Source organism: Gossypium hirsutum, chromosome D02, assembly GCF_007990345.1.
Source record: "Gossypium hirsutum isolate 1008001.06 chromosome D02, Gossypium_hirsutum_v2.1, whole genome shotgun sequence".
NCBI lineage: Eukaryota > Viridiplantae > Streptophyta > Magnoliopsida > Malvales > Malvaceae > Gossypium > Gossypium hirsutum.
The window spans coordinates 3,929,249-3,992,213 of NC_053438.1; the positions used below are offsets into that span (position 1 = coordinate 3,929,249).

At 33.2% G+C, this 62,965-nt stretch overlaps 8 protein-coding genes across 10 annotated transcripts in view; 6 read left to right on the top strand and 2 right to left on the bottom strand.

Annotated features, from left to right (window-relative positions):
* The window catches only part of LOC107927731 (cytochrome P450 CYP749A22), a 2,152-nt gene extending 822 nt beyond the window's left edge, over positions 1–1,330 (top strand). Inside the window, exons 3-5 of the mRNA XM_016858835.2 lie at positions 1–153; positions 262–640; positions 754–1,330. The exon at positions 1–153 is cut by the window's left edge and continues 80 nt beyond it. Of these exons, the coding sequence (XP_016714324.2) occupies positions 1–153; positions 262–640; positions 754–1,194 (973 nt within the window). The 3' untranslated portion in view covers positions 1,195–1,330. The remainder of the gene's footprint in view (positions 154–261; positions 641–753) is intronic.
* A 2,784-nt stretch (positions 1,331–4,114) lies between these two features.
* LOC107927732 (cytochrome P450 CYP749A22-like) lies at positions 4,115–6,373 on the top strand. 2 transcript variants are annotated; one of them, XM_041088080.1, is made up of 5 exons: positions 4,116–4,519; positions 4,607–4,819; positions 4,898–5,130; positions 5,205–5,583; positions 5,721–6,373. In XM_041088080.1, the coding sequence occupies exons 3-5, from the start codon at positions 4,901–4,903 to the stop codon at positions 6,159–6,161; spliced, it is 1,050 nt and encodes a 349-aa protein (XP_040944014.1). In that variant the 5' UTR covers positions 4,116–4,519; positions 4,607–4,819; positions 4,898–4,900; the 3' UTR covers positions 6,162–6,373. The 2 variants fall into 2 exon arrangements, with proteins under 2 accessions (XP_040944015.1, XP_040944014.1); XM_041088081.1 differs by having other exon boundaries at positions 4,115–4,519; positions 4,607–5,130.
* A 15,634-nt stretch (positions 6,374–22,007) lies between these two features.
* LOC107927726 (cytochrome P450 CYP749A22) lies at positions 22,008–24,115 on the top strand. Its single transcript, XM_016858829.2, has 5 exons — positions 22,008–22,297; positions 22,387–22,610; positions 22,681–22,913; positions 22,985–23,363; positions 23,457–24,115. The coding sequence occupies exons 1-5, from the start codon at positions 22,024–22,026 to the stop codon at positions 23,895–23,897; spliced, it is 1,551 nt and encodes a 516-aa protein (XP_016714318.1). The 5' UTR covers positions 22,008–22,023; the 3' UTR covers positions 23,898–24,115.
* A 6,047-nt stretch (positions 24,116–30,162) lies between these two features.
* Positions 30,163–32,087, top strand: LOC121214438 (uncharacterized). Of its 2 annotated transcripts, none has more exons than XR_005910045.1 (4): positions 30,163–30,521; positions 30,798–31,190; positions 31,260–31,424; positions 31,631–32,087. XR_005910045.1 is itself a non-coding variant. In XM_041088082.1 (4 exons), the coding sequence occupies exons 1-3, from the start codon at positions 30,255–30,257 to the stop codon at positions 31,281–31,283; spliced, it is 561 nt and encodes a 186-aa protein (XP_040944016.1). In that variant the 5' UTR covers positions 30,163–30,254; the 3' UTR covers positions 31,284–31,424; positions 31,631–32,081. The 2 variants fall into 2 exon arrangements, 1 of the variants encoding a protein (XP_040944016.1); XM_041088082.1 differs by having other exon boundaries at positions 30,921–31,190; positions 31,631–32,081.
* A 5,012-nt stretch (positions 32,088–37,099) lies between these two features.
* On the top strand, positions 37,100–40,430 carry LOC107927728 (cytochrome P450 CYP749A22). Its single transcript, XM_016858831.2, has 6 exons — positions 37,100–37,225; positions 37,491–38,091; positions 38,193–38,416; positions 39,042–39,274; positions 39,354–39,732; positions 39,812–40,430. Exons 2-6 carry the CDS (start codon positions 37,830–37,832, stop codon positions 40,247–40,249), a joined length of 1,536 nt encoding a protein of 511 aa, XP_016714320.1. The 5' UTR covers positions 37,100–37,225; positions 37,491–37,829; the 3' UTR covers positions 40,250–40,430.
* A 2,431-nt stretch (positions 40,431–42,861) lies between these two features.
* LOC107927727 (cytochrome P450 CYP749A22) lies at positions 42,862–45,015 on the top strand. Its single transcript, XM_016858830.2, has 5 exons — positions 42,862–43,261; positions 43,349–43,572; positions 43,645–43,871; positions 43,948–44,326; positions 44,420–45,015. The coding sequence occupies exons 1-5, from the start codon at positions 42,988–42,990 to the stop codon at positions 44,858–44,860; spliced, it is 1,545 nt and encodes a 514-aa protein (XP_016714319.1). The 5' UTR covers positions 42,862–42,987; the 3' UTR covers positions 44,861–45,015.
* On the bottom strand, positions 44,951–47,585 carry LOC107927678 (uncharacterized). Its single transcript, XM_016858788.2, has 3 exons — positions 46,761–47,585; positions 45,339–46,675; positions 44,951–45,211 (listed from the first exon to the last, which is right to left on the bottom strand). Exons 1-3 carry the CDS (start codon positions 47,416–47,418, stop codon positions 45,152–45,154), a joined length of 2,055 nt encoding a protein of 684 aa, XP_016714277.2. The 5' UTR covers positions 47,419–47,585; the 3' UTR covers positions 44,951–45,151.
* Positions 47,586–47,741: 156 nt separating this feature from the next.
* LOC107927729 (protein PHR1-LIKE 3) lies at positions 47,742–50,987 on the bottom strand. Its single transcript, XM_016858833.2, has 6 exons — positions 50,616–50,987; positions 49,373–49,449; positions 49,135–49,189; positions 48,530–48,608; positions 48,378–48,447; positions 47,742–48,286 (listed from the first exon to the last, which is right to left on the bottom strand). The coding sequence occupies exons 1-6, from the start codon at positions 50,803–50,805 to the stop codon at positions 47,846–47,848; spliced, it is 912 nt and encodes a 303-aa protein (XP_016714322.2). The 5' UTR covers positions 50,806–50,987; the 3' UTR covers positions 47,742–47,845.
* Between the last annotated feature and the right edge of the window lie 11,978 nt (positions 50,988–62,965).

Below are 62,965 nucleotides of genomic sequence, written 5' to 3' on the forward strand. Positions count from 1 at the left end.
GTTTGAAGAATTTAGATTATTAACGTCAGAAGTGATATCGAGAACAGCTTTTGGTAGCAGTTACTTGGAAGGGCAGAAAATATTTTACATGTTGAGCAGGTTGGCAATAATTGCGAACCGAAATCTTTTCAAGACCAGAATTCCTTGGATCAGGTATGTTCCCTCTAAGCTTAATTTATCCCTAATTTAAAATTGTTGATTCCCATGGATTTCGGGGGTTTTTTTTCCATATATAGAGCTAACCTTGGTTTCCTTTTACAGCAAGTTATTGAAACCTGCTGATATTCTTGAGTCAGAAGAACTTTCAAATGAAATACAGGGTTGTGTGATGAAGATGATTAAGAAAAGAGAAGACAGAGTTGTGAATGGAGAAGCTGATAGCTTTGGCAATGATTTTCTAGGATTACTTGTAAATGCCTATCATGATTTGGACGACAAAAACAAGCTTTCATTGGGAGACTTGGTAGATGAGTGCAAAACATTCTACCTCGCTGGACAAGATACTGTTAATTCCTTACTTGCTTGGACAGTCTTCCTTTTAGCAATCCATGGAGATTGGCAAGAGAAAGCAAGAAGAGAGGTGATTGACATATTTGGTAACCAAAATCCACATCCTGAAAGCATTGTCAAACTCAAAATTGTAAGTAAACTATCAAACCAATTCAATATATATCTTGTCTTCCATGGATTTGAATAGTGACAGCAACATTAAATTATGTGACGTAATCTGACATATTTCTATTCTTCAAACAGATGACCATGATCATTAATGAAACTTTAAGATTATATGGTCCAGCAAATGGCCTAATGAGGAAAGTTGGAAGAGAAGTTCAGACTGGAAAGCTAGTGTTACCTGCTAATATAGATCTTTATATTGCAAATGTTGTACCTCAACATGACCCTCAACTATGGGGAGATGATGTGCATCTTTTTAAACCAGAGAGGTTCGCAGAAGGAATTGCCAAAGCTACCAATTACAATGCAGCTGTATTTTGTCCCTTTGGAATTGGACCTCGGTCTTGTGTTGGTATGAGCTTTGCAACCATGGAAATAAAGATTGCGCTCTCCATGATTCTTCAACGCTGTACCATTTCCCTCTCCCTTGCTTATGTCCACTCACCAATATCTGTTGTCACCGTTCAACCAGAACATGGAATTCAAGTAATACTCAAATCACTGGACAGCAATGTTTAATGTACATGGTTGCTATGAATTCAGGGTTTAACCTTGCTGGTTTATGAATTCTTGTTTAAGAGATTACATTTAATATGTTAATTAAATGCTTACTTTACAATTTCGTGTTTTACAAATCACATACTTAAATTGTCTATGTTGTGTCTTCTTATTAAAAAAAAAAAAAACTCTCCCACAACAAGATGTTATGCATACCGAATGGTGAGAACGATGTAGAAGATTCAAGAAATGGGCAAATTTTGGCTACACAAATGATAATGTTGGCATCAAAGGACGGAGATACAACCCAATGCCATCAATATTTTCCCAACCATTGATTTTGATGCGTGAGTTTTGTAAATCATTCCATTCCTTCAACCACAACATAGAATTCAAGTAATACTTGAGCCGCTGCATAGCTGTTTAATATAGCTGAACTAGGGGTTTAATATAGCTGGTTCGAGTATTCACTTGTAAGAGATGACATTTAGCATGTCTAAGGTGTCACAAATTTAAGAAAAAGAAAGAGGAATGAATTTCTTCGAAAAAGAAAAAATATTACTCCTTAATTTTCAAACTTTGTTTTTGGGATTTTGGATTACCCAATCCAAGTTCAATATAAACCTTACGCATAAAAAGTACAGTAATTGTTCACACCAACGCAACGATCCAAATAAACACTCACATATTTTAATAATAATTATATTAAAATAATAATAGGATTCAAATGTTAATTCTATAATATAAACAATAAAATACTAATAGAAAATAAAAATATAATCTTTCTATCTAAATTTTCTAAAAGTCATCCTCATTCTTCTCTTCTACATATGTTTTCTTTTTCTTTTTCTTTTCTTTGTAAAAGATCATCTTCAATTACACATTCTTCCTTATATGTCTTCTTTTCTCTTCTTTTTTTGTTGTTAGTGTCAATTTTCTATCTAACTCCGTAAATAGATTATCTCAAGACTTGCAATATTGATTGTCTCCACTCTTGTACCATTCGAGATAACATGCAACATTTAATGAAAGTCATTTACAAAAACAATTACTTTTCCTAAAAAATTTATACTATATATCCATGATATCTTTGAAACTTCAAGTAACTGGATCTACTTTTTCAATGCAAATATTTTTGCCATAAGGTGTCGTATCTCATATGATAACTCTATAATTACATCAATCTCAAAACCCTATTTTTTTAGATTTAATGGCAAAACAAATTGTGAATGTCCATAGTGTTACAACTACTTTAGATGTCATAGGTAAAGGCTTGATAAAAAAAATATTCTAATGTACCTTGAGGTTCATCAATAAAAAGAAAAAACACAACTTTGTCTTCGAATTAACTCTTACAGTTATAATTTTAAATATCACATCTTGGTCAAGATTTAATTTTGTTCCTACATCTTCTTCCGTTAATTGCCAATAATTGGTAGAAAGAGTCAAAATCGATTGCTGATTGTTTCAATAAATCCGTCGTTCATGTGTGGTCAACCTATTCAATAAGTTTACTATTATCCATGATACTATCTAGTTAATTGAAAGAGTCAAAATTGTGAATGTGTTGCAACTACTTTAGATGTCATAGCTAAAGGTTATATCACATGCATTGATCTCATGAGAAAGAAATATTTTAATCATCAAAAAATAAATAAATAAAACATAACATTTTCCCGAATTAACTCTTAACATTTATAATTTGAAATCTTACATCTTGGTCAAGATTTAATTTTGTTTGATGATTATTTCAATAAATCCGTCACTCATGTCCTATTCAATAGGTTTACTATTATTAGAGGATAGTATTTTTTAGGAGCCATTAGTTGCCATTTTTCAATTATATTTGAGAAACTCATTTCTTGTTGAATAAAGTGTGCGTAGTATTCCTTTCTATTTGTGTTTTCTTCACTGCAGCACTTTCATCCTTGGAAAAATTTTATTTTAGTTACCAAACTTTGAAAATTTATTATTTGGTTTCTAATTTTTATGTTTTTCAAAACTTATTGTATTAATATTTGGTCTCTATTATCAATAATCCATTATCCATATGACTTTTATAATGGCTTAACCATCAATAATTTTTAATTTTTTTACTAATATTATTTATATTAAAATATGTTAAGAAAACACTTAAATAAATATTTCAAATTTTATATAATTAAAAAATCTTTAATTATTATTATTTTTACAAAATTAAGATTATATATGAACTTTTACTTTATTATAATTATATTCTTTAAATTTAAAGCTGGAATAAATAAATTCGATTATCAAAACTATTGAAATTCATTACTTCAACATCTACACAATTTTTACTGAACCAAGAAATTCTAATTGAAATAAAATATTAATAGGTTTACAAATTTCGGTGATAAAAAATCTCAAGTTAGGTGACATAACTACAAATTTTCAAAAATAAAAGGACCAAAAGTGTAATTTATTTAAAAACATGATTATTTAAATAGTATATATAACGTCTTCCCTTTTTCTTTTTTCCCTTTTTATAGAATATAAAATATATATTTGATATATAAAATTCAAACGTGTTTCAATATATATAAAACATGATTATTTAAATATTTTAAAATTTTAATAAGAATTTTTTTATATATTAAAATATTAAATATATTTTCAAAGGATAGTTTAAACAATTATATTTAATTATATCAAAATATTCAAAATTTATTTCAAATTTTTAATACTTTATATAATATAAAAGATGCAATTTCATTATTTTAATAGTTTATATTTTATCATTTTTGAAGGATTAAATTATAAAGGGTCTAAATGGAAAATTTTCCATTTTAAAGACAGTACCCTGGCACCTGCCACCACTGATAAGTTCAGTTAGTCAACAATAGCTAGAAAAATATAATAATAAAAAGTAGTGACTGAAATTTCATGGAGATCATTTAAATCATTGTTACAATAAGCACTTGAATATGAGAGGATGAATGAATAATTGGGAGCATCTCTTATAATTTACAAGTAAAAAGGACAAAATAACGTCAAACATGATATAATTACTCAACGAACATCAGGTTGTAATTCAGAAGCAAGAGCAGAAAAATGGATGGCTTGATGAAGTTTGTAATTCTTGTCCCATGTTCTTTCTTCCTCGTAGCTTTGATAAAGTTCCTTTATGATTACTTGTGGATACCTCTCCGTATACAGCATATACTGAATTCGCAGGGAATCAAAGGACCTCCTTACAAATTCATCTACGGAAACAACGATGAAGCTACCCAAATGACAAAGGAAGCATTAAGCAAACCTATGGCCTTGACGCATGATATATTTCCCAGAGTGCAGCCACATATTTACTCATGTATCAACAGATATGGTAAGATCTGTGCATGTTCTTTCACTATGGTTTCAATCTTCTAGTTTTAAGAAAAGATGAACCTTTTTTTGTTTTTTGTTTGATTAGGGAGGAATTTTCTTTATTGGGACGGTGTCCGACCTGAACTTATGATTTCAGAACCTGAACTAATTAAAGAGGTTTTGAAAATAGTGAAAAAACTTTTCCCAAAAGGAAGCCTACATTTTCATTAACAAGCTACTAGGGAACGGACTTGTGACAGTGGAAGGTGAAAAGCAGCAGAAGTTGGCGAATAACATTTTTCATGGGGAAAGCTTAAAGGTAAACCCCTCGAAATATATGGATTAGATGTAAACTAATGTAAAAGAATTTTACATTATTGGAGAATTGTTTGGGCAGGAAATGAGACTAGCAATAATTGCTAGCGTTGAAACAATGCTAAAGAAGTGGAAAGGCCAAGTAGGCAAAGAGATCGAAGTGTTCCATGAATTTAAATTATTGACTACCGAAGTGATCTCGAGGACAGCTTTTGGTAGCAGTTACTTGGAGGGGGAGAAGATTTTTGAAATGTTGAACAAGTTGTCAATAGTTCTGAGCCGAAATCTTTCCAATACTGGAATTCCCTTATTCGTGTATGTTGCCTCTAAGCTAAACTGATCCCTCAAATTTTCCACGACGTAGACCTAACCTTGGTTTGCTTTTACAGCAAGTTACAGAAACCTTCTGATATGCTAGAGGCAGAAGAACTTGCAAAAGGAATACAGGACAGTGTGTCGAAGATTGTGAAAACGAGAGAAGACAAAGTTGTGAAGGGAGAGGCTGATAATTTTGGCATTGATTTTCTCGGATTACTTATAAATGCCTACCATGATACCGACGAAAATAACAAACTTTCATTGGAAGACTTGGTAGATGAGTGCAAAACATTCTACTTTGCTGGACAAGATACTGTTAATTCCTTACTTGCTTGGATGGTCTTACTTTTAGCAAGTCATGGAGATTGGCAAGAGAAAGCAAGAAGAGAGGTGATGGAGATATTTGGTAACCAATATCCAAATTCTGAAGGCCTTTCTAAACTCAAAATTGTAAGTAAACTGTCGAACCCTTTCAGTACATTGTATATACCAGGCATTTAAATCAAAGTCATAAAGGCTTCTAGTACATAAAAAATCCTGGTCTATACTCTTTAATCTACTCTGACATATTCCTATTCTGCAAAGAGATGACCATGATTATTAATGAATCTCTAAGATTGTATGGTCCAGCAGTTGGCCTATTGAGGAAAGGTGGAAGTGAAGTTCGGTTAGGAAATCTAGTCTTGCCTGCTGATATAGATATTCTTATTGCAAATGTTGCACTTCACCATGACCCTCAACTATGGGGATATGATGTGCATCTTTTTAAGCCAGAGAGATTTGCCGAAGGGATTGCCAAAGCTACCAATTACAACACAGCTGCATTTTGTCCCTTTGGATTGGGACCTCGAACTTGTGTTGGTACAGCCTTCGCACTCATGGAAGCGAAGATTGCAGTCTCCATGATTCTACAACGCTACACCATTTCCCTCTCCCCTGCCTATGTCCACGCGCCAGTATCTATTATCACCGTTAAACCACAACATGGAATTCAAGTAACACTCGAGTCACTGCATCACGATGCTTAAACTACACTGCAGCTAAGGGCTCAGCGTTCAACTCAGTTTGCTCATGTATTCACCTTTTAAGAGATGACATTTCATAGGATCGGGGGCTTTTGCATTAGCAACCACTTCCTCATTCTGAAGTTATGCGCTCCTTCATGCATAAATAACTGCAAATATCTGCTCATTTCCAAGATGGTAAAGCATGCAATAAATGTAAACGAAATACAATTTATCATTTTAATAGTTTATATTTTTTCAAGTTTTTAATAATTTAATCAAAATTTTATTATTTTTTAATGTTCAAGTTCGGGCCCAATTCATATTTTAAATGAGATTAATTTTGATACGTAAACTCATTTTTCGAGCATAATATTTTCACTCAAAATATAAATAGATAATAATTATTTAATTTATGAGTAAATATATATTAAAAATGTATTAATAATAGAAGTAATTAATAAAAACCTACTTAATCTTTCAAAAAGGCCTCTCAAAATCAACTATTTGACCAATATACTCATCACTCTGTTCTTCAATTTAATTGTTTTCTCTATACTTTTTGTAAATGTAAACTATCTAACTGGAAATTCAATTTGCCATCAACATGATGTAATCCAACATGTTTTTCTATTTTCCAAACAGATGACCATGATCATCAATGAAACTCTAAGATTGTATGGTCCGTCAAATGGCCTGCCAAGAACAGAAGCAAGAGAAGTACAGTTGGGAAAGTTAGTCTTGCCTGCTAATATAGATATTCTGTCTTTAAATATTGGACTTCACCGTGACCCTCACTTGTGGGGGGATGATGTGCATCTTTTTAAACCACAGAGATTCGCGGAAGGGATTGCCAAAGCTACCAATTACACCGCAGCTGCATTTTTCCACTTTGGATTGGGACCTCGATCTTGTGTTGGTATGACCCTTGCAACCATAGAAACAAAAATTGCTCTCTCCATGATTCTACAACGTTACACCATCACCATTTCCCCTGCCTATGTCCACTCTCCAATACCTATTCTCACCATTCGACCACGACATGGAATTCAAATAATACTTGAGCCGCTGCATAGCTGTTAAGAACTAGGGGCTTAATATTGTTGGTTCGTGTATTCACTTGTAACAGATGACATTCAATGTATTTAAGGTGTTACAAACTTAATAAAAAGAAAGAGGAATGAATTACTGTGTGAAACAAATAATATTACTTCTTAATTTTCATTGGGTTAGATAACCTATTTATAATAGAAACTAGATACACAAATAAGGAAAGATATGATATGAAATTGTGCTATTAAATTAGATACAAATAAGGAAAGATATCGTATGAATTACTTATGCAAGATATCACATTAACATCCCCCTCAAACTCAAGGTGGTGTTGTAGATCTTAGTTTGAGTTTGAAAACTAAGTCTTGAAATCTGATGGGAAGATGGCTTTTTGAGAAAATGTTTCTGATCTGAGCCAATAAGGAGACAGAAGCATGGTGTATGTGCCCTAAGTAACATGATGTCATACAAATGACAGAGAAAACCATCATCATCAAAGAAAACTTCAAGGACCAAAAGAGGAGGAATTATAACCGATCACAGAGGTGTTAGTCACTAATGAAAACATTAGTGCTTATGATCCCTCATACCAAACGCCTCCATTTCCATTAAAAAACCCTACTTACAAAAAAGGAGATAAATAGTGAAGCATGACACGGAGCCGAGCGTCATTGATCAGCTACTGGAAGACACCGTAAGAGAGCAGAGGCTCTCTTATTTAATAAATTATTCTCATCAAATTCACATAAACATAAAATATAATTACTTTAATAATAAAAGAAACGGCTTTTATGAGTAAAAATCATAGATTAAGAGCTTATTTAACTAAAAAAAATAGGTTGAGGGCTTGTTTATTAAATAAAAAAGTGAGTTGAAGAGGAATAAAAAGAAAATAATAAATAAGGAGGGCTTAGAAAGCAATTAGTCATATTTCAACTTTAGTGTGCCACTCGCACAGCGGCAGCAATTCACTTTCAAAATTTAAAATGTTAAATTTGCACATCATGTCCTTGAAACTTTAGATCATTACATTTTAGTCCTGTGCCGCCAATGAGAATGGCACCATTGGTGCTGCCAATGAGTTCCCCTCCATCAGTCTCTCCTTTTTTTTTTTGGTATATTTTGGTAAATAAAAAATATAATATTTTAGTATTTTTTTATTTTTTTATAATAATTTGGTAAAAAAACCCGAGAATCGGTTTTTGCTTTTGTTTTTGAGATGTTGATATCTTTGACAGCCTTTTATGACTTCGCACCATCCACCTCACCTTTTGTTTCTGTTTCCCATGCTTTCCCATTTCTTCTACCATAAAAACCACTAAAAGGAATGGGCTAAAATGTCAAATAAACCCTTTAAAAATAAATTTAAAGAAAATCAATTAAGTCTCTCATAGTAAAGTGCACCAAATTGAGCTTTTTAAATCACAATTTGCACTCAATTAATCCCTATTTTGTAATATTTGTTAATTTTGACTTGGAAGACAAGGATGAAATTTACTGTAAGGCGGCTTATAATAATATGTCTGACTTTTACTTTCACCGTTAATTTTGATTATCACTTAAATTCAAATTTAAATTAAAACAAAAGCGACAGGATGGATTAAATAATGGGGAATTTTTCCAATTTTAGATGTGCATTAGTATGGACGGTTAGATGTTTTAAAAGCAGAATAAAATTGACACAATATATAAATATGAAGGATTAAAGTTACTATTATGTAAATTTTAAAAGTTATTATCGTTAGTCAACCGGTAATAAAAAAGATAAAATTAAATAATTGAGTAATCAAAAAAGAAACTTATTAATAGTTAGATAATTACTAATGTAATTATTCTAACATTAAAATGTATAAAAATATTAAAATAAAAATTTGATTGAACTGATAAAAAAATATTTTATAGATGTTAGCAACATGTACTCAAATCTATACAATTGTAACTTTTTATTTATTTTTATTAAAATTAAAAAATTATATAAATTACAAATAATGTGAAATCTTAAAAAAAATGTGTTTACAAATTTTGATTATTAGGCTTTTTCCTGGTAACAACCTTTTTCAAGTCAATTTGAACTAGAATTGTCATCATCCGAACTTGCCACAGATTGAAATTTGTCTCACCCGATTAGGCAATAAGTAAAAAAAATAGTAGAATAAATTGAGAAATTGAGCACACAAATTTAACGTGAAAAAACTCCTCCAAAGAGGATAAAATAAACTACGGACAAAGATAATTTTATTAAAATGACAAAAGAATGAAGAGTACAAAAGATGGAGATAAAAACTAAACCCCGAAAACCCAAAAACAAAGAACCATCAAAACATAAACACAAAATCTTTAAATGTGTTATGAGTTCTAATCTCTAATAGGTGTATTTTCTAAGGTTGTATAATAGTCTATTTATAGGCTAAATTCATAGGTCAAATAATAATAAAATAATCTAGACTAATCAGAGTTTGATTGAAATAAATAAACTGAGTTTAACTGAAAGATTATTTCTCAAATTTGACTGAAATAGGAGTCATACTCAGCAGACACAAATAAGGAAAGATATGGTATGAATTACTTATGCAAGATATCACATTAACATCCCCCTCAAACTCAAGGTGGTGTTGTAGATCTTAGCTTGAGTTTGAAAACTAAGTCTTGAAATTTGATTGGAAGATGGCTTTTTGGGAAAATAGTTGCGATTTAAGCTAATGAGGAGACAGAAGCATGGTGTATGTGCCCTAAGTAACATGATGTCATACAAATGACCGAGAAAACCATCATCATCAAAGAAAACTTCAAGAACCAAAAGAGGAGGAATTATCACCGATCACAGAGGTATCAGTCACTAATGAAAACATTAGTGCTTATGATCCCTCAAACCGAATGCCTCCTTTCCACTAAAGACCTTACTTACAAAAAGGAAGAGAAACAATGAAGCACGAGACAGAGCCGAGCATCTTTGATCACCTACTGGAAGACACCGTAAGAGAGTAGAGGCTCAGAGCCACCTTAGACCAATCAAAATCAACCACCAGCAACATCTATCCCAAAACAACACTCAAACAATGACTAAATCGTTAAAGGTCTTGGATCTGACAGAAAAAATAGAAAAATAACAAAAGTAGCATATGGAGGCTTTAGGCACCACCACCCATCCACCATCTGGGAGTTGCAGTAAAAAACTCACAAAAAATGGAACACTAGCATCAAAACACATCGGTCCCTCTTTAACAAAGGTTCGCTTGTGAGAGGAGAAAAAATTATATAAATAAAAGAGCCACGAAAGCTCAAACAAGGCCCCCAAAAAGTGTTTTTAAATCAAGAGGACATAAAAAAATAGAGCAGAACAAAGAGACAACACCCCAAAAGAGATTATTAAATCGAGAGGATGACATTAAAAAACAGAGCAAAGCAAGGAGGAGGAGGACCAATCACCGACAACAAGTGTTTAGCCGCTAAACCGAGAAACAAAATATGACCTAGAGTATCAGGCAACCAAAGCATGAGAAACAGGAATTTGAGCATACAATGATACAAAGAAACATAACCTCCAAACTCTAATCATCATTCAAGAACCTCAAATCCCTCGCTCCGTTAGCTTAAAACAAGGTCCCAATGCCACAAAATAAACCATTAAAACATGGAAATCCACATTCTCTTGATTTTTTACAACATGAAAACTAAGGGTGAGTATTCGATCAAGTCGAGTTAAAAAATTTTGAGTTAGTCGAGTTGAATCCTATTTTAGCAACTAATATCAATTTGAATTTTTTAGACTCGAATTGAGTCAACAAATTTCGAGCCAAGTTAACGAATCTTATTATTTATGCTAAATGTTATGTTTACATGGACCTATTATTTAATTAATAGACGAAATATAAGATTATTTAACTATATAAACAATATAATAGTTTTGCCTTTTAACTTAATGAGTAAATATTTATCAAAACGACATAGTTTTATCTTTTCTTATTCAGATAACTCGAATATGAATTACACAATTCATATTCGAGTTGAACCAAAAAACTTAATTTTTTATTTGAGTTTATCTTAATAATTGAATTACACAATTCATATTCGAGTTAAACCAAAAAAATTTAATTTTTTATTTGAGTTTATCTTAATAATTGAATTAACTTAAATAACTTGAATCATTTAATTTAAAATTTAAAGTTTTTACCAAATTTTTGAATGAAATCGAATTTTATTCCCCTAATAAAATTCTTTATTTCTTGTTTCAAGGACAATAAAGTTAACTTAAACCCCCGTTGAGCGTTCTTCTGATATTAGCCATAACAAAATTCTTCTATCCGTTGCCACTTTTCAACGTCTAATCACTTCTTAAAATTCTACATCACAAAGCTTCCTTCTCAATCAAATCACTAAGAGCACATCTCGAGTTCAATTAGGTCTTCAACGATCACCCCATGAGTGCAGTTTGCTATAAACCCCACTTTCATCCCCCAGAGCCTACGTAGATATAGCTACCTCCCTCAAGATTCTTAGAGCAAAACAAGGCCCCCAAAAAGGGTTTTTAAATCAAGAAGACATCAAAAAATAGAGCAGAACAAAGAGAGAACACCTCAAAAGAGATTATTAAATCCAGAGGATAACATTAAAAAATAGAGCAAAACAAGGAGAACGACGACCAATCACTGACAATAAGTTTTTGGCCGTCTAAATCGAGAAACAAAAATATGACTTGAAGTAACAGGCAACCAAAGCATGAGAAACAGGAATTTGAGCATACAATGATGCAAAGCAACATAACCTCCAAACTCCAATCATCATTCAAGATCCTCAAATCCCTCGCTCCGTTAGCTTAAAACAAGGTCCCAATGCCACAAAATTAACCATTGAAACATGGGAATCCACATTTTCTTGACTTTTTACAACATGAAAATTAAGGGTGAGTATTCGATCGAGTCGAGTCAAAAAATTTTGAGTTAGTCGAGTTGATGAATCCTATTTAGCAACTGATATCAATTTGAATTTTTTCGATTTGAATTGAGTCAACAAATTTCGAGCCAAGTTAACGAATCCTATTATTTACGCTCAATGTCATGTTTACATGGACCTATTATTTAATTAATAGACAAAATATAAGATTATTTAACTATATAAACAATATAATGGTTTTGACTTTTAACTTAATGAGTAAACATTTATCAAAACGACGTAGTCTTATCTTTTCTTATTTGAGTTAAACCGAAAAACTTAATTTTTTATTTGAGTTTATCTGAATAATTTGATTAACTTAAATAACTTGAATCATTTAATTTAAAATTTAAAGCTTTTATCAAATTTTTTGAAGGAAATTAAATTTTATTCGCCTAATAAAATTCTTTATTTCTTGTTTCAAGGACAATAAAGTTCACTTAAACCCCCGTTGAGTGTTCTTTTAATTAGCCATAACAAAATTCTTCCATCCGCTGCCACTTTTCAACGTCTAATCACTTCTTAAAATACTACATCACAAAGGCTTCCTTCTCAATCAAATCACTAAAAGCACATAACTCGAGTTCAATTAGGTCTTCAACGATCACCCCATGAGTGCAGTCTGCTATAAACCCCACTTTCATCCCCCAGCGCCTACGTATATATAGCTACCTCCCTCAAGATTCTTAGATTCTTGTTTGCTATATCCTTGTTTGAAAATCATAAACATTCAAAAGGCCTCTCAACAATTCAATCATTCCATACTTTTTGTATTCTGAAACTTCAATTTTAATTTAAATAATACCAGTTAAATCAATTAACAAAAATAACATGATTTTCTTCGTAAATATTATATAAAACTTGTAAGTCAATGTCACGTCACGTATTGCGTAACATTTAGCCAGTGTTGACTGATTGCACCCATTAAAATATCCATAAATATTAAAATTTTGTAGGTCTAATTTAACTTTTGTAACTTCAATGAACATCAGCATTAGCCATCATTTTTTTATCAGGCGGAGTCTGTGACTGCCGTATAGGGGCAAACACTATTATTTAATGATGAAGTCTTAATTTTTTCTATTTTCAAATAATACTTGAAGTCTTCATCAAAAATATTTAAAAAGTTTAAGTCCAAAACCTATTTTGAATTACAATCTTTAATAATTATTATAAAATTTTGAAATAAAAATAAATAAATGATAATTATTTAATTTAGGAGTAAATATATATTAAAATTTTCTTATTAATAAATATCTACATACAATAAATATATTATTACGCGTAATGTGATATTAACATATAATATTAAAAGAAATTATGTTGTTTTTATTAATAAATTTAGCAGATATTTTTTAAATTAAGATTGAAACTTTAAAATACAAAAAGTATAAAAATTAAATCTGACTATATTAAAAAATAAAATGGTGGGTTTGTTGATCTTATTGGTTTTTAAAGTTCTCAATTTTTGACATTAAGACATTAATTAATCAACTTGGTACCAATTTTGGGCGTTACGAGGGTGCTAATCCTTCCTCGAACGTAACCGACTCCCAAACCCGTTTTTCTAAATTTCGCGGACCAAACTCGTTGTTTTAATAAAATTAAATTGTTTATTAAAAATAACCACTTTTCAATGTGATCCGATCACACTTTATCAAAAAGGATTAGTGGCGACTCCCACTTTCATTTTCATTTTTCAAAACCCAAGTTGACCCCGTTTTCATAAAAAAATTGGTGTCAACAGCTTGGCGACTCTGCTGGGGACCCAAAATAAATGAGTCAAGCCATGAGTTGATTACTTTTTGTCTTTTCGTTGAAATTTGAAAACTTGATTTAAATATACGATCCTTTTATTGCATTTCATTCGTCTTTATTACAATTTGCATTGTTGTGGTTTATAATTCCTGTGTTGATTTAAATTTCGGTATCCTTCTGCATTGCATTGCATGACCTTTGGTCACACCCTTTTAAGTGGGAGTGAGAAGCTACTCCTTCGTGAGGTTTTCACCTCCGTGCAGGATAGTGGATCGCTTTCGGGATACATTTGTACCTATATCTTTGTGAGATTTTCATCTCCGTACAGCCATAGGGAAATGTATTCCTCTGAACCGAACTCGGTCTATATGAGCCTATGATGGGTGAAGATCGAGGAATCTACTGGTTCGGGTACCCTTACTTTAGAACCAAACCACATGTAGAGGACCTTAGGATCCCACCCTAGGTAGAGCCACTTCAAACCCCTGGTAGTTACCCGAATAGGTGTTCTATTTATTCTTGCTTGCTTTTACTTTGTACTAACCTGTTTTCTTTTTTGTTATGATTGCATTGCACTTTTATCATAAAAAGAGGTGTTGATTCACGTTCAGTTGTTAAATAGAGAGCTTGTCATAAGAGAATGGGTTTCTTGATAAAGTGGATGATAATACGGTTGTCTGAATATGGCCTAAGAAAACGTGATAGTTTACTGGAGGACTACACGACTATTGCTTCATTACCCGAGGATTCAAGATGACAAAGATTATTCGAGAGCCGCTGAACTTTCTTAAAGAGGAACCGACAAGCATCACGAGGATGAGTGAGTAACGAGTCACGGCCCGGATCAAGCAAAAAGGAGATAGAAGAGACGTCCTTTTTGAAGAGTTCGTGAGATTTACCTTAACGCTCGAATAAAGAAGAGGATCGAATGTCTCCACCTATGAGGGCAAAGCCGTATATATATCCGCTTTATGTAAAGAGATTTATTTTCTAGTAAAGTTGTTATAATAGAATTGAACCAAGAATCAACGTCTCTTTTTTGCATTCATTTCATGTATTTGTATTACATGACATCATATGCATTAACGACTATTAAAATACCCTAATTGAATAAAATTATTTTAGTTAACCTGGAAAACCAACACCTTTACGGTACTCGGGCAAAATCGAAGAACATGGATCAAAGAATGGAAAGGCTCGAACAGCTCCAAAAAGATATGCAAGACCAAATGCAAGAGCGGCTAGAAAAAATTCAGCAAGATATGGCAGAAAAGATGCAGGAGTCCCAGAATGACCTGATGGCTCGGTTAACGCAGCAGTTAGCCGGGGAAAAAGATAAGGGAAAGGAACCTATGGTTAATACTGAAGAAGGAAATAATGAAGGACCCCTCTACCCTCCAGGTTTTACCCCTCCACACGTTCAAAATCCCCCGTTACAATCAGACCTCAACAATTTCAGACGGGTACCTCAATGCCTATGAACTTCCAAATCAGAGTAGGCTCTAATCCCGGAGAAAACCCTACCAATCCCATTGTCCCAGATTTCGACAAAGTGGCTGAGAAAGAGAAAACAAAAGAAGAATTGCCAAAGCAGCTAGAGGAAAGATGCAAATGGCTCGAATAAAAATTTAGAGCAATGGAAAATATTAAGAATTATCACGGAATTAACGCTAAAGACCTAAGCTTGGTCCCAGATCTGGTACTACCCCATAAGTTCAAAATGCCAGAATTCGAGAAATACAATGGGACCAGTTGCCCGGAAGCACATATTACCATGTTTTGTAGACGTATGACTGGATACGTCGACAACGACCAGCTGCTTATACATTGCTTCCAAGATAGCCTCACAGGGGCAGCGTCTAAGTGTTACAATCAATTAAGTCATACCAAGATCAGTTCGTGGAGGGACTTAGCACAAGCATTTATAAAACAATACAGCCATGTAGCCGATATGGTCCCTGATAGAATTACCCTGCAGAATATAGAGAAAAACCCTAACGAAAGTTTCAGACAATATGCACAAAGATGGAGAAAGGTTGCCGTGTAGGTTTAGCCACCACTCCTAGAAAAGGAGATGACTATACTCTTCATTAACACGTTAAAGGCACCATTCATCACACATATGTTGGGAAGTGCCACGAAAAGCTTCTCTGACATAGTTATGAATGGAGAGATGATCGAAGGTGCCATAAAGAGCGGTCGACCTGAAAGAAAAAAGAGAATGAGGTGAACAACACGAGTACATATAACAAAGGTTATTCAAAATCAATTACGGTGAATCAGCTAAGAAAAATGGTCGCTAACCAACAAGGTTCATCAAGACAAGAATCCGGGACAAGACAAGACACTGAGAAGCTTCAGTTCATGCCAATTCTGATGTCGTATAAGGAGCTGTATCAAAGCTTATTCGATGAGCATGTTGTTGCCCCTTTCTACTCAAAACCCCCACAACCTCTGTACCCCAAATAGTACGACACGAATGCACAATGTGATTATCATGCGGGAATCACGGGGCATTCCATAGAAAATTGCATTGCCTTTAAAAAAATGGTTGAAAGGCTTATCAGTATGGGCATTGTCAAATTTGATGATTCCTCCAGTCCGCTACCCGATCACATTGATAATGAGGTGAATGCGATGTAGGAAGAAGTGTTAGGAAGCTTTCACATCAGTGCCATACATGAAGGCAACTGAAAAGGGGCCTTGTTAGATATCCACCCTCATAAACTTGAGAGTGTTCTAAATAGTTGGACTGCAGAAGAAATCCCTCTAGTATTTAGAGCCTACTTAGAGCAATTTTCAGAACAAACTTGTTGCTTTTAGCCTAGAGGCAATAAGAACTCTTTTGTGAAATAGGCTCATGTCTGAACATCGTTATTTTAATGAAATGCATCCTTGCGATCATTTTTGAGCCAATATTCTTTCATTCTTTACGAATAATTATTGTTGATTCTTTCATTCTTTTAGATTTTCTTCCAAATCATTATTGCATTCATTCATGATCATATTGTACATAATTTTATTCATTCTTTGTATATTCTTTTGTGCCTACAATAGGTCCCTGAATATCAACGACATGAGTAACGCTGCTACAGACTCAGGATCTCCTTCTTAGCGAGGCATGTGTTTAGAGGGATCTTGTGACTTTGAAGATGACATAGATTGTAGCCTATCTCTAGACTTATTGAGGATGGTAGAACGAGATGGAAAACAGACCCTACCTTACAAAGAATAAATGGAATCCATGACCTCTCCCTATATGGGGCATGGATGTCATTGGACTAATCTTGCCAAAAGCTTCCGGCGGTCAATAATTCATCTTTGCAGCTGTCGATTACTTCACTAAGTGGGTGGAAGCTGCTTCATATGCTAATGTCACAAAGTCGACAGTCAGCAAATTCTCGAAAAATCACATAGAATTTCAAAAAGGATCATATCTGACAATGCACTAAATTTGAACAAGAGCACGATATCAGAAGTTGGCAATCTGTTCAAGATTAACATCATGTCGCCCCAAAGTGAACAGTGTATTGGAGACAAAAAAAACTCTACCGGAGCAATGTCTTGCTTTTGGGCCTATCGCGGTTTTGCCTATTGAAGATAAAATTCTTTCTTTTTGAGTTTTTGAATTTAATCCTGATTGAAAAGGAATGTTCAAAGTTATCCATCATGGTCAAATGCGTCGAAAGTAAATAATGCGAGCTCACAAAAAAAAAAGTTCGCCTTAGAGAATTCCATGAGAGGGACCTAGTATTGAAAAAAATCCTCCCCATACAAAAAAAACTTCGTGCCAAGCGGGGAAGAACCTTATGTGGAAGGCCTTACCTAGAAAAGCGCCAATCTTGATCGAAAGGGATAACAAGGATATGCCTAATCCTATGAGTTCAGATTCAATAAAAATATATAAAAAAGAGAGAGAAAAAGAAAATAGAAAGAAAAAGAAGAAAAGAAAGAAAAAGAAAAAGGAGAGACTAAGGTGAAAACCCGCAAAGGGCGCCTTGAGACCAAAGAGGATTTAAGTTGAGACCAAAGGGGATTTAAGATGAAAACCCGCAAAGGGCGCCTTCGCCTTGAGGCCAAGGTGAAAACACGGAATTCAAGTAATACTAGAGTCATTGTATAATGATGCGTAATGTAACATAGCTGCTAAGAATTCCAAGTTTAATTTAGTGAAAAAATTATTTTATAAAATTTATACGTCAACAAGTAATTATATAATGTGGTTAACATAAGCTCCTTTCAATTGGGAACCAACAAAGCTACCAAGTCACCAAAATTTTGCTTAACAAAGTCTAACGATTTAGCTTTTACTTTACTAATAACAACACCCAACTTATAATCACCACTTATAACCACCATTAAAGTATATGTAGATAACAGAAGTATTATTTAATAATAATTTGTTAATATTATTTAATAATATTTGACGTTGTTACAATGTGTCGAGGGAACTGCCACTTCCTTCACCACTACGACAAAATAGCTTGTCATATTTGAAAAATTAACAATTTATTGAATCAAATCTTTGGACTATGTTAATTTTGTGGAATGATTTTAGCCTATCAATGAGAATCAATTCACTAAACATATTTTGAGAATTGTATCGGATTGAGTACATCAAATCCATTGGATCAAAGATGTTTGATCGAATCAAAATTGGAAGACTTATCTACCAACAATCCATTTTACTTTAGTTGTTAATATTATATTGAATTCAACTATTTTAGACATACAAGATTTTACTAATTCATCTTCATTTGTCGAAAGAAGTCTATCCTCAAATTTCAACAAATTTCCACCACTAGCCATTTTCACAGTATCTGAATTTTATCTCCACACTTTTTTTTAACATTAATCTTATTATACTTAAAACTATCCATAGTCCCTCCTCAACCCTTAGATAGAAGGATAATACACTTCAGTGCACTCGAACTCACGCCCTGCTGCACTAACAACAATACCGATGCTAATCGAGTTAAGACGCTCACCACTAAAATATCACCATAAGCATAAATCTATAATCAAATTTATAATTAAAATACAAGTTTTTTACAAATACTTTATAAAAAAAACCATACTACAAAATTAAAACAAAGAAAAAGAACACATAAAAATAAGAATATAATAATATTTAAACAACTAGTAAAAAAAAATATTTTTTTCAAACACTTAAAAATAATATATATCAATATAACTAACAATAATATAAATAATAATAAACTAACACTAAAAATATTTTTTTACTTTAAAAAAATCTAATGTCTTAAAAAAACCCTAAAAAACATAAAAGTATAAAAAAGTATAAAATGCACAAATCATAAAAATATCTAACACTTAACGTAGATTTTGATACATCTATATATATGTTGTAATTGAGAAAATAGAAAACGAGAGAAGAAAATGTTGGGAGAATGAGCAGTTTGTGCATTTATATATACAAAAATTTAAAGGATTAAATTGCATAAGAATTAAAACTATTATTCAACAATAATAATATACCCAATTGCTTACTTACCACAATTAGTTGGCCTGCATGATTATTGTTTCAAGACCATGCATGCTTGTTGCCACCTTGCTTTTATATTTCTGCCATGCATGCTTGCTGCCATTATTTTTCTGCATGCCATGGTTGTTGTCACCCTTGCTGCCTCTTATTTTTCTACCTTGCATACCATTAGAATCCAAATGAAGTGCGTTTTAAAAATCTCTTACATTTAATCTTTACAGGCACCTGTCGAAATCAATCTTTAATCCCAATTTCATTTACTCTTTCAAGACTGTCCCTTTAGAGATTTTATGAAGAGAAGGAAAAACAATGGAATTGTAAAGATGGCACCCATAGAAACCTTAGAATGGTGGACGGTGCAACAGGCATCGAGCGGGTCTCCCTTGTCAATGATGAAATCACCTATATACTCTTTCAAGATTTTAGGGCTCTTAGTTTCGTCCCCAGAAGAAAAAGAAAGAAAAGTAAACAGATTGGTTTTAAGGTATTGGGAAAGTCGAATTAGTTAATTAATTAATTAGAATTTAAATATATGTTTGTTTTCTTTAATTTAACTTTTTTTATTTTTAAATTTTAATACATTTTTTATTTTTAAAATTTTAATATTTTTAAAAATTTTATATTTTTTATATATTTTTTAAATAATATTATGACCTCTTTATAAAATCACCATTTTCACATGTCATGATCTAAGATTGTCACGTGTCTCGAATATCAAAAACATTTACAAAATAAAAATTTAAGAACTAAATTGAGAAAAAAAAATATAAATATTAATTTAGGAGAAAGTGAGAAATACGAAGGCCAAATAAGCCTAATTAATATGATTCCATACATCTTGAGGTTAAAATATAATTCAAGGTTTAATTAATTTTTTTATAAAAATTATGTTAGGTCTAGTTAAAATTAAATAAAATAAAAGGTTTAATGAGAAATTCCAAATTTGGGGCCTGATTTAATTTTTTTTTAAATTAATGGTCTAAAATGAATTTCAAAATTTTGCTAAGGTCAGTCCCGCTTCGCATTGGGTTGATTATTTATTTTTTAAAACTATAAAGAAAAATTTAAATGTTAAAATATGATCTAAGACATACACTTCGTATATTTGAATTTTAGTCTCCATAATCTTATTTTTAGAAATTTAATCAACTTCTTTTCGGATTTAAAAATTCAGGACCTATTATTACCACTGTTAATATTCTTCTATTAAATTCATTGGTGTGACGTTTTAGAACTTAGTTTCCATACTCTTATTTTTAATAATTTAATTATCTACTTTTCAGATTTAAAAATTCAGGACCCATTATTATCACTGTTAAAATTCTTCTATTAAATTCATTGGTGTGACGTTTTGGAATTTAAAAAATATATATTCACTTGGTCATCATGTAATAATAAAAATAAAATTGAAAATACTAATTAGAATTTTTTTTCTTAAAAACACTCATTCAAACTTGTCATGATGAAATAATTTTTTGGTGGAAATAGCCTTCTTAAGAAACATTGACATCAACATTTTGATTGAAATAGATCATAATATTAATGATTTAGACTCAATATTAACATTATAAAAATAGATGGGTCAAATTATGTTAAAATTTAAAATATATATTATTTTTTAAGTTTCAACATAGTATAGGGGTCAAACTGAAAATTGACTATAATATTAAAAAAAAAAACCCAAGGCAAACTTAAAAAGAAAGGTAAAACCATGCTCAGTCTCTAAGACTGTTAGAGTATTATTTCAATTATATGTAACCATTTAACATTTTAATAAAAAAATTAACTATATTAACTATTCGAACTAATTCATAACGTTATAAAAATATAAACAGAAAATCAAATTAGAAATTAAAGTATATAGATTAAATTTCAAATTTAAAAATAATAGAACCACAAATGAAATTTAATCATTTTATAATAAAAAAGGGTGATGATGTTCGCCTGTGTTAACAAAAAAGTCCATATATATATATATACAATCAACCCTCTCTATAATAACCGCCCTTTATAACAACTAAATTTTATAATAGAACCAATTTTTTATGTTTTATTTTAACATTTTATAACAATTTTTCACGTGTAACAACAATAACCATAGTTTTAAAGTACATTATTTATTAAATTTTTAAGTAAAATTAGAGCTATTTCATATAAACGAGCCTATTAACTATAATTTATTAAATAAAAATTATCTTAACTAAAATATTATTTTAATAAAATATTTAAATTTCACATGAAAAGCCTATTAATCATATTTTATTAAATGAAAATAATTTTCAATAAATGAAATTAAATATAACTATTGAATAAACTATCAAGTTTTCTCGTTCTTTTCTTACAATAATTTCTATTTTTTTCATTATATGAATTATTGCTGCCTCTGTATAATAAATAAAATTTTGACAGATAAATAAAGTTATTATAGAAAAAAGTAATATCTGAACCAAATACCTTATCGATTAATTTTAAAATGATATGCACCAGAAAATAATATCCAAAGAACCTACAAATTGGCAGGCAAATTAATAAATAAAATAATTCTAAATATCTCTTTTTCCATGCAATAATTGTCAACCTAAATTCACCATAAATACAAATGCTAAAGGAGCATTTCCATTCATTGTTGAGAGACGAAAAATGAGTGCCTTGCTGAAGCTTGCAATTCTTGTCCCATGTTGTTCCTTCATCGTAGCTTTAATAAGGTTCCTTTATGATTACTTGTGGAGGCCTCTCCGTCTACAGCATAAGATGAGTTCACAGGGAATCAGAGGACCTCCCTACGGCTTCATCCATGGAAACAACAAAGAAGCTACTAAAATGACAAAGGAAGCATTAAGCAAACCTATGGCCTTGAGGCATGATATATTTCCCAGAGTGCAGCCACATATTTACTCATGTGTCAATAAATATGGTAAGATTCCATGCATGTTGTTTTCACTATGGTTTCGATCTTCTAGTTCTAAGAAAAGATTGACCCTTTTTTTTTTTTTTTTTGATTAGGGAGGAATTATCTTTCTTGGGACGGTAATCGACCGGAACTAGTGATTACAGAACCTGAACTTGCCAACGAGGTTCTCAAACATAGTGTGACAACTTTTCCAAAAAGGAAGCCTACTGTTTTTGTCAGTAGGATATTTGGGAATGGTCTTGTGACAGCTTTGGGAGAAAAATGGGTGAAGCAACGGAAGTTGGCGAATTATGCTTTTCATGGGGAAAGCTTACAGGTAAAAACGCTCTAAACATGTGAATTAGTTGTCTAAATCTTTCTTATATGTTGGAAGATTGATTGTGCAGAACATGACACCAGCTGTAATTGCTAGTGTTGAAACAATGCTAGAAAAGTGGAAAGGCTATGCAGGCAAAGAGATGGAAGTGTATCATGAATTTAGATTATTGACTTCGGAAGTAATATCCAGAACAGCTTTCGGTAGCAGTTACTTGGAAGGGGAGAAGATTTTTGACATGTTGAACAAGTTGTCAATAATTAGGAGCCGAAATCTTTTCGAAACTCGAATTCCTCTGATCAAGTATGTTCCGTATAAAAGCTTATTTGATCCCTCGGTTTTGTCATATTACTGACCTTGGTTTACTTTTACAGCAAATTATGGAAATCTGGGGATGTGCTAGAGTCTGAAGAACTTTCAAAGGGAATACAAGATTGTGTAATGAATATTGTTAAGAAAAGAGAAGACGAAGTTGTGAATAGAAAAGCCAATAGCTTCGGCAATGATTTTCTAGGATTACTTGTAAATGCCTATCATGATTCGGATGAAAATAACAGACTTTTAATGGAAGACTTGGTGGATGAGTGCAAAACATTCTACTTTGCTGGACAAGATACTGTTAATTCCTTACTTGCATGGATAGTCTTCCTTTTAGCAATTCATGGAGATTGGCAAGAGAAAGCAAGAAGAGAAGTGATTGAGATATTCAGTAACCGAATTCCGGATTCTGAAGGCATGTCTAAACTCAAAACTGTAAGTAAACTGTGAAACTCTTTCAATACAATATCGTGTTGCAGTTATTTATCTTCTTTAATGTAACCTGACATAATCATATTCTTCAAATAGATGACTATGATTATTTACGAAACTTTAAGATTGTATGGTCCACCAAATGGCCTACCAAGAAGGGTTACAAAAGAAGTGCAGTTGGGAAAGCTAGTCTTGCCTGCTAGCATAGATATTTTGGTTCAAAATATTGCACCTCACCATGACCCTCACATGTGGGGAGATGATGTACATCTTTTTAAACCAGAGAGATTTGCAGAAGGGATTGCCAAAGCTACCAATTACAATGCAGGTGCATTTTGTCCCTTTGGATTAGGACCTCGAAATTGTGTTGGTATGAACTTTGCAATCATGGAAACGAAGATTGTGCTCTCCATGATTCTTCAACGCTACACCATATCCCTCTCCCCTACCTATGTCCACTCACCAATACCTTATATCACCGTTCAACCACAACACGGAATTCAAGTAATACTTGAGTCACTGGGTAATGATGCTTAATATGCAAAGCTGCAATCCAATAAATTCATCTTTCACCTTCAACTTGTTTTGAGTTTTGATGTTTGCGCAAATGATCCCGATGAGTTTAGAGAATGTTGGATTGGGATGGCTTGGGTTAGAATGTTTTCTACTTATTGGGTTTGTTTTTTTACTGTATTTTGTTATAGTTTGAGTTGAAATTTCTCTAAAATAAGATTATCTACTAAAATAATATGAAATCTACATGAATGTGAGTGTCATTAATGTCCTAAATAACTATATCCAAAATATTTTAGAAATAATTTGAAACTCAAATTAACACTTTGATAGAAAAGTTAATCATATTAACTATTTGAATCAATTAACAACAACAAAATTAGATTATGTAACTCTACGAAAACAATTATATAATATATTTATTTAAAATAGATGCCATAAAAATTAATTTTTACTTTGGTTGAAAAGGTAAAATTGGAAGTGTATATTTTATGTTGTCTTAGGTTTAAATCCTACTATAAGTATCTATTTTTTTCTGGATTTTATATAAAAAGATAAAAATACCTTCAAATTGATATTTATTGCTTTGTTAAAATAAGAGCATTTTGATAATTTAATAACTGAGTTAGTGAATATAGATACTAACAATATGGGTGAAAACTTTTGTGTAATAATATTAGATCATTGATTGTCTAAGTTTGAACTGAAGATAGTAGCACTGTAAGAACGTTTACATTACAAGAAAGACAACTTACTTCAGTAGATAATCTAAAGAAGTTTGTAATCCCGTAAAAGAATCAAAGTTAGAATTTGATTCAAATACTTAGAAGAAATTATGGCACGTCTATAATTTCAATTGGTGAGATGAATAGTCTTGGCTATTGGAGCAACTAACTCCACGAGTAGAGACATATATGTACTAATTAGAATAATGATACATTGGACTGGACCTAAGTTGAGATACATCTGAATTGGTTTGTGAATTAATTCACTTGTTACATTCATGGTATGACTTACCTCAATCCTGAGACTAGCCATGCGTATGTAACTCATGTGTTTTAATATAAATGGAGGCTTATACTCTAAAGATGATCGAGCCAATAGTCAGTATGTTGGGTACATGACTTGTATATGGCATGCCTTTACTAACAACAATGGAATTCATAGCATAATTTAAAAGTTAACGATATCCTCTCGTTAGTATTGTATGGATTGATAAATATGGAACATGGTCATGGGTTGCTTGTTCTCTAACGAGTAATTTATCATAGTCATTAGTTGACAATGATTATATTAATCATTAAGAAGACACAATGGTGACAATGAGATAAAATAGGATTGTATTGAGTGAACAAATTTAACTTAAAAGAATCAAAGATATCGTATGAGAGTAACACACATGGTGATAGGTCATTAGACAAAGTAGTTTGATGAACTACTTTTGTAAATGGTATACAATAAGGAGTGTTCAATAATGGTACTTATTGTGGATTAACTCAATAATTAAGTAAATTGTGACTTATTAAAACGATACTTCTGAACATATTTACAATTACTCGAACCTAATAGTATATGTCCGATTGGTCCATCCGCTAGCTCAACAAAAATTCGATCAGACTGCATTTGAATCAGAAAAAAATTCTACAACTTTGGAAATAATTTAATTGAGTCGATTTATTCGTTAATGAATTAAATTTGATGGTTGTGTGAATTGTTCAATTAGAGAATTTGATTAAATAATTTTCTTGAAAAAATAATTTGGAAAATCTTATTGATTTTTGAGAAAATTACTTTTGATCAAGTAAAATTAAATTAATAAAATTAATTAAAATAAATATAATGTTTTTAAAAACTAATTTTTAAGTCAAACAATTGGTCAAATGGATAATTGAACTTAAAAATTGGATCCAAGAACCAAAACCAGAGACTGAAACCCAAAAATTGGTTGAATTGGACCCTGTGTATGAAACTGGATCAACAATCCAACCGGTGGCTAGACCGAATTGGTCAAACCGTCACTGGCCCGAATCAAAGCAGTAGCAGCCGAATCGACCAGGCCCATTTGGGCAAAACGGTGATGGTTCCGGGTGCTGGAGGGAAGTGGCATCGATAAAGGCACCATTGAGCAAAGGGGCAATCCAGCAACCGGTGACCGGCAGATGGTAAGCGGTGGTGGTTCTTTGGTGGTAGAGCAGTGGAAAAATTAGACTCCTAGTGGGACTCTACTGAGCAACTTGATTTCAAATTAATTTTTCCAAAGATAATATTGTTTTAATGAATTTAATATTAAATTAAATTTAATATTTATCTAGATATTAATATGATATTTAATTTAGTATTTAACTAGAAAATATTTTATTAACCTAATATTAATGTGAGTAATTCTAGTCCTAGTTGAACTCTTTCTAAACTCTCCATATATAAAGAGAGTTTGGGTCATTATTCTCACACACTTGAATTCAAAAAAAGTAGAGCGAAAATTATTTGAAAAAAATTATTTTAGAAAATTTCTAGAGATATTCTTGTTATTTACAACTTGACTCTAAAAATTTAGAGAAATTATAAAATTGTCCCACTAGTAATTTTGTGAAAATTTTTCTAATTCGAATCGAGCCCACACTAGATAGACGTGAGCTTGAGGATAGCAGAGAAAACTACTCGGTCGAAGTGTTCATTTTAGACGAATCATAAATGTACGATTTTGATTAAGTGTTTATTACTTTAGATAACACAATCAATTTCTTGTTTTTGGAAAAAAATTAAAACTCTAATTTTTCCCTTAAACCTATTCTTTGCTGCATTTTTCGGACCTGATTTTCCAACATTTTGGTGTTGATTTAAGCCCATCAACATTTGATCTTCAGTCATCTCGAAGATTTGAAATGTTGAGCAAATCTTCCCTCTATCTTGATACTTTGAACTGTTAGGAGAATCTTGCCACCATCTTGAAGCTTTGAAGTGTTGAGCGAATTTTCCCACCATCTTGATGCTACTAAGGGTTGACTAGACTTCCCACCTTATTGATGCTACAAAGTGTTGAGCAAATTTCATCATCATCTAGATGCATTAAATTTCGGGTCAATCTTCCTTGGTTGCCAAAAGTGATGAGTGAGTTATCTTTCACCATCTAAATGTCTTAAAATCTAGATGGATCATCTTTAGTGTGCATAGGTCATCTTTCACCTTCTTAGTGCATCTAATTTTGGGGTGGACTTTCCTTATAACATGTTGTACCTCTTGTCATGCTGAAGTTGCAAAGTTCAAGATTGTTCTCATAGGTGTCACAAGTTCTATCTATGGCCATGTTGATGTTACACAGTTTGGAATGTGCCCTTCTCTTGTTGGATAAAATCCAGTTTAAAAATAGTTTTCTGTCACAACGAAAAATTAATTTTTTTAAAAATTGAGTCGGTTTGTGATATTTATAGCAATAGACTTTTCCCGAAAAGTACTTGCGCTTTGTGCGAGACGGATCCTAGACATTCTTAGCTTTCAACCGAACAACCTTCTCTGTTATTCTAGTACCATGAATCGCTTCAGGTGTGGGGCTGAAACAATCACGAATCAAACATAAAACCAGAAACAATTTTCTTTACTTTCAGTAGGAAAGTAAATATCTCTTTTAATAGAATCTGGTTGAATTTTTATCCCTAAAAAGTATATTTTATACTTAGAAATAAATTCTCACTATTTTCGGACAGAATAACAATATTGAAAACTTATGTTATTTTAGTCCTACCGGTGCCATCTATTTATAGGGATATATAAAAGAATCCTGGTTGAATTTGTAGAATACAAATAATATTTATTTGAGAGAAACTAGTCCCTTAGTTCTACTAGGAGAGAGGGGTGGCACACCTTAATATTTAATTTGGGTGTGCCACCCCATAATACATATTATGAGGGATTTTGGGTCTCTCCTGTTTTGAGTCAAATTATATGTGTTTCTTAAACTTTTAACCCAATACTTTATAATTTAATTCAACTCAATACATGCTTTTCTATTTTCAAAATAAATATTTTTTATTAAATTAATTTAAATAATTTTCTCAACTCAATTCTAGTTCTGTTAAAGTCATGTCAACTTTACCATAAAATAATCTATGAGAAATATATTTAATTTTCATATTCAATGGATTCACAATGATCAATTAATTTAAATCCATTTTCAAACTTCAATTATTTGAAAATAATAATTCAAAAACTTGAATTAATTCTCAGGTAATTTCCATGCTAAGTGAGAAATCACATTCATTTTCGAGTGTAACACATTTCTTTAACTTTATCATTTCTATCCATTTCTGTTCATTTGATTCTAAATGCAATTCATTTCTGGTTTCAACGAGCTAGCAGAGGGACCAATTGAGCATATATAATTAAGGCTTCAAATGATTTATAAAGTTCTAGCTTTTTGCCTATTAATTGTGAACTTATTTAGTCACAAAGTAATTTCACTATAGTATTGTGACTGAGCTCTCCCTAATTACATGTCACTACTAAGGCTACTTGATCAATACTCATCCAATGATCTTGTCATACGTGTGCTACCCTCATAAGATATCCTTAATCTCTTTAAGATAAACACGTTCTACGAATGTAATCCTATTTTATCTCATTGTAGTCATTACATTTTCCTTCATGAAAATTTAATTACTATCAAATAGTAATTAAGTAATTCATCATAAAGACAAACGATGTAATACCAATGAGAGGATATCATTTACCTATTTATTGGGCTTTAAATTTCTGTGTTGTGAATTATGCTACATACTATATAAGTCATATATCCAACACATTAGCTTTCGATTCCTTATCTACTTAAATTCAAGCTTTTACTTACATCAAAATATATGAGTCACGCATACATAGTTCATCATCCACTCGGGATTAATGTATGCCACACTATAAATGTCACAAGTGAATAAATACATAAACAAATTCAAGATCTATTCTACTTGGGTTTTGTTTGATGTACTGTCAATCCAGTTAGTTACATTTATTTCTCTATCTTCTAGGAGTCATTCGCTCCAATGCTCAAGAAAAAACATCTCCTCAATTGGACTTGATAGATGACATATTAATCTTTAATTGGTTTGCTCATTTCTAATCAAACAAATGACATGTTTAGATTCATCTACAAATACAAGTTGTTTTTCCGTATTACGATCCAACCACGTAATACAACTTAGTATTAGTTAAACGTTAGGTCACCAATGAGTCTAATGGTGGAGCCAAGGGGCTAACAGGGACCTTGCCCCCCTAAAATGGAAAAAATTTCATTTAGGCCCTTTATAATTTATCAAATTTTAAATTAGTAATGGTACAATTGTACTTTGGCCCCCCAAAAATAATAAAATTTTGATTGAATCCTTTAAAAATTATAAAGATATAAACTATTAAAATGGTGAAATTGTATTTTTACTATTGTAAAAGTATACAATTTAATTCCAGCCCCCCCAAAATTTTTCTCACCACTGAATAAGTCAATATTTGCTTTCATTTTACTTTGCATGCAAAAACTATTAAGGATAATATACAAAAGGTATTAATATATTTTATGGATAATTTTATTAAACTAATTTGTTTGAAAAAATACAAATATACAAACGAATATAATATAATTAGGGCTCCATATCCAACACTTATTACCATGTAGAAGTTGCAAAAGTTACTCCCCATATTGATGTTACAAAATTTGGAATGAGTCCTCTTTCCATGTTAATATTGCAAAGTTTGGAATGGATCCTCCCTCACCATGTTGAAGTCTCTAGCCATGTTAAGGTTGCAAAGTTCAGAATGAGTCTTCCTCTAGCCATGTTGAAGTTGCAAAAGCTCTTCTTACCATTCAGAACAAATCCATCTTGGTCATCATGAATGTGGTTCGCCTTACCACTCCAATCTTGAAAAAATCAAACCAATCTCTATCCCGCCATGTTGATGTTGAAAAAATCAAAACAAATTGGCCTTACCACGTCAGTGTTAACAAAATGGAAATTAATCTCTACGTCACCACAACATCATATATGCCTCAGCCATTGCCAAAACCTTGACGAATGATATAGCACATCTTTGTGTCACTCCCAATATATTCTCCGATGTCTCCAAAAATCTTGAAATCAAATCTTTCTCTCGTCCTAACAGTGCACCTTTCTTGAGGATTTTAAAATAGTAGTTAACAATTATAGTTAGTTGTTAGCAGTTAGTCAGTTGATAGCTGATACTGCTATTAGTTAGCAGGTACTGGACTTGTAAAATCTGTATAAATACAAAAAGCTGGTTGTTCAACAAATCATCTAATATACAAAGAAATTCAGTCATCATATTGAATCATGATTTCTATTATGGTATCTGAGCCATAACAATAAAGTTTTTTTTTTATTTATGGTAACTGAAGCTGTTTCTGGTAATGAAGCCGAGAATCGTCAGTCGTTTAACAACGCAGTTTATGCAGATGGTTCTTTCTTTGGTCCTGGCACTATTTCTTTAAGAAAGATTCAACAATTCCCTAAACATGATACAGTGAAACTTGGTGAGCGTAACTTTCTTTTGTGGAAGCAACAAGTCCTATTGATTCTTGAAGGATATGGCCTCCATGAGTTTGCTCTTGGTACGGTTAGCATTCTTCCACAATCTTTGCTGATGCAGAAGGTAATCTTGCTCCCAATCCTGACTTCTTGTTTCATAAAAAACTAGACAAGTTATTAGCCTCTTGGTTGTTGTCCACTATTTGTGATGAGATCCTGGTTCATCTCACTAAAGCTCGGTCTAACTTCGATGTTTGGAATACCGTTGTTCATTGTTTCACTTCAAAGTTAAACTTGACAGTTTTTACCTTGCATCACTCGTTATACTCTCAGAAAAAGGGTCAATTGACTATGAAAAAATACTTGGCAAATATTAAAAGTTTGTGTGATACACTTACAGCTACAGGTAATGATGTTTTTGAACAAGAGCGGATAAGTATTATTCTTGCTGGTCTACCTATGGAGTTTGAGTCGATTAGGATTGTGGCCTCTACAATGAAGGTTCCTATTGATCTTTTTGCAGAAATGTTCACTGATTGTGAAGCTCGACAACAAGAGCTTCTCTCGAATGTGTCTTTTCAGGCTAATTTTGTTCAACAGCGTGGAAATACTGATGACACCATCAGTAAAAGTGATAGGGGTGCTCGAACTTCTTACAGAGGCAATGGAAGGTTTTCTTGAGGTAGAGGTCGAGGAAGGAAGTTCAGTGATACTAAAACCCAATGTCAATTATGTGAACGAGTTGGTCATGCTGTCCAGAAGTGTTATTATCATTTTGATGAAAATTTTAAAGGTGTGTCTCACCAGCCTATGCAGGCTCATTGTCATTAGTTTCAGGAACCTTAAAACTCTTCTTATGCAGGACCTCAATGTTGTTCTCATATGAATGCTTCTGCTGGTGTTGCGGCTACTTCCAACCAAAGATCATGTTTTTCGAATTCTTCAACCGTGTGGTATCCAGATTTAGGAGTATTGAACCATGTTACTAATGATTTGGATAATTTACAGGGTGCAGCACCATATACAGGTAACCATAAGCTTTACGTGGGGAATGGAGTGTCAGTGCTTGTAGCTCATATTGGCTTAGGTCTTCTTCCAACTGCTAATAAAGTGTTTCGGTTGGAAAATATCCTACATATTTCTCGTATTTGCAAAAATCTACTGTCTGTAACTTAATTTACAAAAGATAATCAGGTTTATTTTGAATTTCATCTTGTGCATTATTTTGTGAAGAATGTCAAGACAAGGAGCATTTTATTGGTGGGTCACATGCATAATGGCTTGTACAAGTTTTATCTGTCTGCCTTCCAAAAGTCCTGCACTGTTGGTTCCTCTCCTGCCACTGCTCATGTTACTAGTTTGGCACCTCCTGTTTCCAGTAATCGTGTTTTTGATTTGTGGCATCAAAGACTTGGCCACCCTTGTTATAAAACTGTTGCTACAGTACTTTAAAAATGTAATACCGTTGACAAGAATTCTCAACTAAATTCAGTATGTTCTGCATGTCAGCTTGTAAAAATTCATAAGCTCCATTTTTCCCCTCTTCCACTGTGTACTCAGCTCCTTTTGAGCTTATTGTAGCTGATCTTTGGGGACCAGCTTCTGCAACCTCTGAAGGACACTCTTACTATATTTCATTTGTTAATGCTTACTCTAGATTTACTTAGGTTTATTTTCTTAAACATAAGTCTGAGGCTCTTGCAAAATTTTTACATCTTAAACAGTTTGTTGAAGTTCAATTTCACTATAAGGTGAAAGTGCTTCAAACTGATTGGGGGAGAGAGTTTTGGCCTTTTACTCAAGCCTTGTCTCAATTGGGAGTCCATCATCGCCTTTCTTGCCCGCATACCTTGAAGCAGAATGGCTTGGTCGAGAGAAAACATAGACATATAATGGATGTTGGCCATACATTGTTGGCTCAAGCAAATGTTCCTATACATCTATGGTCTCATGCTTTTATCACTGTAGTTCACCTCATTAACAGGCTCCCAACACTTGTTCTTAATGGAAAGTCTCCGTATGAGATGTTGTACAAACCTGTGCCTGCTTACATGTACTTAAAAGTTTTTGGTTGTCAGTGTTATCTTATCTTAGGCCATTCAACTCTCATAAGTTGCAGTTTCGATCTAAGCCATGTGTTTTTCTTGGCTATAGTCCCCATCACAAGGGTTACAAGTGCCTTGATGATAGTGGGAAGCTGTTTATATCTCGACATGTGGTTTTTGATGAGTCATGCTTTCCTTTTAAAAAGACTGTCAGCTCAGCTAGTACTTCGGATCTCCATAGAGTTAAATCTCAATTCTTGTGTCAACAGTCTCATGTTCCCGTAGTAATGCCTACAGATCGACCTTTGAATCTGGTTAATTCTGCTCAGCCTGGATCTAATAATTCTCCTAGTTTACAGTTTGGGTCTATTGGTCTGTCTGTTTCACTTGCTATAAATAGCGGTAGTCGATCTGCACCTTATTTTTCATCACTTTCCCCTCAAGTTGAAGCAGGTTCTGGTTCTCATTCTAGTACTCTAGTTGTTAAGGAAATGTCTGCTCATTCTGTCAATGTGCATCCAATGCAAACCAGGGCCAAAAGTGGTATTTTCAAACCCCAAATTTTTTCAGCTGAGCTGCATGTTCCTGAACCAGGAATAATCGATAAAGCCTTCTCTTCTAAGGAATGGACTCGAGCTGCTCAACAAGAGTATGATTCGTTGATGAAGAACAACACCTGGGATTTGGTTCCACTACCTGCCAATAGGAGAGCTATGGGGTGCAAGCGGATATTCAAACTTAAGCGTCACTCAGATGGGTCTATTGCTCGATATAAGGGTCGTTTGGTGGTAAAAGGTTATCTCTAGGAAACTGGAATTGAGTTTCACGAAACTTTCAGCCCAGTTGTAAAACCAGACACAATTCGTGTTGTTCTAGCTTTGGCAGTGAAGTTTGGCTAGCAGTTAAGGTAAATTGACGTCAATAATGCCTTCCTTAATGGCGACTTAACTGAAGAGATCTACATGGTTCAACCTCCTGGTTTTGAGCAGTAACATGGTGGTCAGAACTTGGTATGTAGATTAAAAAATGTGTTGTATGGCCTTAAATAGGCACCACGAGCCTGGTTTTTCAAACTTAGAGACTTCCTACTTTCTTCTCAGTTTGTGTTAGCTAAGTCAGATGGCTCGTTATTTGTCAAGAGAACTAAAGGTGAATTGTTGTATGTATTAGTCTATGTTGATGACATAATTGTCACTGGTAGTCATCAAAGCAGCATTGATGAGTTTGTCCTTGCTTTGGATACAAAGTTTTCTTTAAAGGATTTAGGGTCACTTAGTTATTTCTTGGGTATTGAAGTCGAGTCTACTACAAATGGGTTGTTCTTGAGTCAACGAAAATATGTTCTTGACCTTTTGAGGAGGGCTCGAATGGATTGTGCAAAAGGTTCTCCTACATCCATGACTACTTCAACACGTTTATCTCAACATGAAGCCAGTGCTATTGATAATGAGTCTGATTACAGGAGCATTGTAGGCACACTTCAGTATGTTTCTATCACTCGGCCTGATATTACATTTGCTGTAAATAAAGTTTGTCAATTCATGCATCAGCCTCTTGGTCAGCATTTCAAAGCTGTAAAACGAATTCTTTGATATCTTCAAAACACTGTAGAGTATGGTCTTCATTTGACTACTGCTGTTAACTTAGACTTAGTCAGGTTTTCTGATGCGAACTGGGGGACGGATGTCGACAATAGGCGGTCTACTTCTGGGTTCTGTGTATTTTTTGTGGTAATCTTGTAGCCTGGGGGTTAAAGAAACAACAGGTCGTCTCCAAGTCCACTGAAGAGGCTGAGTATCGCGGACTTGCTCATGCAATTACTAAGGTCGTGTGGCTCGAGTCTCTGTTGTCTGAGTCGCATGTTGTTCCTTCTAAGAAAGCTACAGTGTGGTGCAATAGTTCTGGGGCTGTTGCTGTGTCAGCCAATCCAAAGTTGCATTCGAAGTTCAAGCACGTGGAGTTGGATCTGTTATTTGTTAGGGAAAATTTTACTGTTGGACAGTTGATTGTGGGGTATGTTCCAGCTCAGGATCAAGTAGCAGATATCTTCACAAAACCCTTGTCTGCTCCTATGTTTACAAAGTTTCGGTCTAGTCTCAAAGTTGTTTACAAACGAGAACCAGCAACAGAGGTCAAGTAGCTAGAGGCATGTTGAGGATTTTAAAATAGTAGTTAACAGTTATAGTTAGTTGTTAGCAGTTAGTTAGTTGATAGCTGGTACTACTGTTAGTTAACAGGTACTAGACTAGTAAAATCTGTATAAATACAGAAAGTTGGTTGTTCAGCAAATCATCTAATATACTAAGAAATTCAATCATCATATTGAATCATGATTTCTATTAACCTTCGACTTTAATGGTTGATGGAGCTATTTTTTCGTGGTCTTTAAAATACATGGTTGGTGGGCACCTCATTTTTTGCTTTCTGATGGCTTCGAAATCTTCAACGGATTTAGACTGTCATAGCAAATGCCTCTTTACTAACCGCAAATCTATAACATAACTATGAAAAAAAAAAACAAGATGCAAATCTCTTTCATGATTAGAAAAAATGCGAAAAAAATGAGGAGAGTCGAATTGCGTGGCGTAGTACCAAATTTCCCACATAGAGTTGACAAGTTGGCATCAGCAGACCAACTAGCGGGAATAGGGGTATAACACAAAGGTGGCCGTTGGATTTGGGGCTAACTCTAATCCTTTAATTTCGCAAAATAGAGTTGTAGAGGAGTTAGGCCAGTTTGATTTAATACAAAGAAAGTCGACTGTTTGTTGAATTGTATTTGCTTAATTTGCGGTTAGTAATAGAGATATCTTTTCATTAGCCGCATTTAATTTGAACAACCCTATTTAAAAATTTTTAATAAACAAATATTGTCGACGCTATTTTTTTTTTATAAAAACGGGATCGACTTTGATTTTAAAAATAAAAACGAAAATGGGAGTCGCCACCAATCCTTTCTGATGAGGTGTGATCGGATCACCTCGAAAAGTGGTTGTTTTTAATAAATGATTTCATTTTATTAAAGCAACAATTTTGGTCCACAAAATTCAAAAAAACAGGTTCAGGAGTCGGTTACGTACGAGGAATGATTAGCACCTTCGTAACACCCAAAAATTGGTACCTAGTTGATTAATTAGTATCTTAGTGTCAAAGATTAAAAACTTTAAAGAGATTTAAAATACGATCCTTTATTGAAATGTTGAAAATTTTCGGAAAAGGGCATATTTCACGTTAATCGAGAAAGAGAATTATATCTAGTAAGTTAGGACAAAATGTCTTTGAATTCCCGATGCGCGAATGAATGCCGAAAATTTACTTATTTAAAAGATATTTAGCTATCTCAAATTTAAAAAAGGGATCATGCCCAGTAAATTAGGACACGATCTTTTCTTAATTCCCGAGATCGTTTAAAACTTGAGTTTGAAAAGATTCGTGTATTTGGATTTATTGTAAAAATCGAAACCCAGTAAGTTAGGGTACGACCTTCTTGAATCTAAACACGAGATTTTGCTTATTTGAAAGTCGAAACTTATGCATCGAGATAAATTAATTTAACTCGAAATAGTAGAAATGAAACGCGAGTTTATATGCGTACAAAGCAATATTGAATGCGATAGTATAAAAATAATACAAATAAAAATGAAAGAATAAAAAGGGACAAATTAATAACATGCAAAATAACAAGTATAAGTAAATAAAATTAAAACATTCTTTTAAGATAATAATAAAGACATAAATAAATAAATAAAAGAGATGAACAAAATTATAAAAAATATAAAGTAGATATATATATGTGTATTAAAATTATGAAGTATAAAAAATATATATGGATATATATGTATGTGAATTATAAAATATACGAAAAATATGTACGTATATATGAATTATGAAATATAAAAACTATATATGTAAAAGAGGGGTATATTTTAAAATATAAAGAATATGTATAAATATGTGTATATATTTATGAAAATAAAAGAGGATATATGTAAGTATGTATATATATATAAATTTAAAATATGCATATAAATACATACATGTATATAAATTATAATATATATATATAAATGTAAGCGTGTACATGTATGTAAATATTAAATATGTATATATGTATATATATAGCAAAATTTGAAGTAAAAAAATAAAAATAAAATAAAAAAATAATATAAGCAATTATATAATAATAATATAATAAGATACATATATTTAAAATTTACATAGCAAGTATAAATATAAATATGATGATAATAACAATAATAATAATAATAATAATAATAATAATAATAACAATGACAGGACTAAATTAAAAATAAAACAAAATCTCAGGGGATAAATCAGAAATAAAATAAGGAAAAGGACCGAATTACACTACGCGAATGAAACAGAGGGACTTAAATAGTAAATATCCCGTACTCCAAAACGCATCACTTTGTGTGGGACTAAAATGAAACAGGATTAAAGTTGTAAGGCAAAATTAAAAGATAAAAAACTCGATTGCAAACAAGTAAAAATTTAGAAGGACTAAAAGGGTAAATAACCCAAAAGTAAAAAAGCCTGGATCCCCTGGCGGGTCGGGTCGTGCGCAGGTCGGGGAAGCCAAAACGGCGTCGTTTTAGCGCCTGGAGCACTTGCCCAAACGTCGCCATATCAATAGGCTATTTAAGCCAAATTTTTTTCCAAAAAATCTCATTTCTCTCCTCTTTTAAAAAAAACACCTGAAAAACACTCCACTCTCTTCAAAAATTATCCCTTTCAGCCCAAGGTTCCGTCCGCGGCGTTGAAGGTAAAATTTCTTTTAGTTATTTATCAATTTATTTTGAAATAAAAATAAAATAAAATAATGAATAAATAAATAAACAAATCGAATAAAGCACCTTGATTTTTTTTTGAATCTGTTTCGATCTCTTTGTTTTTTTATTTAGGATCGGTGTCCCCCTTACATTTTTACAACATATCTGGCTTTATAGCCGAAAGAAAGAAGAAAAAAAAGATTAAAGAAAAATCCTCCTTGCTTCTGTTGTTTACTGTTGTTGCTTTCATTTTTGCAGGTGACCGGCGGCAAAACCGTGTCAAACCTTGGGGTGTGCGTCCATTCACGTGGAGGAGGCAGAGGTGATGCGACCGAAGGCCCTAGGTGCGGCGCCTAGGGTTTTTTGGCTGAAAATTTTTCTTAGTTTTGGGCTAGGGTTATGATTGGGCCATGTTGGGCCATTGGGCTGGTAGGTTAGGGGGTTTGGGTTTCTGTTTTGGGTAATGGGCTAGTGGGCTTATTTGCTTTATTTTCTCTGGGCCGGGCAAATTTGGGCTTCTACAAATAGTACTGTGTTTTTTTTTTGTTGAATATGGAAATTACAATATAAATACGAGAAGAAAACAAGAGTGGCGTGATGGGGCTTGTAATTCTTGTCCCATGGAGTTTCTTCCTCATAGCTTTAACAAAGTTCCTTTATCATTACCTGTGGGTACCTCTTCGTATACAGCATATGATGAATTCACAGGGAATCAAAGGACCTCCTTACAGATTCATCCATGGCAACAACAAAGAAGTTACCAAAATGAAAAAGGAAGCATTAAGCAAAGCTGTGGGCTTGACAGATGATTTATTTCCCAGATTACAACCGCATATTTATTCCTGGATCAATACATATGGTGAAGTGGATGCTTGTTTTTTCACCATGATTTATTATAACTTCTGCTTATCTAGCTTTAAGAAAAAGATGGACACTTTTTGTTTTTTGTTGTGTGATTAGGGAAGAATTTTGTTTATTGGAATGGCGTTCGAGCTGAAGTGGTGATTTCAGAACCTGAATTGATCAAAGAGGTTATGAAAAATAGTGAGAACATTTTTCAGAAAAGGAAGCTTACGGATGTTGGTGCGAAGCTACTGGGAAATGGGCTTGCGTTCATTGAGGGAGAAAAATGGGCAAAGCATCGAAAGCTGTCCAATCATGCTTTTCATGGGGAAAGCCTAGAGGTAAATCCTCCAAATCTATAAATTAGTTTTAATTAATTTATAAGAATTATACATACACAGCATGTGAAGTTTACTCCTTCTAACATTTATATATTTTGTCAATTTGGTCTTTGTTCTTTTAATTGAATTTAATCATTCTTTTTTCAAAAAAGAGTCCACCTATGCTTCATGCTAATATAATGCTGTTTATTTTATATGTCAAGCTAACAAATAATTTAATATTTTTAAAATATTCAAAATTCAAAATAATATAAAATTTTCATAAATATTCAAAAAGATTAGAATGGAGTATCTCTAAATAGTCAATAGGGCTGCAATATATAAAATTTTAATATTTTAATCAATATTTTCATTAGAAATAACAATTCAACTCTTTTTGAAATTAATATTTTCATCAGAAGCAATAATTCAACTTTTTTGAAAGCTTGAGCGTAAAATTCGACTTTTTATAAAAAAAAATTGAAAATCAAATTTAACTCAAAGAAGAATAAAGACTAAGTTGAGAAATAAATGTAAATGTTGATAATTAAATTTGAAATTATGCTGTAATATATGGGTGAAGTTTTGCATTGTTGACTAAATCTTATGTTGCTACTACTTAAATATTGGAGGGTTGTTTGGGCAGAACATGACCCCAGCAATAATTGCTAGTGTTGAAACCATGCTAGAAAAGTGGAAAGGCCTAGAAGTCAAAGAGATTGACGTGTATAATGAATTTAGATTCTTGACTTCGGAAGTGATTTCCAGAATAGCTTTTGGTAGCAATTACTTGGAAGGGGAGAAGATTTTTGCCATGTTGAACAAGTTGAAAATACTTGTGAGTCAAAATATTCACAAGACTGCGATTCCTTTCATCAAGTATGTTTCCCCTAACCTTAGTTAATCCCTATGGATTTAATTTTTTATATAGAGAGCTGACCTTTGTTTGCTTATACAGCAAGTTATGGAAACCTGCTGATATGCTAGAATCTGAAAAACTCGAAAAAGGAATACAAGATTGTGTGATGGAGATGATTAAGAAAAGAGAAGACAAAGTTGTGAGTGGAGAAGCTGATAGCTTCGGCACTGATTTTCTGGGATTACTAGTAAATGCTTATCATGATTTGGACGATAAAAACAGGGTTTCATTGGAAGACTTGGTAGGTGAATGCAAAACAATCTACTATGCTGGACGGGAAAATGTTAATTCATTGCTTGCATGGATAGTCTTGCATTTGGCAATCCATGGAGATTGGCAAGAAAAAGCGAGAAGAGAGGTGATTGACATATTTGGTAACCAAAATCCGCATCTCGAAGGCATTGCTAAACTCAAAATAGTAAGCAAACTATCTAACTGGAAATTCAAATTGGCATCAACATGATGTAATCTAACATGTTTTTCTATTTTCCAAACAGATGACCATGATCATCAATGAAACTCTAAGATTGTATGGTCCTTCACATGGCCTGCCCAGAACTGTCGCAAGAGAAGGACAATTGGGAAAGTTTATCTTGCCTGCTGATATAGATATTCTGTCTCTAAATATTGGACCCCACCGTGACCCTCACTTGTGGGGGGATGATGTGCATCTTTTTAAACCGGAGAGATTCGCCGAAGGGATTGCCAAAGCTACCAATTACACCGCAGCTGCATTTTTCCCCTTTGGATTGGGACCTCGATCTTGTGTTGGTATGACCCTTGCAACCATAGAAACCAAGATTGCTCTCTCCATGATTCTACAACGTTACACCATTACCATTTCCCCTACCTATGTCCACTCTCCAATAGCTATTATCACCATTCAACCACAACATGGAATTCAAATAATACTTGAGCCGCTGCATAGCTGCTAAGAACTAGGGGCTTAATATAGTTAGTTCGTGTATGGATGACATTTAATATGTCTAAGGTTCTAGCATTTGCAGCCCCTTCCCTATTCCTAGCTATGCCCATCTTTATACATAATTAAATGCAAGTAGCTACTACTTTCCAAGATGGCGAAACATGCTACCAATAAAAAAATGTTTGTTTTTATTATTGTTGATCAATTTTGTTGGAAACTGAGGCAAAAAAAAATTCACAAGACAATTACTACATTGGTTCAAAAAATTTAAAATGTCTCAAATCGAAAAACTCGATAAAAATCTAAATAATTCTAATTGAAATTAACTGGAATCAAACAACCCAAATCTTTATTTACTTAAATCCAAAATGATTTAAAAAATTTAAAATCCCAATTAACTTGGTTTATTGGTAGTCTCTCAATCATTAATAAATTTCATTTTGGTCACCTAACTATAAAACGTGATAAAATGGTCACCTAACTATTCGACTTTTTCTTTTTTAGTCACCACCCATTAAATTACTGACGGGAAGATAGCTTGACCGTTTTAAAATTTGTATAATAGGAACTTTAGCCCTCAACATTCATACATTGTGTTAATTTAGTATTGATTGTAAAAAATTTAACCCACAATATTTACCCATTACGCAATTTGGTCTTTTTTGTAATTTTGCCTTTCTTCGTGATTTTGAGGATTTATTTTAAAAATAATAAGAAAAAAATAAAACTATTATCTTGGATTTTTGGTATTTAGGGTTTAGGGTTTGTTTTGGTATATGTTGGGTCAAATTTAACTAATAAATTTGTTTTTTTAGCTTTTTAGGTTAAATGGTCACAAAGAAAAGCGAAACAACAAAAAAGACCAAATTACACAATGTGTAAATATTGAGAGTTAATTTTTTTTAGAATCTAGAATAAATTGACACAATGTATAAATGTTGAAGGTTAAAATTGCTATTATGCGAAATTTAAAAGCTGTCACGATTTCTTTTCATTAATCATTTAACGACGGGTGACCAAAAAAGATAAAATCAAATAGTTGAGTAGTCATTTTGCAACTTTTCATAATTGAGTGACTAAAAAAGAAACTTACCAATAGTTTGTTATCTTGTACGATGCACGGCTTTGATTGTATATATCAATTAAAAATGTATTACATTTATTTATTAAAAAATTATTGCAAAATCTATAACCTTTGAAAGAGTAAAAAATATAAATTTTTAATTTTTAGAATTTTGATAGTTTATATTATGATTTATGATATATTTATACTGATTTTAATTTAATTTGTTAAAAACATTTTATGCTGAAAAATAAAATAAAATAAATATGTTTGTAAACCATATGCAAGTTTACAATTTATAAGGGGAATAATTTGAAATTATTCAAATCTCCTTAAATTATTGAAATTATTTAAATTTCCTTAAATTAACTGAGTTGCTAAATATAAATACTAACAATGTGGGTGAAAATTTTGGTGTAATAACATTAAAATAAACAAAAGTAATCAACATGAAGTTTTGGTCGTAGTGTTAAAGTTGAGGTTTTATGCATATCAATGGCATGGTTCAAATCTAATTATCTGCAATGTTTATTGGTTTATTTAAAATTGTATAAAAGAAAAACGAAAGTACCCTTATAAGAATATAACTTATTTCAAATATGTAAGTGTAGTTTAGTAATATCTACTATCGAGTTAGCGTCTGGTTGACTCTTGATACTAACTTAGTCACAGTTTAAATAATAGTATAGATATAGAGACGAAATTATATTAGAAATTAAAGTATAGAAATTAAATCTTAAAATTTGGCATAATAGACGGACCAAAACTAAAATTTAACTATTTTTCTATAATGTAAAAAATATAAGGATAAACTATACTGGTAGTTACTCAACTACTTGTAAATTTCTTTTTTGATCACCCAACTATGAAAAATTACAAAATGAAAATCTAACTATTCGACTTATTCATTTTTGGTCATCAACCGTTAAATTACTAATAGGAAGAAAACTTGATAGCTTTTAAAATTGGTATAATAACAACTTTAGCCATCAACATTTATACATTGTGTCAATTTAGTTTGGATTTTAAAAGGTTTTACCCTCAACATTTACACATTGTGTAATTTGGTCCTTTTTGTAGTTTTTATTTTCTTTGTGACATTGAGGGTTAATTTTAAAATAATATGAAAAATATTATCTTGAATTTTTGGTATTTTCATTTTGGTATATTTTCAATCAAATTTAGCTGATAAATTTGATTTCTAGCTTTTTCTAGCTTTGTAAAATGTTCACAAAGAAAAACAAAATTATAAAAAGAATAAATTACATAATATGTAAATATTGAGGGTTTTAAAATTTTTAAAATCAAGACTAAATTGACACAATATATAAATATTAAGAATTAAAATTACTATTATACTAAATTTAAAAGTTGTCACACTATCTTTCCGTTAATCATTTAATCGTTAGTGGCTAAAAAAAATTTAATAATTAAATGATTATTTTATAATCTTTATTGTAAAAAAAACCCCGATAGCAGTCCCACGTGTTAACAAAGAGAGTGGTCCATCATTGTGAGAACTTGAAAATAATAATTGTCAATGAGCCCAAGACCGTAAAAATTGAGAAATATATAAAGAAAGAAAAATAAATCTAATTATCTCCTCTACTATGCGGTACCTGTCAACCTATTATAATCGCAAAAGCTAAAGCACCATTTCAATTCATTGCTGAGAGAAAAGGAACATGAGTGCCTTGACGAAGCTTGCAATTCTTTTTCCATGTTGCTTCATCCTCGTAGCTTTTGTAAAGCTCCTTTATGATTACTTATGGAGACCTCTCCGTCTACAGCATATGATGAGTTCACAGGGAATCAAAGGACCTCCTTACACCTTCATCCATGGCAACAACAAAGAAGCTGCCCAAATGACAATGGAAGCCTTAAGCAAACCTATGGCCTTGAGACATGATATATTTCCCAGAGTACAGCCACATGTTTACTCATGTGTCAACAGATATGGTAAGAGCTATGCATGTTTTGCACTATGGTTTCGATCTTCTAGTTCTAAGAAAAAATGGACCCTTTTTTTGTTTATTGCTTGATTAGGGAGGAATTATCTTGCTTGGGACGGTAATCGACCTGAACTGGTGATTACGGAAGCTGAACTTGTCAACGAGGTTCTGAAACATAGTGTGACAACTTTTCCAAAAAGGAAGCCTACTTTTTTTCTCACTGGGCTATTTGGGAATGGGCTTGTGACAGCTCTGGGTGAAAAATGGGTGAAGCAACGGAAGTTGGCGAATTATGCTTTTCATGGGGAAAGCTTAAAGGTAAAACACTCCAAACATGTGAAATTAGTTGTCTAAATCTTTCTTATATATGTTGGAGGATTGATTGTGCAGAACATGACACCAGCTGTGATTGCTAGTGTTGAAACAATGCTAGAAAAGTGGAAAGGCTATGTAGGCAAAGAGATAGAAGTATATCATGAATTTAGATTATTGACCTCGGAAGTGATATCCAGAACAGCTTTCGGTAGCAGTTACTTGGAAGGGGAGAAGATTTTTGACATGTTGAACAAGTTGTCAATAATTAGGAGCCGAAATCTTTGGAATACTCCTTTGATCAAGTATGTTCCCTTCTAAAAGCTTAACTGATCCCTCAGTTTTTGTCAATACATAGCTGACCTTGGTTTGCTTTTACAGCAAGTTATGGAAATCTGCTGATATGCTAGAGTCTGAAGAACTTTCAAAAGGAATACAAGATTGTGTGATGAAGATTGTTAAGAAAAGAGAAGACAAAGTTGAGAACGGAGAAGCCAATAGCTTCGGCAATGATTTTCTGGGATTACTTGTAAAAGCCTATCATGATCCAGACAAAAATAACAGGCTTTCAATGGAAGACTTGGTGGATGAGTGCAAAACATTCTACTTTGCTGGACAAGATACTGTTAATTCCTTACTTGCATGGATGGTCTTCCTTTTAGCAATTCATGGAGACTGGCAAGAGAAAGCAAGAAGAGAAGTGTTTGAGATATTTGGTAACCAAATTCCAGATTCTGAAGACATTTCTAAACTCAAAATCGTAAGTAGACTGTCAAAAGCTGGTGTATGTTACTATGCCTTTAGTACATTAAATTCTTTAATGTAATCTGATTCATTCTGATTCTGCAAACAGTTGACCATGATTATTTACGAAACTCTAAGATTGTATGGTCCATCAATTGCCATGATGAGAAGAGCTGAAAGAGAAGTTCGGTTAGGGAAGCTAGTCTTGCCTGCTAATCTAGATCTTCTAGTTGTACATTCTGCAGCTCACCATGACCCTCAACTATGGGGAGATGAGGTACATCTTTTTAAACCAGAGAGATTCGCAGAAGGGATTGCCAAAGCTATCAATTACAATGTAGGTGCATTTTGTCCCTTTGGATTGGGACCTCGGAATTGTGTTGGTATGAACTTTGCAATCACAGAAGCGAAGATAGCACTCTCCATGATTCTACAACTCTACACCATTTCCCTTTCCCCTGCCTATGTCCACTCACCAATACCTTATATCACCGTTCAACCACAACATGGAATTCAAGTAATACTCGAGTCACTGCATAACGATGCGTAATGTAACATAGCTGCTAAGAATTCGGGGTTTAAATAAGTTTATTATGTATTCACCTTCAACTTGTTTAAGTCAAAATTTAGTGAAAAATAATAATTATTATTCTATAAAATTTATATGTCAACCAGTAATTATATAATACGATCAACATAAGCTCATTTCAGTCAGGAACCTGCAGAGCTACTAAGTCATAAAATTTTTGCTTAACAAGTACATTTTTTTGCAGAAAACTTACTAGTGCAGTTGTATGACCGTTTAAATCGAAACCTTCAAATCGAGGTACCAATCACCCTTTTAAATGCTTCCTAATCCTCCTAAAGAAGCACTTTGCTTATGTCTTTTCTTTGACATTACCTGAAATCATACAGCTAGAGCAATAAATTAATGGTGCTCATCTCAACATCTTCAATATCTTATGTTTATTTTAAGGAACTATAATAAATATCCTATAGAGTTGATCGTGTAGAGAGTAAAAGAGCACCTTAGAAGATGGAGGGAGCAATGGTGCCTGTGGTAGAGCCTTCCCCGATTCGGTTAATTGTCGTCTATCTCGAAGCTGAGTTGCAATATCTTCCATTATTTGCAACTCAACTTGTTCCCTTCCCTTGTGGCCCGCAGGGAAGTTGAGCTTCTCTCTTCCCAGTTGGACAATCTTTAGCCTTTCTCTGAGCCACCCAACTTCATTGTCAATCTTTAACCTTTCATAATCAAAAGCCGACTTCGATTTTCTATGCAAATATTTCGGTCGTGAAGGATGAATTGGTGGTAATCCTTCCGATCTCTCCGAACTGTTTCCTTTCCTGCCAGGCTCAATTTCTACCCCACCGATGGTTTGATTATCACATGTTTTAGGCGAGTTTGAGGAAACACCGATCAACTTCTTCTCGATTCTTTTTTCACCCTCTTTGTTCTTCACATTTGAAGCGTTGTTAATGACATGAACATCGAATACACGGAAATCAGAACCAGAATCTGATCTATGTAAACCTTTTCCGAGATTCTCCACTTTTTCGTTGTTGTATGGGAAAATCATCTTAGCCTCGGTTGTCTTCAGTGCCAAATGTTGGTGTGGATTGGTTTCGTTGCATTGCTCCTTATCTTCTACAATGGCATTAATCTCATCGTCACTTCTAAACATATGTGCATCACTATTTTCAATACTCGAACTCAAAAAGGTAGCAGCTTCATTGAGTTCGGTGACCGCTATCCCTTCCATAAAATCGATGTTAACTTTCGTCTTGTCCTTCTCTCTGAACAAGTCATTGACCTGCTGAACTCGCAGTAGCTCCCACTCACTTGACATCCCTTGTTCATGCGTGGCTGCAGTATCATACATATCAGCATCCAGTTGCTCTTTCCCGTATAACATTTGCTTGTAAGATTCAGTTTCCTTCTCCAAGAAATACTTTTCCTTTTCTCTCCTTAATAAGATCTCTTTGAGAATGTTCATTTCTTCAGCATCATATGTGAATTTCGCCTCGATCATCCTCCGGTATTGCTTAGCTTCCATCTCAATGGCTGCCTTCTCTTCTTGCAAACGTAGTATCATCGCCATAGCCTCATCAGCAGCAGTGGCAGCAGCGTTTCTCTCTTTCTCGAGCTCAATGTAAAGAGCAGCACAAGTAGCATGCTCTTCATCGAGAGCTTGTCCCAAGACTCTGCCGCCATCAAAATCTTGAGCCGATGCCGAGCGCTTGATAGCCATTGCTATTTCCTTTTCATCCACCGATTTATTCTCAGCAAAAGAGTCATAATCCATTTGTGGACCCTGAAAACTTTGCTTAGGCCCTCCAATATCTTTTGCAGTTTCCTTGCCATCTAAAAAGTACAGAACTATGAACACATTAGACGTGAAATGAACATAATAAAAAAACCAAAGGAAGGTTTCGTAAAAGATCATCACCTTCGGAATGAACCGGAGTCGTACTCTCTTCGGTAACATCATTGCCAAGTTTAACAAAAGTAGCAGAAGAATTGAAACCAGTTGGTGTCGTAATGGAAACCAATGGATCATTTGGAGAAGATGAAACTTTTCCACCAAGAAAACTATCTATTCTCTTGCGTCGCCTAATACCAACTTTAGGCCTCCCTTTCCATTTATGAATTTGCCCAAAGTTTCCATTTTTCACACCAACAAAAGTATTCTTCTTCCCATTCCATGAACTAGAAGAAGCTTCCCTTTCCATTTCTACTTTCCCATCCTGCCAATAATCCGAATTCAATTGGCTATTGCGTGGCTCATCATCATCGTCATCTTCTCCATCATCATAAAAGTTGTTCCAAATAGCATCAAAAGGGAGTCTTTTCGTAATAGAATATTGAACAGGTGAGATTCTACGGCATGGATCATGAACTAACGTGGCTTGGAAACGATTTTTCTTTTCCAAGTACCCAAACAATCCATTACAAGGACAAGGCAAAGACAGTCCAAATAAACCCAGAAATCTTGAAGCCAAATAAGCCAGAGTTGATCCACAAAGATATAAATAAGCTATGAATAGATCAAGGAAAGCACCCACAATACCAGTGAATGTCCATGAATTCATCACATTGCATGCCATTGAAAAAGTACCAAGTTTTCGTATTTGGAACAGATAGTTACAATCCGGGTAACTCACCCCGTGTTTTGATTATCTCAGTCATTTGAGACTAAAAAACTCATCAAAAATTTGGTCCTTGAATCAACATAAAGGTTGAGGAAGAATAGGAGAGAAAGCGGGCTTCTTTTCTGAAAGTTTCTATTTTTATTTTGACCAACTGAATTGGATGGCATTTATGGTCGAATTATAATTGAATCGATTCAGTTCGAATTTTAAGGTAACCCCATATTCAAAAGGATCAGCTCTTAGCATATATATATATATATAGAACAATGATAATACAGTTGAAAAAAAAAACTACATTTTAGATTAACTAGACAGAAGAGTAAAACAAAAAGAAAATATAATAAGAGAAGGTACCATTTCTGAGATGGAAATGTCTTACAACTCAACTAATATTAGGCATTACCCACTCTATTTCTTGCCTTATGCCACCCAAGGGAAAAGGGTCACCGATACCAAATGGAGGCCTTGGCCTTTTCATTGTAACGGCCTGTGACCCGACACCCGTTTGTGACAAAGGGCTTCTGCTGGAAGTCAAGAAGCTTTCAATGGAGCAGTCACCAATTCGGGTTGGCATATTGGAAGCAGTTTTGTTCTCTAGAGCTGCAGTGAATTCAGACAAGGAAGGCAATTTTATGTTATCGAGAGGGATCATCCCTTGACAATCGTTAGAAACCTTGATAGCCAATTCGGAAAGTTCTTCTCTGGCTGCTTCTAGACCAGTAGAAGCAGCAGCCTCATCATTCAGTGCTGTACAAGCTTTCTCCAGTATTGACTGTAGGTATTTGCCTTGTGCTTCAATCCGGAGTTGAAGACGACGTTGTACCTGCTAAGTGAAACCGTTAGTGTGCAGAAAAAAAATGAGTAACTACAAGGGTGACAAACATCATTATGAGGTGACCAGAATTCTGACCAACCTCCAACTGTTCATGTAGTTTTCGTTGAACTTCCATCTGCACTCGAAGAGCTTCAGTAACCTGGTAACCACTGTTCGGAAGATGGAATCCAGTATTCATATGAAATTCAAGAAAGCTAACAAGACCATCAAGCAACAGCAAAAAGAACATACTCATTCATGTCTTGCGCAACCATTCTCGAAGATGCTGTTGTAGATGAGCCAGTGTCCTGTCTTTCTGCAATTGAGGAAACTGAAATACCAAGAAATATACTTTTATCAGCAACTAAGAATATGTCTAACAATTATCTGCCATCTATCAGTTCACATGAAATAATTCTCTGGACCTCCAACGAGAACCAATATACCACGTAAACATGGCAGAAACGAGAAAATCATATAAAACCAAGTTCAAAAACAATTTCGGAAATTTTATGAAACCCTGAAGAGCACATAACTAAAAAAGTTCTAGTACAAAATTTGGAAGCAAATTTTGATGATTTATCAAACCCATGCCTATAAGTACCCCAGAAAGGAAAAAAGTTAATGTCTTCCTATGTGCAGTTTCTTCACTTTGTAGTAAACCGGTAGCATATGATAGAAACATTTTGTCAACAGTCTCTTCTTGACAGAGTTGAAATAGTCAAATTGCCATAGTACTTGCTCATGACTCATTGAGCCAATCAAAGGTACAAGACTAAAATAAGGTAAAAGGAAGAAGTTACCATATTCATTAATGAATAAACTAATTAATAGTTTAAAGAGAATGAGTCTCCTACCATCCTTAGAGTTATCAGTTGATTCCTTGGCAGATTGTTTCCCTAGTCGGTATTTCTGCAAAAACGGAGGCAACGGTATTTCAATTAGCTTAGCCGGTAAAGCCATCTCCTCCCAACAAAAACACATACAGATAAAAATGGGTGCACATAAAAGTTCAAACCGAGCAAAGGCATGAAAGCACTAATATAACAAGGGAACAACTTCATGTCGTGACCATTGATGTGGGTAACAGCGAACCTGAAGATGTGATTTCAAGTGATAGAGGGTAAGGCCTTTTACTCCCATTGTTCTCATAATAGTCTTAGGGGTTGCTTCTGCAATGCATTTCAAGACGTTACATCAAGATTCATAACTTTACAACAACAAAATGCCAGTTCATACAAGACATAAGAGAAGGGGACATGAAGGTCGAGTCTTAAAATGCCATTGTTAATCAACTAGGTTGGTTCACATTGTATCACTCCAAGTTAAAACAGAGAAGCATGTATGATATTTTTACAATTGTTTTTTACAATGCTATAATCCTATGGCATAATTTTTAAGGAAGAAAATACTAATACCAAGATTATTCTTGCAGACCAAGACAAAGAACCACAGTTTGCTCAAGTTTGTCTTTCCAACTGGAAAGTATGGAGACCAAAATTATTGAACTTAATGGCTCCAAAACTATATTTTGTCCTATTGGTCGTATTGTATGGCTAGATAAGTACCCCCAGAAACATAACGTGGGCACAAGAACCTACGTGTTTATGCAAATATATGTGGTTCATACAAGTATAAGAAGAAAATCCATGGCAATAAAATATTAAACAAGAGGTCAAAAAATAATAGAATTGGCAGATATATGATAGAAAGAACAAGACAATGGCAATGAGGTAAAGAAAGTTCCAAGATGTCATGATCCATTTTCCAACGATATTAAATGGTGTGCCAATAGAAAACATGATTGCTAAATCATTTCCAAACATTACAAAGAAAAAACAATTGTGGCTTGTAATAAAAATCAAAGATGACATGAACAACATGGTAACAACACATCTTTTTCAACAATCAAAAGGAGGATCAAAATGAAACTAAATTTAAAGACAATATAGAAACTAGAATTACCAAAATACAAATTAATAACATGTATTAACTTTAAAACCCAAGTGTTCAAAAGGCCAGTTCTCAAAAGCCAAAATAATGCTATCAATGTCTCAAAGAACATAATGACTAAATCTCAAAGAAATACTTTTTTTTAAAGAAAAAAAAAGTAACCCATATTTCAAGAACTAAAAGCTATAGAGAAGAGATACTTAAAGTACCCAAAATCCAAAAAGCTGATTATTTTTATTTTTTATTTCTTAAAAAGGAACTTTGATTACCACTAATATAACACATTATCATGACCCAATCAAATAAAAACAAATAAAAATAAGCAAAAATCACATTTTTATAGCAAAAAGTAAAAGGAAAGGATAACCCAGAAACAAAAACTTACTGTCAGGGCCGCCGAGTTGAGTAACAGCATCGACAAAACGTTCATGGAGCTCGGCCGTCCATCGGAGTCGAGGCTTGGGGTCGGTTGTTAGGACCAAACAAGCATCACCAGGCAAGTTGGTTCCATCAAGCGACCCTTGATAATCCCCCACACATCCATCTAACGATAACGACCGAATACCCGAGTACATTCTTCTGAAACTTTCTGTTTTTTTTTCCCGAGAAAGTGATGGAAAATGCAGAGGAAAATCGATGAAAGCAATATGAGCTGAGGCCTTTCTCTCGGTGACCCAAAACTGGTCAGAGAAGGAAGAAGATGGGAAGAGATGGAGAGAGAAAGAGAGACAGAAATATAATAGGGAAGTGAGTGAAAATTGAGGCATGCAGAGATTAGGACAGCGATGTGTTGTTGTTTCTTTGTCGTTGTCGTTGTCTTTGTCTTTGTCTGTCTTTCACTTTCTGACTCTCTCTCTCTCTCTCTCTCTCTCTCTCTCTCTTCCATTTTCTTATTTATACTAAATAAATACATTTTTAAATTCATCTAAAATTTAAAATAAAAAATTCGTTGTTCTTATTTTATTCATTCCATGTCTGCATAAATAATAAGGTTGAATTATTAACGAGTCTGTCATGAGAAATTCCATATCTTTTAATTATTAAAAGTTAAAACAAATTTATTTATAAATTTTGTTTAAATTTTAATTATATGTAATTTTATATATTAAATATTAGTTTAATTTAAATTTTATAAATTATATTAATAACCTTATTTTATGTGAACATATTATATACACAATGTGAATTCACTAAAAATAATTATACACTTAAAATAGAATATAAGATTCGTAATACAAGGAATAGGGTTGATCCCACGTGGATTAATTAGGATTGGTTTGACCGTGTTCAAACTTTTTACAACTAGGGCATTTCGTGAGCAACGTCATGTCCACAACTCTTGTCGTCCTACCTAAAATAAACAAAGGGATTAAAGTAATACGAAATTAAATAAATAAAAATCGAAGATCATTAAAACATTAAATAAAAACTGAATTTGAAATTAGATAAAATAAACTCAATTGATGAATATTCTAGCCTCAGTGAAGACATCTCAGAATTGATCATGGACTATGGATGTATTCTCGCTCCCTGATAAGTTAGTTATAGTGATCGAAGATGTCCTAACTACTAATTATTCCTTAATCGTAAATTAATTGTGGCAAGCGCTCGACGATTAACCTTTATCGAACAAACGACCCCGAAAGATGCTTCCACGATTTAATCCATCGGCAACTTTGCGAACTAGAAGAACCTAATTCTAATTAATGATTTCAAGGAGTCACCCAATTGTACTCTCAATCAAATTGTGTCAACTTATTTTTTTTAATAAAGTAATTCGATGTCGAATTAATTGTATCACCTATATATCATTTTCAATCATGTATAAAGAAAAGAATTATTCTTGAAACAAAGCTAAAAATAATACTACGGGATAATCTTATTTATCTCTTGAACCGAAAAAAAGTACTCAAATGAAAAAAAAGTTAAATATGACTCGAATAATTTAGATGAAAATAATTTAGATGAAATAATTTAGATGAAATCAAACAAAAGAATTAAAATTGAATGAAGTTAAAAAATAAAATAAAATAAATTTGATTTATTTTCCCAAACCAAAAGCAAAAGCAAGGACGTGAATTGTTCCCCAATTTTCAGTTTTTTTAAGCTGAAATTAGTACCTAGATTTTACTTCTACTCAATTTCTTAAAAGATAGATTTTATTTAAATAAAATATAAGATATAAAATTTAATTTTAATTTTAATTTTAATTAAATTCCTAATAAATATATTCACAAATAATATTTAAATAAAAATAATAAAATTTTAAAAATGCCAAATTATTATTCCCTATGTGATTTCATATTTTAATTTGTTCTCGACATTTTGGATTTGCACTATCTGCACTTACATAGATATTAGATAATAAATACAAAAATTATTACCATTGTGCCCAAAAAATTTATCTAAATAAAATACATAAATATGTTAATTTGACACCATATCAATACTCAAATCATTATATTTATTCAATCAATATAATTTTTTAACGTGTATAATTAAATCAAAATTAAAATTTTATTTATAAATTTAAATCATAATCAAAATTTTATATGTATAATTATATCAAATTAAAATTTATGTATCAAATTACACATTAAATCCACGTTTATATATAAGTTGGACCTTATATTTATTCATTATCACATATGGAAGAATTTAAAAATAGAAAAGTGTAATTTGAAGACTATTTTACCATTAAAGGCCCATTTCCAACTTTATTTACGAAAATGGGCCAATTTTTTTATTATTTACCGAAAAGGGCCAATTTTAGCAAAACACGTCTATGTAGGAGCGTTTTTGGGGGGAATTTTAGCAAAATGCGTCCCCTAGGGGAGCGATTTTGCCATGTCAGCATTAGCTCGTGTTTTTTCCCCAACGGCTATTTAATTTTTTGACCGTTGGGGGTCCAATGGTAAAAAAAATCGACAAAATCCCCCTCCTATTTTTCACACATTATTCTTCAATTTTCTCTCAAATTTCTCTCAAATTTCTCAAAGCTCTCTTTAATTTTGGCAAAAAAGCTCTCTTTAATTTTTTTCTGAATTAGTATTTTTTTATAATTTTAAAAATATTTGATCGTGTTAGCAATGACTGGGAAATTAATTTATCTCGGTCATAATCATATCTTCTTCGAACAAATGAGAATGGTAAGAGTTAATTTTAATTTTTCAATATTATTTAATATTTTTTTCATTTATGTAATTTTAATTAATTTTTATTTTATAATTTTTTATAACAGTATCTAGATCGGGTGTTACAATGCTATATTCGTAATATGTCTGGTTCTCCATCACCGTTGATAGAGAATTACTTGCGGAAAGTGAGTTTTTGGCACCTGGACACTATAGGCCAAGGGTGCAAGTTGGACCCGAAACTCATCAGAGTGTTGATAGAGAGGTAGAGACCGGAGATGCACACATTCCATCTTCCATACGGAGAGTGTACCATCACTTTGGGGGACGTGCAGTTACAATTGGGATTGCTAATGGATGGGTCCGCACTCACCGGGTCCATTCAATCTGCTGATTGGGGAGCCGTATGCTACAATCTTTTAGGTGTGATTCCGGATAATATTTACGGAGGTCGGATCGAGATGGGCTGGTTATGAGATATATTCTTGAAGCCGAGGAATGATTCGATTGAAGTAGAAAGAATACGATATGCTCAGGCATATATTCTTGAGATGATTGGAGGTTATCTGATGCTGGACTTGTCATGAAACCTCGTACATCTGATATGGCTACTGAAAGTCGTTGATTTTAGAGCAGTTGGCGAATTTGGTTGGGGGTCTGTCTTGTTGGCAATATTGTACTGAGAGCTGTACGGGCGACGCCACCAACTAAAGCCAAAATCGGAGATTGCCTATCACTACTACAATAATGGGCTAGGTTTCACTTTCTATTTTTACGTCCTCGAGTGGACCATTCATATACATTCCCGCTCATAACTAGGTAAATTTTATATTAGATTTTACAATTATTACATAGATTTAAAATACAATTGTATGCTAAAAAATATTTAATTAGGTGGAACCATTCGGTGAGTTATGTTGGAATGCCTACCGCTCTTGAAGATATACGGCTTCTATTAGACCAACGGTTGGAAGTGCAAGTAAGTATTAAATAAAACATATATACATAAAATAGTCGTTTTATATTTAGTATTTAGTATTTAGTATTATGTATATAACTAATATTTTTATCATGTTCATATAGTTTCAAAATCTGAACATTTGGCATGTAAAGGTCTCATTGGTCAATTATGCTACCGTGGAGATACACCAGACAAATAGAGTGTTGCGGTAATTTAGATTTCGACAACCGATTCTCTTGGCACCTAAGGTGCTTGATGATGAGCACAAAATTGACTTACAATAATCAAATATGAATTGGTCGGTATTCTGGTCAAAATATATCGAAATGTGAGAAATCGGTATGATCATATACCTACTCGGGAACCGATCATCGTTCTAGAGTTAGCGTGCGTGCCGGATTACATAGTGTGCGTGCCGGATTACATACCATGGTTTAGGATCCATGGCAAGATATATTTACTGTCGGAAGAGCAAAGGTGTCGGCAAATTCGTATCGAAAAAATTGACAGGCCCTTTAAATCTAAGGAGAATGGATGATGGCACGGGCCCATCAATAGTGCTTACACAATCACCGGATGTAATGCCTCAACTGACGACACTTACATCACAGCATCTTCAGATTTTGCCAGGTGCGTATCCTAGCATTTATATGTATCCTAACCCTTATATGTTTTCTTTTTCCAGTCTTATGCCAAGTTAGAATGCATGGTCGGTGTATCTCCTTTCTCTATGACTCAGACTCAATCAATGATATATAAGCTACCGTCATAGGAGGGATCACACGAAGCGTCGTCGGGGAGCTCTTCTCATTACCAATCCCTATCACCTTATGGGGTTCAAACACCTTCATCGTAGGTAATGCAAACACCTCGACATTCTTTATTCTATTAAGGTGGGTCATCCTCCCAACACTCACAACCACAACCTCAGCCGGAAGCTGAACCAATGAGAAATCCAGCACGTAACCGTTGATGACCCCCATGTAGCACTGATTCCGATCGACACCAACATTTATTTTTTAATATATTTGTACAAACTGTTTTTATATTATTTCATTTAATAAAATAAAAGTTGTTTTTAATATTTTAATAGTAACTTATTTTTATATTTTTAATAAAATAGAAGTTCTTTTAAATAATGTAATATTTTTATATTTTTAATAAAATAGAAATAATGCAACATAGTTTTATTACAGCAACTATTAACTATTTCGATTTGGACAAGATCAAATTGTATAACCTGGGTTCCTACACTATATGCACAACTTCTATTGGTTCGTTCTTTCCCAGATATTCATATTGTTACGTATTTTACTCGAACAAGGTCGACCTTTTGATTTGCGATGCAATTCTATATCTGGTAACAACTTAAACAGAGTAAGCGATACAGATGGCCACTTACGTTCATATGAAATCAGTGGGAATACGTGTCTCCACACATTGTACATGTATTCTATTTTGTACACTTCGTCGACATATCTCATGATCCAAACAGAGATTCTGACAAGCTGCAATTGTATGAGCGCATGGATAACGAAGTGCGTCAAACGTCCCATAGTCGCAAGTCTTATTTCTTATGTGTACACAATATTGCCCACCTGTAATACCTTAGTTTGGTCTGCCAAACTCCGTCACACAAAACAATAGGTTGTCGCGATCGTGACACACTGTGTGCACGGTGTTGGTATGTGTCTTCGCCTTGTTAATTTCTTGCAATACCTTCCGACACCATACATGGCATCCCTATATTTGGCCTTTATAACTTACTGGGGTCATATGATCATATTGTAGGCCGCCGTCGTATACTTGTGTCCGTTGTTTGAAATGTATGTTACAGAGGTAGTCTGCACCTTGTTCGTTAACTAAACGTAAAATCACCAACATATTATGAAAACGGTCCTTATTGATCTCCCACCCTGCCAATATAAGTTGATAGCGAAAATTACTTACCACTATTCCATTCAAAATAAATTGAATATTACAAACGAAATTATATTAATAGAGATTAAATACTCATGTTAGTCATTTTTCGTCGTTCAGTGGTAGATCGATATTACCTGTAGTAGTTGGACGCAATGTGCCTTAGACAATACCGATAGTGTGTGCGATCTCATAAGCTTCTCTGTCGCTCAATTGTGATTAGTATTCCAGCGCCCAGATACGATAAAATGTAGATATTAGGTTGGGGGCAGACATGCCTCCTTAACCTAGAAAGAAAGACATCATAGTCATCACTTAACTCCCCCAGTGTTATTGCAAACGCAATTGGAAGGATTCTCCCACCGCCATCTTGTGCCACAACTAGCAATAGCCGATGGGTATATCTACCATACATAAAGGTACCGTTAATTTGTATCAAAGGCTTGCAGTACACAAATGCATCTCAGTATTGCTTAAAGCTCCAGAATAGACGCTTGAACACTTGGCATCCACGGAGCAATCGGTCGTTGTAGTACCTAGGTGGCATTTCAAGGTCTTTTATGCAACCTAGGACATATCTCACCAGCACCTGACACCACTGCTACACCTCATTATATGAAGCGTCTCACTTACTATACATCTTTTCCAACACCTTCTACTTAGATATCCAAGCCTTCCGGTAAGAGAACGTGTACCTCAATTAGCTACGAATATTGGCAATTAAGACCAACACAGAAGTCTTACGATCTACATTCATTGTTGGTAGTATTAAGCTAGCTAACATATCTGAATTCATCTTGAGATGATCTTGTGAAACATCTATCAATGAAGTATGTTAAATAATGCAACATTATGTAATAACAGTATTATTCAAAAACCCTAACCACCTAGTGATACTATATCGGCAACACTTGTATGTGGACCTTTGTACTTTTTTATCTCTCACAAGCCTGTCTTCTTCCTAACCGAAGCCATGATTTTTCATTAACATGTACCGTCTTACACTGCACACTTGGCCTTGAACTTCTCAGATTTGGATTTAACCACGTTGTAGTTAACCCCGTTCATGATGCTATATTGTTTCAATGCACCAAGAAAACTATCCTTATTGGAAAACTCCTTACCAACTTTCAATTCACCCGAATCTAATGACGAATTTGTACAGTCACGCCTTCTATGTGGTAGATTTAAAAACTCCCACGCATCATCTGTCGATAGATCGAGATTATGCATGTGGGCTGGAGATGAGTACGCCCTAAATCGTAAATATTCTTTTTCATCTGAACCCCCTTCAACATCTTCAGGTTCGGTTGGAACAGGCTTTGGTTCAGAAAATAATGCAACTTCTGCACCATCGGGGCCGGGCTGTCGAGGTGGATCCATATCGAACTCATCATCCAACCCATCATCATCTGTAACGTACGAGGTCTCTTCGCAAGTGGACGTCGTAAAGAGTACATCATCCATTATTGTAGATATTTCATAACGTCCCTAATCAGATGTGGATTGCCAATCACTAGAAGTTGATATCATTCCCTAGTACGTATTTCCAGCATCGAACATCAACCCACCGAGGTGCATGTCTCATCCACTAATCGAGTGTCTTGCAGGGGTTATGTATTCCATACTGTTGCCAAACATGGGCGCTTCAGTGTTCTACTTCCCACTAAAGGAGTGTCGGGTAGGGGTTATGTATTCCTCTCGAATAGCAGTAGATGTTGAAGTCGTAAATGCTTCATTTGGCGATGAAAATTGTACATATAGCTCAAGATAGAGAGATCCACTAGCGAGATGAGTCTGCACCATCACCTTCAAGCTATGGCCACCTTTGATATCAAATGAGTTATATGTGACGGGATCAACCGAAGCACAAAATCGATACTTAATAGATGAAACTCTCATTGCCATTGTTTTAAAGATTTTACGCCTAATTCTTTTACAAAGTTCTGTCAAATCTATGTTCTGGTTAAAAACCAGTCGCACTGTGTTCTCTGATAAAAAACAACGCCGTTCTTGGTGTCACGAACTTCACCATCATAGTAAATGATAGCACTAATGCGTTCACTCATCTTTAATTTCTATTCTACTTAGCCTCCTTAATTTTTCTTGCTGTAATTTACGCAACCTGAGAATGAAATTTGGCTCGTTTATAGTCTAAGGCCAAACAAGAACTACTGTATAAAAAGAGAGTCCACATGGAAGATTTTTTCATCAATTTTATTGACAGTGCATCCTGCTTGAAGCGTTTTTGACACCATTTGTTCAAAATCGTCTTCTCAAAATTATTTTTTCAAGAACTACTGTAGAAAAAGAGCGCCCACGTGGGAGCTTTTTTCAGTAATTTTGCTGACAGTGCATATTTCTTGAAGCATTTTCTACAATATCTTTTCAGAACCGTCTTCTCAAAATTAGTTTTTCAGAAACTACTGTAGAAAAAAAAAACAAAAGTTTTTATATTGTCAATATAATTTTTCCTAAACCCTAAACCCTAAACAAAAAATTATTTTAAAAAATAAACCATAATTTAATTAATTTTCTTAAAAACCCTAAACTTTAATTTAATTAAATTATTTAAAACCCCAAAAACCTAATTTAATTAATTTTTTAAAAAAACCCTAAACCCTAAACCTACCAAAAACGCTAAATTATTTTAACAAAACCTTAAAAACCCTAAACCAAAAAATCCTAGGGACTAAATATGCAAAAAGCCCTAACCCTTGAAAAACATAGGTTAAAACGCGTCCCTAGGGTAGTGATTTTGCCACGTCAGCAAAGCGCATCCACGTAGGCGCGTTTTGTGCTGACATGGCAAAATCACTCCCCAAGGACGCGTTTTACTGAAATTTCCCCCAAAAATGCTCCTACGTGGACGCATTTTGCTAAAATCAACTTTTTTTGGTAAATAATGAAAAAATTGGCCCATTTCCATAATTAAAGTTGAAAAAAGGTTTTTATTGGTAAAATGGTCATATTTAAAAGAAGAAGTGGGACCACGTACTTGAGTTGGTCCAATTTTTCAATCTTCTCTTAAAAGTTTACCTTATTTGGCTAAATTAAAATATTTAGGTTGTAAGATTCTATAAAAATGTGAACCATGTTGTCTAAAAGTAGACGATGAGATGATATGTTTATTTGGCAAGTTTTCTTTGAATAAAGTAGGTAAGTTTTACTCAAGCTTTCGGTATACTAGTATTGCATATTGTACTATTAAGAGAAAGATTCAAGTTTGAACATTGAGGATGATATGCAAGGATGAGGACCAAAGATAAAATACAAATTATTAGGGGGTCAAAGTACAATTTTACATTTATATTAACATATAATTTTATAAAAATTTAAAGCGTCAAATGAAAAATCTACCATTTTATAAACCAAGATCACTACCACGTTATTAAAAGAAATAACCACAATTCTCAAAAATTTTAATTTCTATAACACTAAAAAAAGAGTAAATAAGTTAATTTTTATATCCTCTCTATAAATATTTCTATGATTCAATATATAATTAATTTTGTATTAATTTGGTTGATTAAGTTTCAACTCAATTGGAATCGCTTTTTTAACAACTGTAAGAAGAACATGAATTTGAATGCGCTTAAGTGGACATTGTCCTTCAACTTATGGATGGAAAGGGGAGGTTACGAGTAGTTTAGTAATTATATAATATCATATTAACTCCAATCAGTTCAAATAGATTTTCTTGCTTTTGTTGATTCTACTCTTGTGGTCGATTTGGTTGGTCTGTTAGATTATCTTCACATCGTTGATTATGTTGCCTATTGGAGTAAAACTGGGTCCAAAGGCGATTCTAGAAGGGGTTGGCATGGGCCCCGCCCCCCCTAAAATAAAAAATTATCATTTAGGTCCTTTAAATCTTTTTAAAATTTTAAATTAGTAAAGGTAAAATTACATTTTGGCCCCCTAAAATTATAAATATATAGACTATAAAAAATTATAGACTATAAAAATATAAAGATATAGACTATAAAAATTAAAATTTCATTCAGCCCCTCCTAAAAAATTGTTCTGGCTTCGCCCTTGGTTAGGTCATCTCTTCTTCCTAGATAGGGGGTTTTGTAGTTGAAGTTCCCTTTTAACATTTAATTCTTCAATTATTTTCTCATTTCTTTTATTTCTTTGGTTGATCTCTTTGTTCTACTGCTTTCGATAGAACTTTTGTTGTGTAAAGAGTTGTTCTTCTAACACTCTCATTATTTTTCCTGCATTTTCGTGAATTGTTATGAGTTTTAATAATAATTTTGAGATGTCTATTCACCCTAATAGGCACTAATATTAATGTGATGATACTGGGGACAATACTATGGTGGATAATACTAGGGTGAAGAATACTAGTAATATTGTAGGCGGCTTCCGTAGTAAGAGTGCTGAGGTTCATAAGGATGCTAAGGATCTTGGGAAGATTTTGTTGAAATTGTTGATATTGCATGATGTTGGTTTAAGGTTGGTTTTACATTACTCGCGTTTAGGTCTAAGTTTGCTGTTTCTAGTCTTGGCCTCTTTCTTCTACGATATCAATGACACTAGTGGTTGAATGAGCCATGTCACCTACACTCACCACACTAATTGTAGATATCAAGTACTTGGGTGAAGGAGACGGTGGTGATGAAACAAAGGTTAGTTCACCCATAGGGGGCAAAGAGCCATTAGGTGAAGGCAATAATGAATAAGGTAAAAGAGGAGAGGATGATGACTTGAAGGTTCGATAAGAGAATTGAGTGAGAGCTGAATGTGGTTGGTTGTATTTATCCCTTCTTAAAGGTGAGAATGGGTATATACATATGTATACTTAAGGAGACAAGTGGTGGTTCCTAATTATAGTCTCTTCAAGAGCTTTAGCTAAGGGGCAATATGACATCGTAGAGTATGCGGGTGACAAGTAATGCTTGTTCCATCAATATAAATTACTTGTTCAAAAGTAGTGGTTCATGTGTTCTCTAGGTATTGGTTGAATAGTACTATTAATGGAGGTACAAGTGATGCTCGTTCCATCAATATAAATTGCCTAATCAAAAGTAGCAGCTCACGTGTTCTCTAGGTATTGGTTGAATAGTACTATTAGCGGAGGTATGTTGATGGAATTGATGGCATTTGATGAAGGTAACCTGGTAGCAAATATACAATGTATAACAAAGGTAGTAGATGAGTTATGTAATTCAATTTTGATTATTCAGAAATAAAGAATTCTTTAGTTTTCTCTCTTAACGAAAAAAAAAACTTGTTATACATAAATATCTTGATTACAACATTGGTCCTACCAAAGACCCCTTTATATACCTTTTTTTTTTGAATAGCTTATATACACTTCTTAGTATTAGGGCATAGGGAGTTTTATTCCACTCTTCCATTCTTCAACCACCACAAACATCCTTTAGCTTCTTCTTCCACCATGGGAGCTCGCCATTACTTCTCCCCTTCACCTTAATCATTAATGCTCTCCGCCCTACACGAGTGAACTATTTCAAGCTCGACCACCTTTTCCTTCTTGTAATCCTCCCTTGTTGAAATTTTGCATCAACAAAACTTTATTTTATTTTCTATTTCTTTTAGCTAAGTTGTGTCATTGTTAAATTCCTTTGAAATAACTTTCACCTTTCTCTTTCTATTAGTGTTGCATCATTGGAGAAAGCACATCATTCATGTGATGAATAGAGTATGCGCTTGTTGATAATTAGGTCAAATTATGGACTTGAGTTAGCTTCATGGTTTACTATTTGCAAATGTATGTATATATATATGTAAACTACACTCAAGATCATTAAATTATTAGTAAGTTTACGTTTTGGTCATTTAACTTTAAAAAGTTACAAAATGATCATTGAATTATTCTAAAGTTTTCATTTAAGTCATTAGACTGTTAAAATTGTTGTTGTATGACCTTCTCTATTCGCAATGTTTGTACCAATTGAAAACTTATCTTCTCTTTCTCTTCTACAGTTTAGGTTTTTTTTTCTTCATAAAATAGCTTTAAACATTATAAATTTATGAATCAAAATCCAAACAGCTTTTTCTTTTCAAAATTTCGACATTGACTGTTAATTACTTGGATATAAGGTATGTTCTTTCACTTATCGATGAGAACTAATCCACCGTATCGATTGTTGAATAGTCACTTGGAATTCACTAGCCGAACTTTAAAAAATCTTAATAACCTAATAACTTAAATAAAAACTTTCAAATAATCCAATGATGAATAATTTACCCATATAATATATCTATATCTATATCTATATCTATATATTATATTATTTGAAAGAAGGCAGGCAAAGGAGGGAGTGGAGTAGATGAGGTGGGAAGCTGACAATGGACTTTCGGACAGAAAGCCTACCAGTTTTCTCATATTAGTTTAATAATACTGGACTGCTCACTTGCTCGGCTCTATGGGATTTTTCTAATATGATAATTAAATATAATATAAAATTTTAAAATAATATCAATATGATGGATGACCATAAAAGTATCTTAATATTTTTTAATATGAATTAAAATATATCAATTTTAGAATCTTAATGGCCTGATGATATAAAGTGTTCATCACTCCAGATGTGGTTCGGATTTGAATCGCGTTAATCGCATTTGTTATTTGGATTTTGTCTTATTATTATAATTCAAAAAATATATTATCAATTTTATATAAATATTTTGAACGAAAAATAATAATATGAATTATCATGTGTTGTGTACAATCTGTCTTTTAACTCT

Bases quoted from the DNA above. Each gene is read 5' to 3' on its own strand.
- LOC107927732 (XM_041088081.1), top strand. From the start codon at position 4,901: ATGAGACTAGCAATAATTGCTAGCGTTGAAACAATGCTAAAGAAGTGG. The intron at 5,131-5,204 runs GTATGTTGCCTC...TTGCTTTTACAG, and splicing joins ACTGGAATTCCCTTATTCGT to CAAGTTACAGAAACCTTCTG. The intron at 5,584-5,720 runs GTAAGTAAACTG...TTCTGCAAAGAG, and splicing joins GCCTTTCTAAACTCAAAATT to ATGACCATGATTATTAATGA.
- LOC107927726 (XM_016858829.2), top strand. From the start codon at position 22,024: ATGAGTGCCTTGCTGAAGCTTGCAATTCTTGTCCCATGTTGTTCCTTC. The intron at 22,611-22,680 runs GTAAAAACGCTC...TTGATTGTGCAG, and splicing joins TTCATGGGGAAAGCTTACAG to AACATGACACCAGCTGTAAT. The intron at 22,914-22,984 runs GTATGTTCCGTA...TTACTTTTACAG, and splicing joins ACTCGAATTCCTCTGATCAA to CAAATTATGGAAATCTGGGG.
- LOC121214438 (XM_041088082.1), top strand. From the start codon at position 30,255: ATGGTAACTGAAGCTGTTTCTGGTAATGAAGCCGAGAATCGTCAGTCG. The intron at 30,522-30,920 runs GTAATCTTGCTC...ATCTTTTTGCAG, and splicing joins AATCTTTGCTGATGCAGAAG to AAATGTTCACTGATTGTGAA. The intron at 31,191-31,259 runs GTGTGTCTCACC...CTTCTTATGCAG, and splicing joins TTTTGATGAAAATTTTAAAG to GACCTCAATGTTGTTCTCAT.
- LOC107927728 (XM_016858831.2), top strand. From the start codon at position 37,830: ATGGGGCTTGTAATTCTTGTCCCATGGAGTTTCTTCCTCATAGCTTTA. The intron at 38,092-38,192 runs GTGAAGTGGATG...TTGTGTGATTAG, and splicing joins TTCCTGGATCAATACATATG to GGAAGAATTTTGTTTATTGG. The intron at 38,417-39,041 runs GTAAATCCTCCA...TTGTTTGGGCAG, and splicing joins TTCATGGGGAAAGCCTAGAG to AACATGACCCCAGCAATAAT.
- LOC107927727 (XM_016858830.2), top strand. From the start codon at position 42,988: ATGAGTGCCTTGACGAAGCTTGCAATTCTTTTTCCATGTTGCTTCATC. The intron at 43,573-43,644 runs GTAAAACACTCC...TTGATTGTGCAG, and splicing joins TTCATGGGGAAAGCTTAAAG to AACATGACACCAGCTGTGAT. The intron at 44,327-44,419 runs GTAAGTAGACTG...TTCTGCAAACAG, and splicing joins ACATTTCTAAACTCAAAATC to TTGACCATGATTATTTACGA.
- LOC107927678 (XM_016858788.2), bottom strand. From the start codon at position 47,418: ATGGCATGCAATGTGATGAATTCATGGACATTCACTGGTATTGTGGGT. The intron at 46,676-46,760 runs GTGATGATCTTT...TGTACTTTTTAG, and splicing joins GACTCCGGTTCATTCCGAAG to ATGGCAAGGAAACTGCAAAA. The intron at 45,212-45,338 runs GTGCTCTTTTAC...GTATGATTTCAG, and splicing joins TGCTCCCTCCATCTTCTAAG to GTAATGTCAAAGAAAAGACA.
- LOC107927729 (XM_016858833.2), bottom strand. From the start codon at position 50,805: ATGTACTCGGGTATTCGGTCGTTATCGTTAGATGGATGTGTGGGGGAT. The intron at 48,448-48,529 runs GTATGTTCTTTT...TCTTCCGAACAG, and splicing joins GTTGCGCAAGACATGAATGA to TGGTTACCAGGTTACTGAAG. The intron at 48,287-48,377 runs GTTGGTCAGAAT...TTCACTTAGCAG, and splicing joins AACTACATGAACAGTTGGAG to GTACAACGTCGTCTTCAACT.